The sequence below is a fragment of the Ciconia boyciana genome, chromosome 1 (assembly GCF_034638445.1).
Source record: "Ciconia boyciana chromosome 1, ASM3463844v1, whole genome shotgun sequence".
Classification (NCBI taxonomy): domain Eukaryota; kingdom Metazoa; phylum Chordata; class Aves; order Ciconiiformes; family Ciconiidae; genus Ciconia; species Ciconia boyciana.
Window position 1 is genome coordinate 216,981,140 of NC_132934.1, and position 72,089 is coordinate 217,053,228.

General features: G+C 40.8%; 2 protein-coding genes across 33 annotated transcripts in view; one reads left to right on the plus strand and one right to left on the minus strand.

The window, feature by feature from the left end:
- Positions 1-14,513: 14,513 nt before the first annotated feature.
- On the minus strand, positions 14,514-56,784 carry EMSY (EMSY transcriptional repressor, BRCA2 interacting). Of its 29 annotated transcripts, none has more exons than XM_072850894.1 (21): positions 56,628-56,784; positions 55,427-55,535; positions 51,958-52,093; positions 51,232-51,306; positions 48,834-49,009; positions 47,537-47,689; positions 43,863-44,122; positions 38,969-39,242; positions 36,657-36,962; positions 34,401-34,550; positions 32,665-32,838; positions 30,240-30,376; positions 28,508-28,681; positions 27,389-27,587; positions 26,029-26,193; positions 25,609-25,764; positions 23,768-23,827; positions 22,560-22,714; positions 20,646-21,209; positions 19,257-19,769; positions 14,514-17,709 (listed from the first exon to the last, which is right to left on the minus strand). In XM_072850894.1, the coding sequence occupies exons 2-21, from the start codon at positions 55,494-55,496 to the stop codon at positions 17,515-17,517; spliced, it is 4,092 nt and encodes a 1,363-aa protein (XP_072706995.1). In that variant the 5' UTR covers positions 55,497-55,535; positions 56,628-56,784; the 3' UTR covers positions 14,514-17,514. The 29 variants fall into 29 exon arrangements, with proteins under 29 accessions (XP_072706995.1, XP_072707019.1, XP_072707005.1 ...); XM_072850917.1 differs by having other exon boundaries at positions 14,515-17,709; positions 51,958-52,057; XM_072850911.1 differs by having other exon boundaries at positions 14,515-17,709; positions 19,257-19,625; positions 25,609-25,767; positions 51,958-52,057.
- A 9,450-nt stretch (positions 56,785-66,234) lies between these two features.
- The window catches only part of THAP12 (THAP domain containing 12), a 13,315-nt gene continuing 7,460 nt past the window's right edge, over positions 66,235-72,089 (plus strand). Inside the window, exons 1-2 of one of the 4 annotated variants that reach the window (XM_072850923.1) lie at positions 66,236-66,495; positions 70,297-70,355. Coding sequence is in view for 2 of the 4 variants with exons in the window: in XM_072850921.1 (XP_072707022.1) it covers positions 66,407-66,495 (89 nt within the window). In the remaining 2 variants the exon portion in view is untranslated. The other 3 variants (XM_072850921.1, XM_072850922.1, XM_072850925.1) reach the window with 3 other exon arrangements.

The window sequence follows — 72,089 nt, forward strand, 5'->3', positions numbered from 1 at the left end:
AAGGTTTCTGCATGCATTGATGATGTAGGTCTATCTGCAGGTGTCTATAGGGGAATTTTATCAAGGATAAGGCACAGAATGGAAAAGCACAGACTTGTGGTTTTGGAAGTCTAATAGATAAGCAATGATAGCCACATCCAGGCAGAAGCAGTTGGTCTTTCCACGTTGGGTGTGAGAAGATGGAGGGAACAACGTCTATGACAGAACAAAGATGGAATACGTGTCCCTGAACATTTTCCTACAGACCTTTCTGCAAAGGCTCCTCTATCTCTAGTCTTATTCTGTGTACTGGAGTTGGACTGGAGCCTGATGTGCGTCCTCTGTGTTTTCTTCTATCCACCTTCTCTCCTGATGTATTTCGTCTGTGTTTCTCCTGCCATACAGCCATGACGCTGAACCTCGGCACTGGGCTCCGACCTCTCTTCCCCCTCTATCCTGAAAGTACCCATAGGGACCTTCCCCACCAGGACCTGCATTTCAAACATGCTTTTTTCCAGAAATGAACACATTTTCCTTCCAGATCCCACCTCTCCACCTTCCATTGACTGCCAGACCTTTGACTCTTTTTCCTCCTTTCATGTCTTTGCTGCAGCACATCACTTGCTCTTTTCTTTTGTTCCCAAGTCCACACTTCTCTCTTGGAGACCAAGACCTCACACAGTATGCAATCACACACCTGAAGTTATAAACACAGCTGTCCTAAGACCCCTCCTTTTCTACCTGCACTACCCCCCAATGTTCATAACTTGAGTATTTCCTGCCAGGACCAAGACCTAGACTTTATTTCACAGTGCACTGGCTTATCTCTATCTTCTAATCTAATTTCTTTTTGTGTCTCTTCACATTCTTGGCCTTCTGCCTTTGCCCCTTGCCTGGGTTCATCTGTCAAACGCCCTCTCTTCTTCAAAGCGCTGCTTAAAATTCAGCTCTCCAAGCAGCACTCCTCTTTTCTAATCACTGGTAACCCCAGATAATCCTTGTGATGAAATATTTTCTCATGTTCTGCCATGTGTTTAACTTGACTACTTTAGATTTCAAAGTCTTCTAGACAGGGAGCATGTCTTATCTGTAATCTATAAAATACTGTTCACATCTATGCTACTCTACAAATGTTATCTAATAAATGGAATTCACTGCAGTGTATTTATGATCAGCTACAAAAGGATGAGGAGGACCAGCTAAGACGTGAAGTTAACCATTTAAAGCCTAAAACAAAGAACCCAGTGACATGAAGGGATTGATTTTGAAGTGAGATTTTGCTTTGTACTCTAAAGAAATTATTATTTACAGCTACATTTGAGCAAACAGCTGGGGTTTGCTTCATTGCTTCCATCCAGGAGGAATTTACTCTAAAGCATGTGCTCAGATTTGTGAATAAGCATCTCACATTGCTTTGCACTAATGGCAATTGCTGTGCTAACAGTTAAGGTCTTGACAACCACAGGACCATGCTCAGGACCTGTTTGGCTTATTGGAAGAGTTGTAGCCCATGAAGTCAGGCTACCGGGAGCACGTGTACAGCCGTAAGTCAGGACAGTAGGGAATGAGACAGAAAAGATAGAAGTGGCTTTTGAAAACTAAGAATCCAGGATGACCTTCAGTTCTGTTATAGTCACTGAAGTGGTACCTCCTGACCTTCTAAGTAGTGGGAAGATCATTTGGGAACAGAGGGAAAGGCAGCTTGTAATATTATACCCCCATTGAAGCATGCTCCAGCTCTAAAAACTACATCACAGCAAACATACTCAGCGTCTGCCCAGCCACCCTCAGCAAATGGTTTAGCAGAACATATGGCAGCAGCTGCTGTATCTTGCATACCAAGTCAGCACCTAGATTGCTTTTCCCTGTAAATTTAAGTTACAATGTGCGTCTGTTCCTAACATCCCTATATTCCACCAAAGTGAAGAACGATTCTGGCTGACCTGCTGACTTTGCAAGCGTAGCCTTGATGCTGGGGCCAGGAGGAAGGAAAATGAATGTTATCAGCAGCCAATAAAGCCCAATTGCTGCGGATGCTCCCCAGAGCGTCTCAGCATCACCCGTTGCTGAGCCATGCAAACTATGGTGGTTCCAGGGGAGAAGCAAGGAATTGCTGTCATGTGCTTGCAGAAAGCAGTACACTTAACTAAACATTAGCTGATGTAAAGATATATATATATGCATTTATATATATATAAATACATAAAAGTTGTCAGAAGCACTGCTGGCCTCTAGCTAACAGCACTGAAAAGTGCGTATTTTCCTATAGCGTATGCATGTGCACAAGAAAATTTAAGGTGAAACAAGTAAGTTCCTTCTCATTTGAAAAATAAATCTCAGCATATAATTAATTGGAATACAAGGCTCGTGAGCAGGTTTCAACTGGTGTAGGTCTGCTGCTATCCGCGTGGGCTGATCGATGTACACCCCCTTTGAACCCAGCCAAATCCTCTTAATCGAGCCCTGCAAAACACTTTATCTCCTATCAGAACTACAAACACCTTGGACATCACTGCATGGTAATATTTGTATAGTTGTAGCTATGATGTCTAAGGGTTCTTCAGCCTAACTCATAATCTTGGTCTAGAATTAGGTAATAAAGATTATACATATATATAGATAATCTTTATATATATAAATAACACATAACCTAATAGCAAAATAAGGCTAAAAATGAGCACTGCTCATTATCAACAGCATAGGCTTCCTCCGAGGAGCAGACAGTGCGGGAAAAGCCCTGATAGAGGACGTCAGACATGTTTTATTGTTCAGGCATCACCCAGGGACATTGCAGGGAAGGGAGGAATTGTGCTGGAAGAAGGCGATGATTTGCCAATTAAAGCTGCCAATTAGGGAGAGAAGTTGCAGGGCCCTGTGGGGAGCTGCTGAGCAAGGACACCAGATGAGCAGCGAGAGCGGCAGCTCAGGATGGCAAACTGGCCCGAGGAAAGACACAGGGGTTGGTTAATTACATGAGGAGAGCTGGAGACCAGAGGGAAGACTCTAGATGATGCATTTTTCTGTTTATTTATTTTTTATTTAGCCCTAAGTCCACATCGTATCCAAGCAACTCAAAATCACAAATGGATTTTATCCTTACGCTACCCTGTGGAGTAGGGAGATGGCCAAATGTTGGGGGAGCCAAGGCGAAGAGCAGAGCAAGTGATTTATTCGCCTGGGGTCATAGAGACCATCTAACCCAGATGATGTGAGCCCTAGTTCAGCGCCTTCACTACAAAGGCATGCTTTCCCCAAAGGAGGGAAGCTGGTCAGCAACCTGCTGGTATTTATTTGAGAAGAAAGGCCTGAGGATAAGAAAAACACTAATAGAGGAGAGAGAGAAATTTCACACACACACGCACACAGAAATCACCTTGTTATCATAAAAGTTTTCCATGGGAAAAAAAAATACATTATTATATATGTCCACATGCTGGGGGAAAGCTCAGTGCATAGCTCCGTTGGGTCAGCTCATGAGAGAGGGTAGTGGGATGGGACCTGATGAGAGGTGAGACATTGGTTCACTACGGCCATCTGTGGGGTTTTTTTTCCATAGGCTGCATGAAAAGGACTTCTGCATCCTTCCTGACCTGGAAGCCACAAGTTTCCCAGCTGTGCTTCCCACCATCGGAACATGCATTTTCCCCAACACAGAAGCACTCCCTTGTGGTTTTTAGACTGGCTGCTTAGTACCAATACAAAATTGACCATTGCTGGATGATCTCCTAGTCACTTGGATCCAATACGGTCTTTCTTGCTTCAGCGAAAGGCTTTTGTGCTTAGAAGCTCTATTACGAAAGTCCACCTGAAAAAGCAGAGTATGAGAAATGCATCATCTATGCAAGAGTCAGAATTCATCTTCCTCTGCCACGGGTGCTCATCCCCGCTTCTCCATAAATAGGAGCTTTTAATTTTCCTCTTCCACCAGTGTTTTACATTACCCTCTGAAACGTAAGCTGGATGGCAACCATGGAAATTTAATAAACACCAGGACGCTAACCGTGTCATCCCCATGACTCACAGCAAGTTTGTGTTTGGTTCCCTGCAGGACAGCCCATGGTTACCCTGCCCAGGATTCTTCATTAGGGTTTCCACCACCTGCCCTTAGAGACCATTAGAATATAACAGAAAGTGCATTGAATTAAATATCAGGAAATATTATCTTTGCTCAGCTCCATTTCTCAAAAAACCCTGTGATGTTCACCAGGAGAGCTGCTATGCTAAGCAAAGTTAACTTGCTGTTTACAGGCAGAAATTCATTATGATTTCACTGCTTGCATTCCCTCCAATCCTTATTTCTCTTACATATGCTGTCTTCAGTGGTTAACATAAGCACTTTATTCCATTACAGGAAACTACCATCCTTCCTCCTTCTCATAAGGGCAAATAACTGAGGATTTTCCACAAATATTTTAACCAGTGAACTGAATCCCATCGCAGTTTCTTCAACGGTGGACTTTGGAGAACAGTCTGTTTAAGATGCTTCTGAAATAAATAATAATAGGTTTTCAATTCCTATGCGTATCACTTATAAAATGTTGCCCTTTAAGAGTTGCAGAAAAACATATAAAGAACTGAACTGGACTTTCACCAGAACCTTTTTTTGTTCACTCTTGGACATCACTTCAAATGTCAAGGCATGAATGGCAGAATAAGAAACTAAATGTAGATTGGTAAAACACATCATTTCTCTGTTCCAGTTCAGTCTGGGAAAGAAGCGAAGAATTCATATTTATAATGTCATGGTATATGCTGTGACCAGATTAAAGAATTTTGGGTTTTTCTGGTAATAATTTGATTTTTTTGAGCTATTTCCTTTGTCAAATGATCATGAAGGAGACCAGCCTGCCACCAAGCTCAAACTGCAACATAAAAAAGTGATTAAGTATTATTGTTCTTCACAGGAAACTGTGTTTACAGCGGGGTGCAGTTTGTGCTGTTCCGGCTTGGGTTCGCTGCGAAACATCTGCATGGGATTATTTATGGTCCTGCAAAACAAGAGCGAGCTTGCAGCATGGCTGCAGAAACCTGGCTTCATTCCTAGAGAGCTTCACGCAGGTGGCATCCAATAAAGACACCTGACCCTTTGATTTGTCTTTTACGTCAATAAGTATATGTTTTCAGGGGGGGCGGGGAGGGGGGAATCATACATTTAATTCAAAACTCACGCACGTTTTCTGCCGGCTCAGTCCTTCAGCATCCATAAAAGAAAAAAACAAACACACAACATTATGGGCTCATGTTTCAGAAATGAAGCATCCAATTAAACGAGTCAGTCTTTCCTAAACAGCAGTCCTTCTCCGCTTCCATTATAATCAAGTTCTATTATTTTGACAAAACAATTTTTTTTTTTGTATGAGAGAATAAATTCTCAGTAGCTGAACCTAAAAGCAAACAGAAGTTGAAGTAGTGGCACAGAAACCCACAGAAATCCAAAGTAACAGTGGCCTTTAGTTTCGTGGTTTAACCCATTCACGCTACACGTGGCCCCGAGCTCCTCACTGTCATGGACATCAGAAACGTCAACGACTCCTTGCTTTTTTATTATCACAAACCAGCAGTATCCTACGTAGTTCAGAAGAGACTGGTGCCACCTAAATAGTAATGGAAAACTAAAATTGCATGTAAAATTGTGTGCTAATACAAGACTGTATGGGAGAGGAAGCAGTAGCGAGTCCCAGAGTTTCTTTCACAAGCATCCTCCATGGTGACTCCTCTCTGGTCAGGAGAAGATGGATCAGCACAAGGCACTAGCATTAGAGGAAACTTTTCAAAAACGGATGGTTTGTGGAAAAACAGGATGAATTCGAACACACCATGACAGCAAAGTGGGAACGTCACTGCCACAAACTCAGAGGAACCAGACCGTAGCCAAGACACCATGCTCAGCATGGAGCGTGTTGTGTCAACACACAGCTAGGCTGGGTCCCTGCCAAGCCAACCAGAAGGTATCTACACTAAGCTCTCTCGGGTTGGATTATTTATATTTTGGTATTAAAATCTGACAAATAAACCTAACAATATTTTTGGCAAGACTCCAACAGCAGCAATAGCGAGTGTTATGTTAACATAAGTTACTACTTACTACACTGCAAAACGCAACACGTCTGGCCAAGGGAAGCAGAAGACAAGTCCGCTGGACAAGTCACACCAGACAGCGTGAATTGCAGGAGCGAGACTGCCCTGCTTCGTTGGGCTTCTCACAGTGGTTTGGTGGCAACAAGGGATGCACAGTCTACAATGAAGAGTATGATGAACAGGATGGGTGGAATATAATAAATGGAGGGCTCAAATCTCAAGCATTTGAGTTTTGATAAATCAGCAAAACAGAATTAGAAACAGAACAAAGAAATCTTAAGTCTGTAGAAGAAACATCACCTTTTTCCTCAGGCACAAAACCCAGGCTATCCAGGCACATCCTGGCATTCCCACTGCCTGTTATCTTCCAGGGCTCACAAGTGATCTCAAAAACCAATGAAGGAGCTGTCATTACTTTAAGGGACATTGCCATGGGACGTCGCAGCAAATGGGTCGTCCAGGAAGGGTGAATGTTTTTGCAGTGCAGGCTCGCTCATTTGCAGGGAACCAAAGAGCACACAGACAAAAAAACAAGGCAAAGGATGAAGGCATGTTAGATTCCTCACAGAAGAGTCCACAGGTCCTTGGGGGTTAGTATCATTTCTGTCCTCACTATTGTACTGTAGAATTTCATCACATCCAGGACTCTTCGCACATCCCATGGGACAGTGGCAGTGATTGCACAGTTGATGTCACCACACTTCTTGATGGCACGATTGACAACCTGAAGTTTGCAAGCTCACATGTCAATTCACCTGCTGAGCTCACCAGTCCTAGGCTACAAAAGAGGTCCTCTTTCTTCCTTCCTGCTTCTCAATGGTCCCATGGGCTTCATCTACTCGTGGGGTAGCTCATGCGTCTCTCCAAAGACAACGCACACGTGCAACACATCAACAACATCTTGCTTTGTGCCATGCAGTCAGCGTACCATGCACACTCCTCCCAAATCTCCCATCCCACAACAGGCCTCTCTTCTGCATGGCGGTCTCCAAGGCATGGGAATCCAGATCTTCTAGACCTATGGTGAGGAAGTGGCCCCATGCTTTTCCACAGCCATCCTAATCAATTAAGGAATTTCTTGATGATTTCCAAGGGGAACTTCACTTAGATTTGACCTGAAAACCTCCATTTATTATGTTACAGCCATCTTGCTTATCTCTATGCTGTAGAGACTGTAGCATGACCACAAAGTCCGGGAAGAAAAGGACAGAGAAGGGAAAGGAAAACCATGAAGTCCTTTGGCAACCACACAAAGGACATCCTTTCTGCCAGAACCAAGAACAAGGGTGTGATTTGTGATGAAAACAAACCTGACTCTCATAAGGAAATTGTCAGACAGGAAAAGTGATTTTCAGCAGCTTTAAGAATGAAGTTGAGGAACTTAAAATTTATTTTCTAGGGGTGGAAGGTGAGGAGGAATGAGGTAATAGGGTGCTTAGTCCACTTCAGTCAGGAACTTGATAACTTTGTTTTACTTTGAGAGCCTTTGTAAGCTTTGCAAACAAGTGTGCCACCACCAAATCAACCATCTGGGTATAAACCAGGGCTAGCCGTGTCTCACGGTAACAGGAGCTGCAACTCTCAGGAGGGGATTTCGGTAGTTTCCCTCCAGTTGTCCTGCCGGCATCTGCACACCATTGTTTCCCAAGTCCCACTCACCATCTGTAGACGCCACATACGTCCAAGGCAAGCAATTTCCCAGATCACTTCTGCTCAGCTCTTGCAAGGGGACTAAAGCTCCAGGGCCAGAGTTGTCTTTGTGTCTTCCTGCACCTTGAGTGAGATAATTGAAATGATCCAGGTTACGTTTACCCTCAACTTCAAGGTTTGCAACCCCCATTCCCCAACCCCAGTTTATTTCAGCTTGACGCCCCTATTTTATTTCCAAACACGGCCACAGTAACCTTCCATAAAGCACCTGTGCTAACCCTAAGCCAACGGTAACTCCAAGCCCCATGGTACATTCACAGTGGCTGATCAGACCAGGCAATTGCTCGCTGAGTCCATGCACTAGTATCAGTCTAACTTCATAACAATTATTTGTAATAAAGCCACTTGATAACAATTATTTGTAATAAAGCCCTATCCTGTGCTCTCCGGACTCAGCCAGCCCTGGTTTGCAGTACCTTCCTGGGTTCTTTGTCTTACGATGCTTTGGCAGACCTTTATAGTTATTCTGGTCTCCTCAATTCCATCTATTGCAGGAGAACTTGTCCATCCCTCAGGACAAATTCAGAGGGAGGCACTGAAGCAGTATCAGCAACCAAATGAGTTTGTGTGTCCTCAAGGCAAAGCCAGCCAGGCTCCATCCTGACCAAAATCACTGCTTCACAGGAAAGGCAGTTCTCAAATCAGTCCTTCTGGGCTTGCATGTTGCACATTTACATGGTAGGTTTGAGCAAAAAATCATAAATCAGAGCTAAAACCATGCCATGGTCACCCATGGATCTATATTACGTATTTTCATGCAAAAGGAGGAGGCTGCACAGTGCTCACAGCTATTGCATCCAGCCATAGATTGATGCAGTTGAAAAAAACATTTCTGAGGATCCAAATCCTTCTCTGGACACTTTTTCAATATTAAGAAATACTAGAAAGTGGGAGCTCACTACAGTGCTTTGTTAGTACCTTGCGTCACCACAGTCCAAACGCGGCTGCAGGGAGAATGTACGAGCAAAAGTCCGGAGAGGAAAACAAATATCTCTATTTCTGGGAACACTGCAGCTACAAAACTTTGTTCTCACTAAACTTGTGCTACTTCCTACTTCTTGTGGTTTGTTCTCATGCTGTTTTTAACCTCTTCTCAAACCAATATAGTATTTCTATTTCATGTCCAAAACAAACCAAGGGAAAAACAGAAAACGCAGCACATATGAAAAACAATTGAACAGAAACCTTTTCATTCCCAAAAGGATTTTAGCCACAATTTAGGTCAATTCTTTTCTTTTTTTCCTAATGAGTTCACATGTTCCTATTTTAACTTATTACAAAAAGCAGCACTGTAGTGCCTCTAAATAGAGAGTAGGCTCTATTTTCCAATTAAACAACAAAATTTGGTTTTGGAAAAAAAAAAAACAAACCAACAGATTAAAGCAGACTGTCTAGCTAGAAATTTAAGGTGATTTTTCTTATCTCATTACTACATCCTCATATTAAGAAAAATGGCCAGATGGGATGAGAAGGGGATGTCCCCCACATGCTTTAAGAACATGCAAAACCGATGTATGCAGAGAGCAAGTATTTTTTAAGAGCTATTGAAGCAGCACTTCTTTTTCTTGACCCTTTACATTGGATTTTCACTTCAGCCACAGTGGGATCTGCTCTTGCAGGCACCATGCAAGACCCTTCGTGCTCAGCCCTTGCTAGGCTGGGATGCCCCTTAAAGACGCCCTTTAATTCCCGAGTGCAGGCTGCTTGCAGGAGGCTGCAAAATTTGCTAAGCATCAGAAGAGAGATGGCAATGTAGGCCAGTTTTTCCTACCATGGTGGACTATTGAAATAACAACTTATTATTCAAATAACCACTGAATAACTTCTACGTTTTGATCTAAAAGCAACACGATCAAGTGAACATGAACCGGCCACGTTCCCAGCTGCAGCAGTAAGACACGTCCGCTCTTCGCTGCGATGACAGATGGAAATAACTTGCATTTTTTTCCTTCCTGTGACCACCCTTCTCAGCAGATGCTAACAGGAGAAGGGCTGAAAATTGACGAAAGGAGAAAAAGTCCCAAAGGTGTAACTACAGAGGGAAGAGCGTCGTCTTCAACCACCTGTCAGGATAAGGAGAAAGGAAATCACAACAGAAAAAAATTAAAAAAAAAAATCTCACTTTTGGCTCAGGATCAGTAATGCTTTACGCAGACCCGGTGTCCAGAAAGGCACTCCCCCTCCCTCACAGTACCCCAAAGTAGCTGTTTATACTACAGGCTCTGCTTTTACCGCTTATTTCAAAACAAACCTTTGTCATTTCCTGACCAGAAAAGTTGCAGTTTTATTCTGTGCTAGTCTTTGAAAGTCAAGATACTGCTGCTTTCCACTATAAATAGCCCAGGCTTGCTACGACATCTCACTGTGACATTTAGTTCAAACAAAGAAAAAAAAAAAAAACTCCTGACAGGAAACAAACAAACAAAAAAACCCAAAAACCAAAGAACAAAATAAATAAAAAAACCATAGGATAATGAGTTCTTGTATTTCTGGGAGAAATTAATTTCTGGATAAATTCATAACCTTTAACAAAGTCCTCTTTTCCAGTCTTTGGGACACACAGACACCCCACAGAAAGTGCCTGATCCTGACTCTGGAGGAGGCAGATCTTCTCCATGTGATACCCACCAGGAAAATCTTATTCCAGCCTCTCTGGGTGTAATTTCAAACTATTTCCTGGTATTATTTTCACACTGCCAAAAGCCCATGGCTATCAGCCCTCCAAGCTGCCTTGACAATGGTTATAACTGCATTTATTTCCCAGAGCCCTGAAAACAGTAGATTTTGCATTGCTTGCAGTTGAAATGCTCCCACCAGCGGGGACTCAAGTCAGAAGCCAAACATCCCAAGACAAGCGTCATGCCTTGGGCCAGGTTATTGAAACTTAAACCAGAAATTATTTCTCAAAGTATTCTATATCACTGGTTTTGCAACCCATCAGGTTTCTGGGCATAAGGCTGAAAGGCGATCCCCTCCATGTGTATAAATACCTGATGGGGGTGTAAAGAAGATGGAGCCAGACTTTTCTCAGTAGTAACCAAGGAAAGGAGAAGAAATAACGGGCATAAACTCAAAACCATGAAGTTCCAATTAAATACTAGGGGGGAAAAAAGAAAAAAAGAAAAGAAAAGAATGTACAGGTGGTCAAACACTGGAACAGGTGTTGAGTTTCCATCATGGGAGACTTCCAAACACCCAGCTGGACATGGTCCTGAGCAGCCTGTCCCAGCTGACCCTGCTTTGAGCAAGAGGGTTGGACTACACGATCTCCAGATGTTCCTGCCAACCTCACTGACCACGTGAGTGCATGAAGAACCGTTCCCAGCCCTTTGCTATATTCAGGTCTCGGGCACCGAGAAGTTTCTTGCAAGGAAGGATGCAAGCATTCCCATTCTCTCCATGGAGATTATGGAAGTTATACACAGCTTTATCTTCTTGCAAGAAGAACGGGAGATAGCAGAGCAGACCACAGGCCTGAACTAAACTTAAGGGGAAAGCAGCTTCCGAGGAACAAAGAGAATTAGGAAAACAGAGACCTGAAACAGACACCAAGCAAAAAGATACCCTGCACGTTGGCTTGCTTTGCTTTTCAAAAAAAGGCTGCAAGATCAAAGAGTAACTTGGCAGTTAAGGATTAACTAGTCCGCAGGAAAAGTCTGGGCTGACCAAACATCCAGCTCAAAGGGTTTACGCTTATGGAGATTGTCAACAGCCATGGTGATGGCTATAGGGCAGCAGCGACAGACCCACTGTCATCTCCAGACAACCAGCCTGTTATGCACTCCATATGTATATATTTAAGAAAGCAGCATCCTTACAGCAATAAAAGCCTGTGCAAAGAGACTTCTAGAGTCTTTAGTTGGCCTCTGGCAGAGACTGACATGAAGGAAACCCCAAAGTACTGGAGTCCTACAAGCCTCCGGGGCAGTTCTGGCTGACATCTGTGAAAAGCTGGATTTGTTTCCGTAAAAGACAGCAATTACTGAACAGCGCTTGCTCTAATGAGTAATAAATTAGACAGGCTCTCACACTAAGAATTTTCAAAGTTTTAGCAAAAGCTCCATCACAGAGGATTCATGCTAGGTAGTCTGGGCATTCAAGTGACATGATTAGATGGTCTTTAAAGGTCCCTTCCAACCCAAACCATTCTATGGAATCTAAATCCCATATGTAGTCCATGAGAGACTGGCTGATGTGCCTACCACCCTCTGAAGGGTTCAGTGATAACCCAAAGAGCCCAAGGTCCTAATTGCCCACCTCCAGTTAGGTGATATGAGTATCTTTTCAACAAAATCCGTTTAATAAAGGCAGCTACGAAAATGGGATCCCAGAAAATTTCAAAACTGCTAAAAACTTACTGAGAGATGGAAAGCTGAGAAAAACATCAAGATATCACAAAAAATTCTGTTTCTCAAAAGCGGCCAAGGATGGGCAAATCCAAAATCATATGAAGTTTTGAGTAGGACCTTATCTGGAGTAGTATTTATTGGACAATTCTAACAGTTCTGGACTCCAAAAATGATTCAAGGCCATGCTGTTACGCTTCAATCCCCAATGCTTAAAAACCTCTTAATATTCTTCCTGCCCCAAATAATTCAAAGACCCTTTTCTCTAGACATGACGAACGAGTTCCCAGGTATTCATTATCCTATTTACAACACTTCAGCAACTTTTCACCCAAGTCCAGTGAAAGAGAAAATAACCCACCACCACCGCGATCCAAGACCACCCATTACCTCCACTTGCCAGCCACAGCTTTAGCTGCCTCAAGGTATCACCAAGTGCTATTTTATTAATAGTTTAAAACCTTAAGATACCAATGCAACTGTCTAGTTCATTGCCACCACACAAGATATGAGGTTACTGGATTTCAGCCTCCAGCTCCTGTGCTTGTTGGAGAGAAAAGACTCCAAATGACAGAAAACATGACCCTCCCTGGTAACCCTAATTAATTATCCTCAATCTTGGTATTGATTTTTTCATTTCCATGCCTCTATACCAGACTAAAATGCCCCCAGTGACAATTTCTTCTTGCATAGGAACCCACAAATACATCTTAAGGTACTTCTTCCTTAACTTTCTCTTTGATAAGCTATGTTAAGCTCTAAATTTATCATAAGCTATGTGCTGCATTTCTACTGGAATAAACCAGATTCACAGATGGCAGTACGCTTTCAGGATAGACTTTGGGTAGGGGAAAAGCTCTAAGCCCTGTAGCATGGAAGGAAACTTTGCGCAGGCTGTTAGTAATCATTCCTCATGGTTTACATCAAACCTAGGCAAAAGAGTAAGTCCTGAGCCCAGCATAGACCCACAGGTGCTAAACATACTATTTTTCCAATACAGGCAAACCCAAAACAGTATGATTTTTCTGGTTCATTAGCTTAAGTTATGACCAGATTCTTCTCTGGATTGAACACTGCCAAGCTGAAACCATCTACCTTTGCAGTGTACCTTTGGAGATGCATAGCCACCTTCATCTGTGAAACCCTTAGACTTCAGGAATTATTTATACACTACAGAAAAAAGCATACAGTCTTACATTTCCCCAACTTTTGATTTTTTTTAAAGGTCTTGGGTTTTTTGGTTTTTGGTTTTTTTTTAAATCCCATCTATTTAGTCATGTATTCTGTTCAAAGGGTCCTCCACATGTAAGATGACACTCACAACTGCAAGTAGCTTCTGTTTTTCTATTCTGCCCCAAAATTTCAAAAGCTCATTTTGTCAGTGGGAGAAAGACTGAGGCTGAAAATACTTTTACCCTGATGGTTAAATCTTTCCAGAAAACATGTAGTCCTCTGTGATTGCATGCATCTTTAAAGTGCGCGTAACTCCTCCCTTGTTTCAGTACCTCCTCTAACTTCATTTCACTTTCTTAGCAACCTTTTTTGAAAATTCATGTATGTACTATTGCAGTGCCAGAGCACATTTGTTAATATACTGAATTCAAAGCGATCCTTTAACGCTGTTTTACTCGCTCTCCAATTCATCCACAGCTTCACAGATTCACAGAATCGTATAGGTTGGAAAAGACCTTTAAGATCATCGAGTCCAACCGTAAACCTAACGCTACCAAGACCACCACTGCACCATGTCCCTAAGCACCTCATCCACACGTCTGTTAAATACCTCCAGGGATGGGGACTCCACCACTGCCCTGGGCAGCCTCTTCCAATGCTGGACAACTCTTTCGGTGAAGACATTTTTCTTAATATCCAGTCTAAACCTCCCCTGGCACAACTTGAGGCCATTTCCTCTCGTCCTATCACTTGTTACCTGGGAGAAGACACCAACCCCACCTCCCTACACCCTCCTTTCAGGTAGCTGTAGAGAGCAATAAGGTCTCCCCTCAGCCTCCTTTTCTCCAGGCTAAACAACCCCAGTTCCCTCAGCCGCTCCCCATCAGCCTTGTGCTCCAGACCCTTCCCCAGCTCCGTTGCCCTTCTCTGGACACGCTCCAGCCCCTCAACGTCTCTCTTGTAGTGGGGGGCCCAAAACTGAACACAGCATTCGAGGTGCGGCCTCACCAGTGCCGAGTCCAGGGGCACGATCACTGCCCTTGTTCCTCCTAAGTTACAAGACTATTACCTGCTAACTCCTAGTACCAAAGACTATCACCATCACCATAGCTCACCTTTCTTCTGTTCCAAGGAGGGACATCAAGTTCATTTCAGGAAGGAAGATGCGGCTTATTAGGGAGAAGGGATCGGCAAATGTTATGTTGCACACTGATGTTTTATTTTTAGCAGCTCAGTGATATTTATAAGGCTGTGAGGAGGGGATACATGGCTGCAGGAGGATGAAGTAACCAACCCAGGGGCAGGTATGAAATACCTGCAGGGCAAAACAAGGAAGAAGCAGTGGCACCTGGAGTCCATGAAAAGAGGGAGAAGGCCAAATGCTCCGAGCATGTTTTCTTACAGTTACAAAAATCAAGTAACTATGAAGAAAATTAACATCTTGACCCTAAATTTGAGCTCATCTTGTATATTCCTTATTATTAAAGGTATTTTATATAGTGAAGTGCTGGAACAGCCAAATTATATAAGAGAATCTGAAAAAAATTCAGCTCAATTTGGGAAAGCATCAAGAGAGGAGTTCCAAGAATGAATGCATTGATTACGAAAGTCCTTTTTCTATATTTCTTACATGACCCCTAGATACCCCCACCACGTGCTTCAATCTGGCAATCTGAAAACAATTACCTCTCATAGCAATGCTAAAAGCTTTCGTGTTTTTAAGAGATCTGCTGTCTTCAAGGAACTGTCAAATAGTTCACTGTAGTTGTTCACACCTTCGCTGTGAAGTCATCACTAAAGATGCAAACAAAAGTCTTACATAAAACATCGGAATAAATTGGACCAGAACTCAGCAATACACTTAATGCATGAGGAGTGTTGAATTCACCTTAGGCCATTTCTTAGTATCCCTTTTTGGCTGGAGGGAGCATATACATTCACCTAAACCTGAAACCATAATTTAAGGCAAAGTTCTTGGGCAAAAGCAGTTAAGAAAAGTCTTGCTCTACTTTATATTCTCATGGCCTTTCAGTCCTAGATATGCCGGGGACACTCAAAATACTGCAAGACCCCAGGTGACAATGAAAATTTGATACGAGACAGAAGAACTGTGTGTCATCTGCTTCGGGCTTTTCATAACTGTATGGAAAACTACAGACTATGCCTTAACACTGGCATCTGCAAAGCACAACAGACTGTCCAATCCCACAGATTTTGGCAGCAAAATCTGTATTAAATCGCTTTTTGTCCTTCTGTAGCAATGTGGAACTTTCAGGACTTAGATCATAACTTGGTCACTCTTGTTGGTCACCGTTATTTCACTAAAAGAAGAGTAAAAGCTCCCAAACTATCAAAACCGGAACTACCTAGAATGGCATACCGGTAGGGTTGGTTTTTTTTTTTACTAGAGAAAGAAAAATGGTATGTTTCATTTAATATATATTTTTCTCTTCCATCCTGAGCATAAGTACAGCAGAAACCAAACCAATACCTATTCCAACATAAAGGTAACGTAAAAATAATTTAAGTTCCCTACCCCACTATTCCGGCATTTGCACATTGAATTTATCAGGACGCTTCTCCACCATAATAAACTACATTATTTTGTAACTAATGCTGATGGAAAAGAAAACAGAAGGAAAAAAAGTGTATGAAAGTCATAGGGACTTAATTTCTAAAATAACTGAGGTTAGATGAAAAACCAACAGCTCCATCTAGGGGTTACTGCATGTTCTTACATAGGTGGATACTCAGGACAAGTAAGATAAATGGTTTTTTAGGTTTTGTATTTTTAGTTGGAGTTACTCTAGTTGGAATTTAATCTTAACTACAATATCAACAGTAAAATCACAGCTTAAAAAAAGACTGACGCAAAAAGCTGTATTAGACTTTGGATGAAATCTACTTACAGTAGTACTTCAGCACCAAAAAGTGGGCAGTTAGGCTGACAGATGTATATACAAGTAAATGATATGTCAAAGTCTTAAAATGCTTAGTTATTTATAATGAAATCTATACAAAACAGTTAAAAACGTGTTTTTATATACATTTGGAAAAAAAAAGTATTGTCTTCATTAGCAGAATGTATTAAAACTGGTTCTCTTATCCCATCTGAACCCAAACCTCTCTCTGTGGCTTGTAACTATCACTAAAACCCAATGTATTGCTTCAACAAGCCAAGTCGTAAGGCTAATTTCTGAAACCTACCACTGTATACCAATTTAAGCTTTTAAACTCCCAAAACGGTCACTTTAAAAACAGCATGTAAGAGTAAAATACAGATTTTTAAAAGCCTTAGCTCACTTCTAAATTCGGAGGTTCAACTTTGAAAGATGCTGAACCACTTATCCCCAATTTTGAAAAACTGATTTATAGCAAAATACACCCCCCCTCCCCATTTGTATTAGAATTAACACACCTGCCTGTTTCACAGGAACTTTTTAAAGAACTTGGCCTCACTTTAAATTTTATATTTAAATAAATAATCAAAAATTAACTCGAGTAGATGAGCATTTCATGTGCTTATGGCACAAAGAAATGCCTCATACACCATTACCCTACTTCTGGTAAAGCATGAAAACAAAAATCCACTAGCAAATCCACTGCGCTACCAGTTAGTGATTTTGCTTATCTCCAAACATTCACCAACAAGAATTTAAAAAAAATAAACTATATTTTTAGGCTTATGAAAAAATCTTAACTCTAAGTGAGCACAAGTGCAAGAAAGCTAACCAATTCCAAAATTCCTGGGGCTTTTCCAGCACTGTCAGAGACACTTTTTCTCTCACATGCTATTTAAAAATACAAATATTTATTAAACATTCTCTTTTTTTGATGGTGTTTTGCTCAACAGCTAACAAAAAGACACAGCAAAATAATGATCCCTTTTCACTGAAAGCTGTTTCAGTATCTGGGTAAGGGCTTCAATAGCACGAGCTGTAGAATTCACTGCAGATTTGCTTTTTAACAGGAGTACATTCCACTGTCACAGGTTTACTAAATCTCGGTAACTACATCTTTTTTTTTTCTTTTTTTTTTTTTTTCTTTTTTTGGAAACAATTTTTAAGATGCAGCTTTTGCAATACCGTCTTGTTAAAACACACTGATGCTTCAAGGGTCCAATGAACAACTCTAATAGGCAAAGTGCTCTAAGACATCACAATACAAGGGCATCTTGGATACTCAAAATCCCAAGATGTTTTAAAGTGCACTCCAGTGTCCCAATTCCTTAGGATTGTTCAGCAGAACTTCGAGAGGGGCTGGGCTCAGTGCCGTCCTCAGTGCTACTGTCCACATCTTGCTCCATTGCTGTCTCCTCGTCATCGAGGCGCTGACTGGTGAAGTTGTTGAGCTCCAGGAGCCCGCTGGGTTCCACTACCACATTGGAGCTGGAGTGACAAGGGATGGAATAGTGAGGGATAGTCTGAAAGAAAAAAAAAGATTTAAGTTTTAACACACACAGTTTTCACAGGTAAAGGCATCTGCGCAGGTACTCATGGAAAAGGGATACTCTGTTTCCAAGAGCAATTTTCCCTAGCTAAGGCCCGCTGCATGTTACATTATGTTAGCTAAAGCTTCAAAGCACCCTTTCACCAGATTAGGTTGTGAAAGATAAAATTTGAATAATTTTGCCCTTAAGGCACTGATCTTGGCCTTGGATCTTCACTAAAGGTCTGCGACAGCATAACCAACAGCTAAACCACCAACACCCACCATCCACCACTCCTCAAACGCAAAGCAGAGATAATACTTCCTTCAGCCTTATCTTTTTCAGACAAGATATTCGGATATAAGGACTAGCTATGTTTTTTGTGTACAATACAATACAAGCTCCGGCCCTGCTCAGAGCTGCAGCAGCATACAGGCTGAGGAAACACAATGGATCTAAGCTATTTATTTCTGCTTATACTTTCATAGGTTCTAGAAACTAAATCTACAACTTTATACAACTGAAATTCTGGGCAGTATTTGGCTTTTGAAACAGCTTGTAGCATGCCACAACGATAAACAATACAGATTCTCAAAATAAACAGACTTGAAGTAAAATAGAAATCTACCTTTGTCTATTTAGGGAAATGAGGACTAAAAATGAGTACAAAAATGATGATTTCTACAAAAGCGAAGTTAGCTGCAATGAAGATTTTACAAAGTAGCGTGAAAAATTTGAAAGCTCTGTACACAAATTATGTTCCCACATCAGAAGTACTTTCACTGCAACACAAATATGATACACAATAAAACCATTTCAATCCACGCTATCATTTGTGTGAACATATACAATGCCAACTCGTCTACAAAGATTCATATTATACCACTATGAGTCCTCGGATGACTTAAATACTTCCTCAGTTGACATTCTGACCATGTATTACATCATAAAACATCACATTTAAGACAGCAGAATCAATGAAAATATCAATCATCAGTTAGGCAATGACTCAAAGCATTTAGACTAAAGATCAATAGTCATTTCATCTCAGAAGTGGTAAAACTGGTTATAAGTGAAGTTAACAAGCTTTCTTCTGAATCCAGACCTTATTTGCTGAACTTTCCCCATAAGTAGAACCCTACTACTTCATTTTTTGCACTGATTTTATACTCAGAGGTAACATTAATAGATACTATAAAAAAATTCTAATCGTAATTCCATAGTAAGTGGTGAAGGTCACATTTTTAAGCATTTCAAATGAAAGTACTTTGTAAAATTAGATGAGTTTGGTTTGTTTTCTTAACAGAAAAAGAAAGGAAGACACCGAGGACACAGTGAATGATACAGTGCTAGAGAAACTCGAGCTCAGTTTAAGAATTACACACTTTCAAGTAGTAATCCATTACAAGCGTAAGAGTCGAAAAAGAACCAAAAACTGAAGGAAAACAAAAATACTTGAACATTGTTCAGTTGCTATCATCACATTAGACACGAGTTTGCTCTGCTCAACCTTTGTCTTATTTGCTCTGGTCTTCTCTTACCTGGATAACAATTTCTGATGAACTCTCTTCAGCTTTCTTTTGTGATATATTCTGAATGTGTATAAACTGGTTTGTTGTAGGCATTCCTTGTGCATCGAGTTTCCTCTCTGTTAAAGTAGGACCAACAGCAGGAGGACTTGAACTGGATTCTGTACATGTCTGTTGCTGGGGGATGGAAGTTGCCGTCATCCCTACTGCAGTCACCCTCGGCACCTGGGTACAAGGTGACGACTCTGCTTCGCTAGCGAGTTTACTAGTGGACATGGCCTTGTTTGGGGGATCCACTATCGTCTGTTCTATGTTTGTATCAATCTGAGCTTCCACCATAGACACTGTCAAAATATCTGCTACTGCTGTCTTCGCGGATGCCTGCATGGGAAATAGGCTGGTAACCGGCAATGCCAGTTTGGGCACAGAACTGCCACCTGCTACCTTTGAAACAGAAGGAGGCTGACGCCCCTCAAAAGTTATCTTTGTAACAGTGGATCCTTGCGTTATAATTGGATTCTGCACCTGAAAATCAAATTTTGGTTGTGCATGTTACAGCTAGATTTTTTTTTTTTATTGAAAATCTAATCAATATTTCCAAGGACAGTATGGCACAAACAACATACTTGCTATTAGGAAGACAGTTGAAACTCAGTGTTTTAACAAAGGAATTAGCAACGATATGGTAACAGTTAATTGAAGCCTGGGGAAAAGCAGCTTTTTAGGCTGCTAGATAAGGATTGTAGCAGTATAATACCACAGCAGCCTCGTTTTCCTTTGGGATTTACATCCCCATGTGATGTTTGTCAACCCTCTTGTTTTTACACGTATTCCTGAAAGGGCCAAAAAAAAAAAAAAACCAAAAAAAAATTTGTACTTTTTTGGAGTTAGTTAAAATACGTATTTTTTTTGCACGTTCCTCAGTCTTTACATTTTCCCCTCCCAAGGAAATTCAAGTTACTCCTGTACATGAAAGCCATATAACTTCAGGAAGATGTAAACTACAAAGGAAGACGTACAATGGAGAGCCTTAGGAGACTGCAGTGTATTCATCTTTATTTCCACAGAAATAAAAAGTGCTACGGGAACGGAAATTAATAACGTGTCATATCTAAAAATTAAAAGAAAATAATTAGGGACAAATTCCATGCACCAGTGGTGGCAGAAATTCATAAAAACTGTCCAACAAAACACGTTTGTGAGCTCTATGGATTTTTCCCCTATAACATGTGCTTCTCTTTCCTAGTGTCAACCTTCTGATGGGGTAATTAATACCAGCGGAATGAGGAGTTCTCTCTTGCCAGGACAAAACACTGCTACAGCGACAGGGTTGGTGTTTTGATTTTTTTTTTTTTCCTTGAACAGCGACGTGTATTTTGCATGCTATCAATATTCCGTTACCTGGCTTGCTGGCTGTTTCTCTGAAGAGGCAGGTAGCTGCATTTGACTCTGGGGGGGTTGGGGTTGCACGTAGATTTTTTGTGCCGTTGGTGCCTGTTGCAGTTTGGGCAGCTGCTGCGTGGTTTTTACTGCAAGCACCTGTACTACAGTTTGCTGTGGCTGTGCCACTAAGGTAGGGAGTTGCCTTTCTTTGGCCATCATGTGGTGTGGGGGGTGCTGTGCATCTGGTTTGGTCTGTGCTTGCTCTTGCTGCAGGGGGGTTAGCTTTTGATGCCTTATAGAAAGCTGGGGCATTTGTGGGAGTTTGTGCTGGATTTGATCGGCCTGCAGGTGGATTGTCTGCTTCTGCTTAGTCTGGAAACACTGCAGAGTTTTCACTTGCAGTTGAGTCTGTTCCAGCTGTGGCTGACTCAGTTTTTGCTGTTTTTGTGCCTGCGATTGTGTCAGGGCGGATCTGTAAAACAGGCCAGTCTGAGGATCTAAGGTGTCCATCTCTTCCACTTCTCCTTCCTCAGTTCCAAGTTGTTCACTGTGTTTGGTAAATGCAGTGTGACTGCTTAAGGCCTTAAGAAGAAGAAGTTAGAGCCAGTTAGTAAAGAGAAATAAAATTATAAGAATACCAAATCTAAAAATAATTTTTAATGTTTCAACTGGACTACTTTAACTTATTTTACCATTACAGACTCCCAATTCATGTCTAAAAAGATAACCTCACATGGAGATTCCACAATGTGTAAGCAATCAACAGCTATTTTTATCATGTTAAAATGTGGTACGTCTCTATGTGACAACATTAACTGCATAGCTAATCCTCAGTGGAGATTATGTAGCTCTCGCGTGTGTCAGACTAAGGTTCAAAGCCCCTAAGGCTGCATGGCAGTTGGATATGAAGCAGCAGGGATTAGCAGGTGGTTGAACCAGTAGCTCCTCATTAAAGCAGGAGTCTCTCTGCACAATGAATTCTTATTCTGCCTCTTGAGAGCCTAGTCAGCTCCACAATTTCTTCTGCAGCTCCCCATATACCTACAGTCTGCCCTATTTCGGCACAGATCTTCTCTTCTCCTTCCTTCCTCAAAATTTTATTGCAATTTTTCTTGGGCATTGCGCAAATATTGTTTGATTTTTTGAGGGATTCGAGGGAGCAAGAGATCTACATTACAATGCTTTGTATACCATGGTATAAACACATTAATAAATGGCCTTAGCAAGATGAAGCAGCCTACTCAAACACCTGTGAAAATACACTCTCTGAAGTGGGTTTATAACCCTACCACAGTACTGTCCTGGTCCACAGCTGAAGATCCTAGAAGTTAAAGCACTACAGAGTTGAGCAGGTCTTGAACAAAGGCATTGGAGTGGCTTCAGTAAGATTTCACCACAAGCTACACTGTTTGCTTGAAGTGTTTGGGATCCTCGTACTGGTCTAAATATGATCTTACTTTTTGATTCAGACAAGTTTGCCTATTCACACTAAAGCCTTCAAATGAAAAAGACACTGTGTGCTCTGTGCACTGACTAGATTCTGCTTCATCCCTCTTCCCCCTACACTAACACCAACATAATCTAAAGAGCCTAGGCCCCTGCAATACAACATATAGAAAAAAGCAGCTCGTCGCTGTTGAAGAGATGACATACAGACAGCAAGAACTCATCTAGGAAGCACTATCTTTTCCACAGTGGCTGTTAATACCTCTTACCTAACAGTCTCAAGTAACCTCATTAACTGCTTCCCTTTTATCCCACCACCCTCACCATCAAAACAGGCAATATTAAAATTAAGTTATTAATTTGCCCTTAGACTTAGCATTTTCAGTGGCAGCAACATGACATATTCATTCAAAACAAGCCCTGGTCCTATATAATTCAAATAACCTACTGCTGTTTATAGACTGTTGGGAAAAGAAAGGGTACAACCTGCTGCATGATATGGGTAATTGCGCCTGTGGAGGATGCGGGGATAGATTTCACCACAACAGAAGTCTGCGTTGCTGTCTGTGACTGAGCCACATGCTGCAGCAGAGTCCTCTGGGGCTGAGATGACGGCTGGTGGGGCTGGGACCGATGACTGACTGAAAGTAAAGAGGTCAGTGGCACTTCTCCAGAACTAACTGCAGTAACTTCAGCTATTTGCTTTGCATTTAAGCTTCAACTGAAAGTATATATGAGTGAAAGAAAGATCTGAATATGAAAAACATATTTTACTGTATGCTAGCTTCAACCTTAAAGTGTAGATCTATTCTGAGAAGCTTCTTAAAGTAGCAACTCAGGGGTTTTGCTTTTCTCTGTTTCCTAAGTAATCACGCTTGGTCCAAACCTCCTCTGGCCTCCCTCTCCCAACACACCAACTTTGCAAGCAGAATTTATACTCCATTTTCAGCTGGGTTCTTTATACAGCACCAGCATAACACTGTAGAGCACAAGTTATTCTGTGGTTTTTACACTGTTAAAAGCACCTGCACAATTGACTGCAATTAAGAACAGCAAGCCTTGCTCACCGAATTTCTACCACTGATAGACTGCAAGAGATACTCTCCAGAGCACAGGCTAAATTTGAAAGATTAGCAATTAGAAAATGTTTGGGTATTATGAAAGCAAGTGAGGTTGATCAGAAATTACAGACCAAAAAATGGAGACCTTGTCATGGGTCTATGTCACTTTTTAGAACAGATCCAGCATGAGTTATGGAGCTATGGTGATGGCTCTGTAATTAAATAGTGGATTGACAGAGAAATGATCTCCTGCTGAGAAAAAAACTCCACAAACCATTCTATATTGCAGTCACTGATAAGACATGAATCCAAATTACTTTATGCCTGTCCATACTAACATGTCAATATTTGCTTTAATTAACTTTTTAGTTACAAAATAATTAATAACTGAAGGAGAACAAGCAAAGTTTAAGTTCAGTTGTAACATAACTTAAAGTTCAAAAGTTTCTAGTGACCTTCCTGGAAGTTAAAAGAAAGGTCATATTGAATTAATATGATAATTTTACTTTCCCACTCCAAAAAAGGAGTTGGATTATATCAATACCGGCCTGCATGCTGTGCCAGATCCGTCGTGGATATCCCCCAACAGTTCCTGCACAATTGAAAACTTCATTTAAAAATAAAGTTTCTAACCTATATGGTTGTGTAGATATTCTTCCGAATGTGAACCAATACAGTGTTGTCTTCCTGAGTCTGCAGACAGACAAAAAATGGTGACACTAAGATGTGTGAACCGCTCCCTTCATCTCACGAGGAAGCACATGCTGAATCCCAGCTCCCGTATAGATTAAAGTGTGCCTAATCCTTTGGTCTAGGCGCATGCAGGAGATTTCACAACAGATTACAGACTGTTTACTATCTCACTATTGAATTTTTAGCAGAAGATAACACTACATGGACTACTGATGAACCCTGAGAAGCACAAATTAAAACAAAAAGAAAAACTCCATTATCTGCATTCCCTGGCAGTGTTCACAGAAACTGGGGGAAGGGACAAAAATCTAAAAGCAAAATAACCAGTTTTGTGCTGTAGCAGAAACTGCTGCTAATCAACCCACAGCAGCCTGCATTTCTCTGGTAGATGACTATATCAATTCAAGGTTTATAAAAATCCCAGTCTTTCAAGTAGTAATCATAGCTCAAGGAAATTTTCAACTTTTGTACTTTGTATGGCTTCTAAGCTGCAGAAAAGGACTTAAGTCTACGAAGATACCAGCTGCAATTTCCCCTCCTCCCTGCAAAGGGCCCTATTTTACATAAACTTCTACAGCAAGACCCAGTAAAAACTGGAACCCTGAACAGAAGCACAATGCACAGTATCTGTGCGAGTGAAGATAACTGACTGTTAATTGGAGATCACTTTAACACTGTTTATTGTACTTCTGAGTTTGTTTTAAAAGAGATCCAAGGGAGCATGACTCAAACATTCAAAATTGAAGCCAGATACAGTAAGTGTTATTTAAAAGAATAACAAAAACATCCCCCCCAGCTCCAATTTCACACAACTTAAAGTTAGACCATACAACGGATGCAAGTGAGGGGAGGAGGTACAGAGCAGGAAAATAAAAAATGAAAATATCAGATTAGGCATTTAACACTAAAACCACTAGAGTTACAGATATGTACTTATACAATTTAATAATCAAATTTTATTCCTCTTTTCCAATGCGGATTTTCAACACACTTTTGCTTTCATTTTCCAAATAAAGTAGGGAGACCAATATTGTGGACTTAAGAAATTAAAGCAGAAAACAGGTAATTTGATCCCCTCGTGTATGTATGGGAAGTGGCTCACACCTAGTGTTCTGGGGTAGCAGGGAGCATCAGAGAGACAAAGGAGGCAAGGACTTACACAAAATAGACAACCAGATATGAGGAGTCAAGAGTTTAAAAAGTTAAGAGCTGAATCCCAAACATAATTTCAATTTGAGTAATTAGTTTAAAAAGTGCAAAGTTATCAGTTCAAAGCCTTCTAGCAAATGAAGAAACTGGGGACTGCATTAGCATGCTAAATGCACACCTGGCTTAAAAACCCACTTAGTGCTGGTAAGCAAGTACCATTTTGCAAATATGAGTTAAACTAACTCAAAGTCTGAGTCCACTCGATACGTACAAAAAGTAGTATCCAGTTCCCGTAACTTCGTTTTCTCCTTTTTCCTTACTAGACATTTTCCTTAAAGACAAGTGGGACAGCCTGTCCTCTCCATCACATCAGGGAACAGAAAATCTGTTCAACTAGGATGTCTTGAAGCAACAACCCTTGGTTTCAGTTGGAAACATTCTCCACTATGCCCCAGAAAAGCAGATGCAATCTCTGTCCCCTGCACAGGGTCTCAAGAGTGGAAGAAAAGAATCATTTCCTCTACAGCAAATTACAGTGAAACACAAAAATGAAACCCATTGTAAGAAAGCTCCAAAATGAAGTCCCCAGACTTCAACTGCAAACCCACCATCATACTACCTTAGTCACTTACCAGTTGTGATATATTCAGCAACTAATTCTGACTCTACTACAGCAATTGAAGGACTTTCGGGAGAATGCCTCTTTTCTTGGGTCATCTGGATTGGGACAGCCATTTGGCTCAAGTCAATGGTAGGCTGCCTTGGCTTCGATTCTAACTTTTCCTTCACTGCTTTAGAAGAAAAGAAAAACATAAAATAAGCCTCCAATACATAAACCTCCATAATAAAATAAACATCCAATATAAATGCCAAAGTTTAATTAAACAGACAGTGAACATTATGTAATAGATTTAAACAAACTGTTACAGGATAAGAAGGAATCAAGCTGATTCAAGATAGGTGCTTTCCAATTACATAACTTATTACAAACCACTGCTTAACCAAATAATAAGCTTTAGAGTTATCCTAAACAACCACATGTGTTCTCACACCTGTTGTCTGCTGAAGTTCCAGCAAAGCTTTTATTGTGGAAGTAGCTGACTGAGATTCACTGGATACATCCTGATAAATTATTGTAGGGCTTGTGTCCACAGCAATTTCATGTTCTGACCAATCTTGACTTCTTGAAGCAATCACATGGACTACAGGCTGAGAATCTGTTTGCAAAAGAACAAAGGCACATCAAGTCATCACAGAACCATTTTGGGTTCGAGGTTGATTGTCCAACTTCTTGCTTTAAAGCAGGGCTATAGTTCAAAATTAGACCAGGCTACTCATTATCCATTAGCGTTTTGAACACTGACAAGGACGCATACTCTCATTCTGCAACATTTTAGTATTTATTACAATTGACTCAAAGCAAAACGCTGCTGATGTTATGAACAGTTTCTAGAAAAAAAAAGATCCTATATCTTAGTTGCTTGTAAAAGCTTTGGTTTGAACAAAGTTCAGCAGGTTTTTTTGTGTGTTGAATTTGTCTTGGACTGAACTCTTTTTCAGAAGGTTTGAGCAGTTCATGTGATCAACATGTATTCAGCATTCTGAATTAACAGCTCCTAAATTTTGGTAAGTTTGTTGAATCTTCAAAACTTTTTTTAATTTACTTAAAATGGCAGTATAGACCAATAATTACAGAACTATATAGAAAAGGTGATTGAAAGGTACACAAGTACACGCGTTTCACTGAGAGACATCTGCTTTTATTTGATGCAGTGATACACCCTATGGTCGCTCCTGACCAAAGGCTGGGTGTTATTTATGCCCTATTATTTATCCTCCTCTACCACACAAAGAGCTGCATCCATATCATGGCTTGAAGCCATGGCAGCATCCCCATCAGGACTGCATGTCTGATACATGTCCTGATGTACATATATGTGCCTATAAAAGGCCCAAAATTTATGTTGGTCACACGACAGCTTTCAGTCATGCAGTGGAGAGATGCTTCAATACACTCAGGAAAGAGGGTGGCAGAGCATGGGCTGCCAAAAAAAAACAAACAAAAAAACCCCCAAACAAAAACAAAACACCAAAAAAACCTGCTACACTGCCCACCTCTGGCAGACTCCCCAAAAAGAGGGAACAGGCTGCAGGCCCCAAGCATTGTAACAGCAAGTCAGAGCCCAGCAAGAAACCATTATCTCCACTTTTCATATAGGAAATGGAGGCATATAGTAAATAGCTCATAAAAGATAAATAAAGCCATAAGGGAAGTGAACAATGACACTCACTGCTAACAGACTGAAAACAGGGTGAAAACTTGTGCTGAAAGGAGACACAGTGTGTTATATGAAACTAGCTATCATGCCTGGGAGACAGTCCATTCATATTTTATGCGACACTAATACACACCTTGGGAGCTCTGGGAGGACTCTGTAGAAGAAGAGCTGCTATCGGTGTAGGTTTGTGGTTCTTCTTTCACTTCTGGGAGAGATGAGTTTCCTGTCTCTGCTACCCTTGACGCCTGCTGTAACGTTTCAGTCACCAACTGCCTAGTTTGTTCACTCACAACTGTTGCTTGAAATGTCACTGGCTTTGGTTTTATGAGAACCTAATTAGAAAGACAAATTTTGTGTATAGTAAGAGCACTCAAGAAAACAGATCTGAGCAATCAGAATACAGGGTGCCACTCAAATAGATTAATGTACAAGACCTACATAATATTTGTAAGTTACTGAAAAAGTCTACCTGTAAATTCAGCAGTTCTGATTATTAAACCACAAAGCCCAAGTAAATGGCAATGCACAAGAATGTACTTCTCACTCAGTAATTTGGAGTACTTGACACAATAAAACAGTAAACAGTCATTTTTCAGGGCTGATTACAACTATGGTGTGATAAGAGAAAGCTACGCAAGTGAGCTGGAACATGCACTGCAATGATAAGGACAAACACCTGTCTTCCACAGCCCACAGTAAATACAGTCTTGAACAATCAAGACACGCAAAATATTATACCCGATAAAACTTTAGTTCTTTTAAATACTAAGTGCAACCAGAGAAAAAGCTGAAACTGAAAGCCTCCAGAAATAAGCCAGATTCTCTGTATACAGCCCCACCAACTACACAAGGTTGCAGGGACAACCTGAACATACGTTAACCAGAAAATAACTTCAATAAAACCTCAGATTTGATGGATGACCTATGTTCAGACTCCGCATCTTTATTTCTCATGATCTAGCCATTAGCTGTAAGACTTAAACAGGCATCTAGAGCCATGACCATACAGTTTCAGCTATGTGAAAGCCTTAGTAAATCCTTTTGGCTTGCTCTAGGCCTCCAGAAACAGCTAACAAATACAAACACTGTGCTCAAGAAATCAGAATCAAGGCCACCTCATTACACCCCTAAGTCTCATTCCCCACAGACATATATTAACCCCGCAACAAATGTAGCAACACAGTGAAAAATTATTTACTTCCCATTAAAATTTAGGGGTACATTTCAAGACAGAAATGGATCCTCACTGTACCTGCGTTTTCCCTTGCTGACCATAAACAATTTTAGTTGGGATGATTTTGGTGGCTGGCTGGACCGTGGACCCTATTCCTTTTGGCTGTGTTACAATCATTTTTGTGATGGGTCTTGTGGCAGTGATGATAGCAGGTTTTGCTCCTGCTGGCACTGCCTGAATAGTTTTCTCCCCCTGTAGAGAAGTCAAAGTTTACAGGTTAACTTAGTGAAATTCTTCAGAGAGACCCACTTCTCTAAAAAAATACACAGTTATAGGTGAGTGTGTGTACCATGAAATCAACATGCTGCTGCTGCAACTAGACTTATTTGATACAAAAAACAATTCAAAGACCAAGAACAAAAAACCCTGTGGCTTTGAATGGAAAAGCTACCAAAATCCCCTTTTCCATTACTTTACCTTTTGAGCAGCTCTGAAGGGGTGAACAAAAAGGAGTAACTAAAAGACACCGACAGGTTTTTTGAAGTTGCTTCAAAGAATTCACAGAAGTTGGAACTTTCCTCAAATCCTTCGGAAATGTTTTTTTAAAACCTCGTTTCTATTAACACTAAACTTTGGCAAGACATCTACAAAACTTGAATTGAGATTCTAAAAAGAGATTATTTAAGTATAGATCTTTGTATTATTCTCATGACCAAGACATTAATTACATATGGACTTTTTTTTAAACTAAAAGTTCACTTAAAAAAAAACCCCACAGATTCACAGCTGTTTCACAGGAAACATTTGACTTTGGAATAGTGCTGACATATGACTAGACTCCTTATAGCTTAAGAAGAGCAAAGACATTGAGCATGCTTTTTTTTAGCTCTGCACAATAACAAACCAGATGAGGAACAACATCAGTTGCCACTCCTCCCAGCACTCCTACCAATTCCCCTCAAGTTGCTGGAAATCCCAAGAACCACACTTGTTTCAGAAATATCATCACATTCTGGTGGTTCCTACTGTGTAACATCATGAGATTTCCACTTGTGTGAAAATACAGCTTTTGGTTTTGTAAACTAGGAAAGTTCAAAATCTTTAAAAAAATTCCTAAAAGATTGAAAAAAAACCTTCCTACTCAGCTCTGCTACTCAAGTAGACTTTTAAAGATTACATGATTAATGCATTAAATCTCACAGTTCTATCTAGGAACATAAAGCATGTTCATCATTTTTATTTACTAGCACTTATAGGTAAACCCAGTTGAAGCTGGAAACTTGATTTTGTTCTTAGTACACATCAGGTTATCCAAAAAATAATTCAACACTATACAATACTCAGGTACAGGATATTACAGTGTTACACACCACATAAATTGAAAGGTGGTACCCTTACTGTGAAGGGACAGTTTATTGCTGTCCTTTACATCCAAAAGATAAACGGTTGGAGGTGCAAGTTTATAACACAGGACCGTGGTCCTCACTAGAGCATAAACAGTGTAAGATTCTAGTAATTTTCTTCTACTTAATCCCTTCAGGATTACAAAATCATTAACCACAGAAAAAAGGCAAGCTCAAAAGTTTTTATTTCCTTTAACTTTGAGAACATCCCCAGCTTGTTTTAAGCATCCTTCATATCCTGCAAAACACACTTGCTTTTCAAACATCCCTGACATTAAGGCATGCTGTATCTGTTAAGGAGCTCATGCACAGTTGGCTTTTAATAGGGACTTTAGCAGAATGAATGCAGCAGCCACCACACAGCCTGTCACTTGGCTATTCATTTGAGACTTGAAACTCTTACTTACCCCAGCATTCAACAGCGTTGTGACAACATTTTTGCCTGGAAGCCCTTGAATTGTAGTTCCTTTTCCAGTAGTCTTTTGCACAACAATCACATTGGGTTTGGATGTCATTGGTATTGTAGTGATTTTGGTTGTAGTTCCTAAATTTTTGTGGGAAAAGAAAAAAATGTGCAGTTTATCACATGTACATTTCCTTCCACTGCAGAAGTTGGTAAGCTCTGTAGGAATCACTGTATTTAAATCTGACAGCCCAACAGAAAAAAAGGGCAGTATCTGGAATAGGAATTTATGTCACCCAACTCAATATATAGATTAGATGCCCACTCTACAATCTTTCAGCTACAGTAAAAACAGGCATGCCCAGGACAGAGTAATTTATTCTATACTAGGACAGTCAGCCCCCTCTCACAAATTACGGAGCAGACTAATACAGCTTTTGCAGGCTAACATGTCTAACTTTTCACAGGCTAGAATTAGGGGGGGGGGGATAAGGACTCCACTAATACTCAACTCAAGGTCCTATTTGCACAGACAAATATTCTTCTACAGATAACCTCTGCAGAAGAATCTACGTACCAAGAATGTGTATCTGGTCAAGAGAAATACTAGCTCTTTCTGGCATTGAACTGTTGTAATACAAGTGACAAGCAGTGGATTGAAAGAAGGAAAAAAAGAAAAATATGCTATTGTTTTACAATCAGTTCTTAAAAGTTGAGTTTAGAAGTGTGGGGTTTGGGGTTTTTTTTCTTCTTCTGAAGAGCTATGTTGGCTATTTCTGTTCCTCTCCCAGTATTTAATTAGTTCCATTCCTTGTATCATGTTTTTATTTACCTGCAGTGACAGGTAATTCTAGTCAGCCCTCCAAAGTCTACAAGAGTACATACACCGATATGTAAGTCAGTGTTATCAGACCGCCATTTCGATATCTACACAGACAGCTTTATATCAACATCTTCCACTTTCTCTTTGAAGAAAGTATCACTCAATCACAGCAGAGCTGCAAACATGAGCATTCCCCTCACTAGCTTCTACCCATTAGTCATGCCTGTAGATACTTCACTACATATTTCAGATTAATAATTCTACTAATTCTGGGAAAGGGAAGACACACTGAAACAAGATCATGATCTACTTAATTCTAGTGACTTCAGAGGTATCTAAAGACTGCTCCCTTAGCAAAATAAACCCAACCCTCTTTGCCCCCCCCCCCCCCCCCCCAAAACCCACCACCAAAAAAAAATCTCACCATGAAACAACAACAAAAAAAAGCAGGCATCCTTTCCAAAAGTGTGTTTTTCAGGACAATTGTTATTATCCTTATCAGGACCGGCCAAGGGTTTCCCCGCATTAGCTGGTGCTCAGGACAATACTACTTCCATTTGTGTATAAACTCACTAAGAGATCTAGAAATCTTCTTAACAACTCATCATACCCACAACAGGCTAAAAAAGTTACTTGTTCCCAAAGAAGCTACTGTACCAGCCCTAAATACAATTTTGTGAAACTCAGGATCTGAAAAACTGAGTTATATCTACCAGACTACACCTCAGAGTGGGTTTACGGGATAGCTTGTGCAGCCCCTTCCAGTGACAGAAGCTGGCTGGTGCCATGTCAGGTCTTTGCTAAGCACCAACAACAGGACCTCTGAGTAATTTAAAGATATTACTAGACAGGATGAACAGACCCAGCAGATCTTGCTGTACACAGGCACCTAGCTTAGGAAATCCATCAGACCTTCTCTGCATTAGCACTGTTAAAGTCCAAAACTAAGAAATTGTGACTGGTTGGGAGTGTGCTTGGTTCGGGTCCTGAAGTGACCCTATGTTTAGAGGCTACGCTGGCAGAGAGCATCAAGGCTGGTCAGCAGACTAACAAAGATAAGCAGCAGGGTCTGCGTGAGGCTGGGAGGAAAAACTTAAGTTAGAACAGAGGGTAAGGGAAAGACAGGCTGACACTGACAAAAGAACAACAAGTTAAGGTGGAAACAGCACAGCTGAATTTAACATACAGTTCATTTTTATTCTGGTTCTTTGGACGTGCACTGGAATAGAAGAGGGCAGCATCCAGATTACAAAATGCTTTAAATTGGGGCTAATACAGTTTTCTGATCTTTCTGCCCTCTAACAGAGGACAATATAGTAGTTCTTCTCCCCCACATTTCTCTCTTCCTCCCAGGCTTCCGTCACATTAGATGTTTCCTTCTTAAACACAAGAACTATGCAATCCTTAAGGACACTTTATCTCCATAACTTCTACCCATTATTTTCTTCTTCATCCTCAGCTATTTTTCTTCTGAATTAACTTCTTCTCCAATAAAGGTTCTAATAATTATTTGAGCATGTAACCCACAGAAAAGTCCTGAACAATTAAAGCAAGTCTAAAGTTACCTTTGAAATAAGTCTTAATATCAAAGTACTTATATGCCTACCAGAAACAATATTACTGCTGATAATCTTCCCTCCCAGCGTAGCCAGTGATTTTGGTACTACAGTAATGATGCTACCACTTGTAGTTTTCACATAAGTAGCAGCCCCTGGCGTTCCAGCCATCCGAGCCCCTATAGAGGGGCTAACTGTTGGCCGCGTATATGTTGCTTGAGTTCCTGTTTTAAAGAGAGAACAAGAAAGTTCACTGTTAGAACACAATCCTCCACTAGTATGTGTGGAAAAATAAGTTAGTATAGGAAAAAAGCATTAGATTTTATTCAAAGAGACCCCATACTGCAATTTATTACCACCCTTTACAATTCTCCTAGTACTTTTTAAACCCACAGACCAATATTCAAACATATACCAACTTTAAATTAATGTAAGAGTCTTCTGAAATATTTTACCAAATGTTCCATGACTGCCATATTTTAATTCAAGTCCTTGTGCCTCAGATTTTAATTTTCAATAGGTGTTTAGATTCTGGCTGTATGTTTGCCACTTGCCTCCTTAGATGCCTAAGAGTTAGGCACCTGGTGACACTACCAGAACTGATGCCTTCCTCTCTTGAAAGACACCTATACTCTCACTTCTCCTCTATGACAGATTTTTTATAAAGAACATCAACAACTGGTCTAAATATCACTCTAAGAGAAAAATATAATTTATGATGATAAAATTATATTTTCTGGATATAGCAATTTTCTGGATTTAGCATTTAGCAGTACAAAATAAATCTCCTGACAGGATATAAATGCTGGTTTTTCAGACCTACTCCTTCTCAGAACGGAAACAGAACTGAGTCCACAAAAGAAACTTGCTCAAAATGGTAATACAAGTCAACAGCTACACAAACATTGTAATTCTATTCTGCTTGTACTGCTGCAGATAGTGCACTACAGACCTTAATTGCTAAAGATCACAGAGCAAACCAGTTTGTTATAATAAGAAAAGCCATGTGTTCAAATCCAAGAGGGTGTAATGCAGGTTTTACCAATTACATGAACTGCAAAACTGATAGATTTTTTTTTATGTACTTAAGAATGTTGTTGTGAAGTACTTAAAAAATTAAAAAAAGAATATTAACCTTTAGGTTATCCTAATATTCTCAACCCATGGTAAAAATTCAGGAAGTCAGAGTTTTCTGAAAACTAGGAGAAAGCTGCCTTTCAAGTTTTCCTCATACAAGTTTACAATCTGAACAGTCTGCATTACTTCTGATCTTTAATTAATAAGAAAACACAAATGCAATTAGATCCCCAGAAGAACACTGGGAGTTTAAAATTCAACATACTGGCCTTTTTATAAATTCACTGCAGGACTATGAGCAAGTCACCCGTCTTTTAAAGTCCATATATGTAAAATAGGAATGATGCTGACCTATCTGCTTGAGGTACCTAAAAAGTTAAATTAATATAAATCATCTAATAAAAGGTGCTACAGAAGTGCAAAGTATTAGTATAACTTGCAAGAAAAGTTTCTTTAAAATAAAGCCAGTGGGGAAAGAACAACATATTTTTATGTACCAATTCAAAAAGACTATAAGAGGAATAAAAGAGCACTCAGTGCAAAAATCCTAATCTAGAATAAATATCAACAGGATTGTAAATGTGCTGTCGTGCTTACTGTTCACAAGAGAGAAGTGCTTTTTTTTTTTTTTTTTTACCCTAATAAACCGTGTTTGATCACCTGTATGTCTGGGTTTACCCTCCCTTCCCTTCTCAGAGCCGTAACTTACCAGTGGGAGTAGTGACCAGTTTAGTTGTCATGATAGTCCCATTACTGCTAACCACCATAATAGGTGAATTGCTACTGCTGGGCAAGGTCGCTGTAACTGGTTTGGGAAGGATTTTACTGGGCTGCACCTGTTGAGTGATTATTTTAACACCTAGGAAAGGAGAAAGGTCACTGTTAAAATACAGGCACGAAAAGTTACTTTCTGAAATGCTTTCTCAGACCAAGCCCTAGTGGGCAAGTAGCCTCACAAGGCTTCTATTCTGAGCCCATGTATTCTTGATTCTGAAAAGAATTTTTTGTTGTTGGGGTTGTTTTTTTATGCTTGGTTGTATTTTTTTTTTTGTTTTGCAAATAACAAAGACAGTCATCATCTTTGCCTTTCATGTGCCTGCTTCAATTCCTAGCTACTCCCACTGAGGCATGGGATTCCATTCCATCATTGATTTGCCATAGTGATTTTTAACCTTTTCTGGTCCATGATTCAAAAAATAGAATGTTTCCCAGGAACCAACAGGTTACAACGAATACTGAATTGGTTCATATACAATGAACCACCTAAAAGTGAAATAGTTCTTCATCAATTTAGTCTGAAAATTCTAATGTGTCTTAATTAGCCTAGTTGAATTTCATCCCTCTGAATAAATTAAAAAAAGCTTTCTGCACAAAGAGTATTAGTGGGTATAAGGAAGCAACTGTGACACTGGCTAGGGAAGGCTGCTTGCTCTCCTCTTGATTTATTGGTTATCTTGAAGCCACAAAAGAATTGGGCTGAAACAAGCTCTGAGTAGAATCAGCAAGAACAAAGGATGAGGACACCTTAGTACAGCAGGGATTCTGCTCCCTCTCTCAATTTGTGTGGTGGAATGGGACCTCTGCGAGATTCACTTCCCAGTTGCAAACCAAGAGATTCATGTCATCTGTTCAAAAGTATATCCAGGACACCTGCACCTTACATTCTGTTCCATGATGAGGTAAATGTATAGCATGGTGTTGGTCAAATGCCATGAAACACCCAGCCTGAATTAATCCCATCTAAATGTAGGCACTTATATTTGTACACAAATATTTCTAGGGGAACAATTTTGTCCACCCGGGACGTGAAACATCTTCTGGAGATGTTTTCTTCTTTCTACATTGACTATAAAAGCAGTCCATAGCAAGTAAGCTCCAAACTTAAGTAATTAAGTTAGGAAAGAGAAATTTAAGCCTTTGCATCATCCAGACACAAAACTGGATTAAAAGTCTTTGTGAAAATCGATTCACGTCTTCCAGAAAGATTAGGTTTCAGATGGTATCCCCAAAGAAACTTTAACTAAAAAGAACATTGAGCGTAAACCCATGGTAGGAGGCAAGGAGTGAAGCTCTTATTAATCAAATATTGTTCAGTGACTGGAGGATGGAGGCCTCTTATCTGCCTTCATTAGTGGATATTTTTTCTTAAGCAATGGTCCTATAATCCAAAAGGAAGTTTATCAAAGGACAGGAGTAGGGCTGTTTATTTTTTCATTCTATGGTCTATTTTAATTCTTTGATCTAAATAGTATGAATATAAAAATAGTAATTTTACTGACACGATTCATATAAAATATGGATATAAAAATACTTTGCACTTTTATAGCACTTCCTTTAGAACTGGATAACTTTGCAAGCATTACTTCTTACTACATCTTACGGAGATAAGAACTGTATTCTACAGCAGAGTAAAGCCAACACAGAAAGATTACATGACTTGCCCAAAGTCAACTGTATGAATCAATGTTACAAAAAGAATCCAGTCCAACTTCCAGTCTCAGATCTAATTGTATTTGTTTTGACAAGTACCTCAAAAGTAGGTTTTGATTTCTGGACCCAAGAAAATAATTAAAACATGGATTAACTGCTTTTTCCAGTTGATACAGTTGAACAGCTCCTGGATCTTCGGAAAACTGGTGTCTTCCAGGTTACCAATCACGTTACTTTTGAAGATATTTACATACCTTTCAATCTCTAAAGAGAAAACATTTTTCCTAAAGCATGGTCTGTACACCTGAACCAAACAAGAAGAGTGACAGAACCAAATTCTCCAATTATTGTAAGCTGAAAACATTAAGACATCCTTCACTATCTACTTATATCCAGGTTTAATGCCAAATACTGTAGTCAAGTAATCATGCCTTAATGATAGCTCCCCATGCACATTTTGGGACAGAATTCTGCCCTACTTTCTTGAATTAGACCTCACCAATCAGCAATATGACCCAAGATTAACTCCAACTACCTGATTCCTGTTTGATCTGAATGGTGGGCTTGATGCCAGGCGGCAACTGAGATTGCTGTGGCTGCTGTTGAGCTACAGAAGACTGCACCAGCTGTTGTTGCTGCTGCTGTTGTTGCTGTTGTTGCTGCTGCTGCTGTTGTTGCTGCTGCTGTTGTTGTTGGGCCTGTTGTATTTGGTGCAGCTGCTGTTTGGGGGACTGCTGATGCTGTTTGGGAAACTGTGCTAAGATCTGAGTTGGATTCCCAACCAAACCTTTTGGGGAAGGTAGTCTGGTAGAGGCAACTTTAATTGCCGATGTAGACACACCTGTGAAAGAGTAAATGGTTTAAGATTGAACAGTGCAACATGAAATAAAAATATTACAATTTCTTAAATACTTTTGCTGTCTTTACTACTGAAAGATGCATAGATATACATAAGTAAAAAAAGCTCCCACGTAGCAGAAGCACTCTGTTCAGAGGCAAGGGAGCTTTATACAAATTTTCAATGTGGCAGCAGAACAGCAGCTAATGGAAAGACCACAATCCCAGTCTACTTCCTGCACCTTTTGTAGTACAAATAATTCACAAATATTTTCAAAGCCTGATCTTTAAACTTCAAGAAAGCAAAATATTTATAATGAAAATCATTACTACAGAAAGTTAGGATATGAGGATGACAAATACCAAACCCATCAACATTAGAAGGGAGTATCTGTTAGTGAGCGCAATGTTATTTTAAAATAAGAATGAATCAAGTAATGGTGTGTAATTTAGAAAACTGTGGAACACACATTTTTTGTGCTGATAGGTTAGGTGATCTTCCAAATAATAAAGTGATCAAAACAAGTTTGCAGTAAGATGGAAAGACAAAGTTCCCAAATAAATCTTAATACTTATTTCTGTCACTCCCTTACATAGCCATCACATTTCCAGCAAAATTTGGCTTCATCTGTAATTCTAAACTGCACATCCATAAGCACCAAAAAAGACGAACATAAAGTCCATGTCTTATGAAGGCATTTTTTAAACCAAGTCCCAGCTGTAGTGGAAAATAGAAATAAAATTTCCTCTCTAATTTCTCTACATTTACAGATGGCAGCGATAACAATAGAAATCACCATAAACTACAATTTCTGGCAATCTAAATAAGCAACCCTTTTCTCACTGCATCATCTAAGATGGTTTCTCCATTTCCTTGGTCAGCTGTTTTCATTCATGAATTTAACTTTCTTCACATTTGGAGTGATTATCAGCTTATGTCACAAAACGTTTCACCAGCATCTTCTGCAATGACACCGACAGTCTTGAAAAAAAAAACTGTTAAAGAGATATTCCGTCTAATATATTTTAGAATTATAGCCTCGTCCATGATCAAACCCAATTAAAAATCCACAGTTCAAACAATATGAAATTCTGCTGAAAGCCCTTGTGCTCTGTAGATTAATATCTTCAGGACCTGATTAACAGAAACAATATGGAAGGCAAAATACAACCTCAGCCTTGATTTGGTTGCCCAACTTTTTGTGGAATGGAACAAGAATGGAAAACATGGGCCAGGAAAAATTGTCATGTGACTCTTGTCGTTGTCAGGCACAATATTTTTCAAGTGCTGCTCACTGAGGCCCTTTCATTCATTCACAGCTTCCCTTCCAAAGGGTAGCTAGTGGCTGCGGAGCTGAATCAGTCAAGCTAGCATACACAGTTGGAATTAGAAATCAGAAACCTAGGAATTTTAATCCAGGCCCACTCAGATCAGAATTTTTAAGGACTTGAAAACTGACATGCTGATAAAATACACAGATAAAAAGGTGTAAACACTGCTCCACCTTTCAGAATTGTCATCAAGATTAGTTAGCACACGAAATATTCTAAAGACTAGGCATGTCAAACATAAGTTGTACTTATTTGATGTTAACTTTGCATGTTTTTGTAAATCAGGCTTTAAGAGAAGCAATCATCTTCAAATATTGGAAACATCCATTTTCCATGCATCAGACAGAGTTCTTAAAGCCAGTCATTTTGAGGCTACAGCGTTTTAACGCTGCAAGTAAAATCTTTTCAAAATAAAAAAAGCTATGCCACATCGTCTCACCACATTCTCTTTTTTTAAAAAGAGGATCTGTACTTTAATTGTTGAAGTGAAGAAGGAAAGAGTACAACAAGAACTTTATTGGAGTATCTTGGATTAGTTTCATCAGTAGACTTCCTTCACATCTCCTGTGCTTTACTCATCATATGTAAACATAAAGTGCATCTCCCCTATGCTATTCTCAAAACAAAGTCCAATTCATCAGTGAAAGAGCTTTTATAAATAGGATGTTATTGCCATACCTTGTGCTACTGTTGACATAACCACTGACGGTGTTGATGATACTACAGCAGTCACAGCAATAGTATTTGCAGTACAGGAGGGAGTGGAACAGCTACTGCTGCTGCTGCTGCTGACCAAAGAGGACTGAGAAGCAGTTATAACCACCGGTTGCTTTTGAGTAGTTGAGGCAATGACTGATGTTGGGACAAGTTTCGTAACTGCTGCATAGTTGTGGGACTTTGAAAGGATGTTGGGTACAAAAGTTGAGCTTGGAGAGGTGGTTACTATTATCACCTGAAAGAAGAAAAAGAACAACAAGAAATTCATTTGTTCTTTGCATTTATTTAAAAGCATACAATTTCAGTAATATATCTGTCTGTGTATTTAGTTTTAGGGATACACGTTTATTAAGAGTGTCATATTCACATTTGCTGGCAACAAAAATTAGTTTGAAGAAGTGGTGATAAACATTTCCTTAAAATCAGAAGGGTGGGGTTTTTTTTGAGGAAAACAATTACTATCTAAAGTAGAATTATCTCATGTCTGAAGGCAAACAGACAGGAATGAACTGCTTGGCTTCATTAAACTGGGCCAGGAAGCCTGAAGCCCATTTTAAATGGAACTGAAGGGATTTCAAGCAAGTTTTAAACACCATTCTCCCAAACCTTACACATACACCAAGAAATGGCAATGAGAGAATAGATGATTTTTTTTTTTCCTCTTTAACAATTAACAAGCAATTGCTGAGTCATAATGGGAAATATTTTTGATCCACAAGGCTATAAACAATCAATATTTAATCAGTGAAAAACCTGGTTTAGGTTTAAAACAATTTCTGCTTGAATTAGTGCTCTCAATAACAAGAAATTCTTTCTTATCTGTCTGAAAACCATTTGTCTAAAGACAATAAACATTACCCCTAGTACAAGTTACAATTACAATGTCATGAACCTGATTTGACATAGAAAAACACAGAATTCATTATAACACTGGAAGAGGTCTGTTCTTATGCAACTGACCTAGAAAACTAAGCATTTCTTAAGTATTGAATATGGGCACTGTTTATGTAAAGAGATTCCTTTTATTTTGCTTATATGTACCTCCTTGTACTTACAAACATACAGTTAAAATAGAAACACACAGCACAGAAATACAACATATTTTCCGTTTCCCATGCAAGAATATTGAGAAATTGTTTTAATAATGCAATTGTCCCAACAAAAATTTCATTTATTAAAACTCTGAAAATTAAAACTTATCAATGATTTGATGTAACAAAAGCAGATAGAAAAAAAAGGTACAGAAGGAGTAAAGAAAACCTGGGTCAGCTCAAACTGAAAGTCTTACACTACTACCCAAGGACTACTGAAACCTTGCCTGATAGAGAAAAGAAATAATATGATAATGGCACCAGAAATAGACTTAAGTGACAGATCAAGGAGTAAGAGATTAAGAGTTTATAATTTAAAAAAAAAAAGATAACAACATGGATGGAATAAAAGCAGCAAATTTTACCACCATGGCTGCCTCTGCCTCTCCTTTCCCCCCAGTACTTAGTTTTATGGTCCCTGCTACCTAGCTAAGCTTTTAATATCTTGATCTGAGGAAAACCAAAACCTTACTACCTCCATGAGCTACAGCAGGTTGACCACAACGGACCAATGCCTGAAGGACAAGGTTTCCACATCTACTGCTCTAGCACTTTATTGCATTCTCCAGGGAGAACATTTTCTCTGCGTCACTCTTATTTTTGCCTTCTGCCTAACCTTGATTTAATCAAAACACCCTTCCGAAATGGCTCTTAGGCTATGACCACGCAGACGAGCTGAACACAACATAGCTTTATTCTGGCACAAGGCTTGCAGGTGGAAAGATCCTACAATGTGCCTCTGGAGTGTTATCCTGTTTCTTAAATAGTCAGTTAACACCAGAAATACTTCCCAAGTGTTTGAATTTTAGGGCCAGCTCCATTCCACCTAAGATAACTAGTTTAGGAATACAGTCAAACAACAACTTGCAGTTAAAAAAGGCAGATTATTCACATTAAACTTCCTATAAAAATCCATAGTGCAACAGGGCAAGTTCAGTGTCTCAACTATGTAAGTACAGATATGTAAGATGAATCTGGGCATAATCACAACTCCTGAACACCGTTGTTCTTCATTCAAAGACAGAGGTAAAACCATCAGTCCAAGATTATCACTTAATAACAGTATTTAATCATGCAAGGAAAAAAGCTTGTAAAGCATTACAGTTCAACAATGATTGCTATCCTGTGACTAAGCAGGTTTGGGTCTCTCTAGTCTGTTTCTTCTTTCACAATTAACACAGCAGAACAAAGCTTAGTGATCTTCACGTATGAAGCATAGCCAGAAAACAGAATTTTTGGGTAAAAATTTAAAAGTATTAAAGCTCAAATCACAACCATTATATTTTTGAGATACTATTTTCTCACATATGTTGAAATGATCCAAGTAACCTTATCATGGGTACCAAAACTGCATCACATCTTTTAGAGCGGAAAGACTGCCAGATTAAAAAAAAAAAAAAAAAAAGGCAAGTTGCTTTGTTGTTGCTGTTGATTTTAATTGTTAAGGTAAAAACTAATTCCTAAGATACACTGAAATTAGTCCTGTCAGCTCTATTTTGAGAGACTTCAAAACCTAGTCCCTGAAGAAATAAAGGCATTAACTGCCAGAAGCTTCACTAGCTAGATTCCTTCTGTGTCCTAGACAGAGGACTTCATAATAACAGAATCCAGAAATTTGAGCTGTGACATTATTAGTTGTTACGACAAATCTTCCTCCAACCTACTAAAATGTCAAAACAATTCAGAAAGCTGGCATGCAGAAACGAAGAATTTCATTCATATCCAACAACTTTGCTCATATCCAACAGCACTTGTTTAAAATAGTACATTTCCAATTTGAGTCTAACAAGTCTGACATTTAATTTAAAACTACTAAAAAGGATTTATCCCACCAAAATGATCCAGTTACGTATTTTGGCATATCTAAATCCAACAAAAGAGGGCAGTGTGACAAGTTCAGATACAAATGCTACTATGGCTCCCTAATGAAACAAGCGATGATTTTCCTATCACTGCAGATTAGTAAGCGAGTCAAGCAATACAATGCAAAGCAAACCCTAAAATCTCCGTGTCAGAACAAACTGAGGCACAACTGCAGAAAAGACCCTATCAACGGTCCATTCTCTTCCTTTTGGAGATTTAATACACTCCATCTTTAACTACCATGATATATAACACTCATACTTAATACAACACGACAGACGTTTAAAGCAAAAAAATTCTTCCTGCGCAAAAGATAAGCCTAACGAGCAACAGGATGGGTAGGTTAAGCCCTATCCTCGCTGTGGATTCGCTGCACTGAATGCAGGATATTTTATTTGATGGTTTACGCTCACTCACGGATTTCTATACATGTATTCAGAGATGAAATTTGATGAAGGACACTGTTAAAGAACAGTGAATCAAATGAAAGCAAAGAGCTCTGAAGTGGGAAAAGGCCAGAAAGCAAGTTCTTGAACCTTAGGTGGAGCTTAGGGACATGGTTTAGTGGTGGACTTGGCAGTGCTAGGTTAATGGTTGGACTTGAAGATCTTAAAGGTCTCTTCCAACCTAAATGAGTCTATGATTCTATGATTCTTTATTGCACATTACTTCAGTTAATCTTCCTTATTTTTAAAGCTTCCAAAAATTGGGACATGGGAACTCTACTAATCCAGATAGAGTCATAAAACAATTAAGAAGACTAATAGAACAAATACCGTGTGAAGGTTTGATCTTAATAGTCAAACTCTCACAGTTGGAAAAAAATGCTTGTTAGTGGCCAGCCTACCATCAGTCTGTTGATATCAAAGGCCCAATTAATTCCACAGACCATCCTCTCCCCCCCCCCAAGTCTGCCTTAATTAATAACCATACCAAGAATGAGCTTGGTCTCTGAGCCATTAACCTTTTTAAAATCTTAAGAACAAAAAAGTAGACACATCTGAAATGCTTCCTAAAGCACGGGAAAATAGTAATGCCATAGATTAGGCATGTAAAAATCTGAGTCCAATACAAAATTTCAACACGGAAAATCTTTTCCACACACTGCATTCTGGTGAAAGCTGGGCACACTCAGCTGAAATAATGCAACTGATTTCGATCACTATAACACTGTTAATGTAGAATGAGAAATGGCACACTAGTACTGAAAGGAAAATAAAGCCCCCCAGTCTTTGATCAGCTCCAAGAATAAGCTTTATAGACCCAAAAAAACTAGTCTCTAGACAAAAGGCTTGGCAAGGGAAAGCCCATGCCACCTCTCCTGGAATTCTACTACTGCACAGAATAATTATAAATAAGGAAAATAGAAATAAGAAAGATTACCTTTGACCAATAGTTGTTACCATCTGAAGGCTGTTCAGTGGCCTATGTGATCCAGTTCTCAGTGGACTAGTGTCCATATCACAAAACCCAACACCACAAATGGTACTAACTGGCAACCTTGTTGGCAGTCTCACCAGAGAGGCCAAGAATTGAATGAGCATGGAGACTGAATCCCCTCTCATCCCTAGAAGTGGTCCCTTCAGGTCAGGGTTGAGGCACATTGGTGGGGCAGTCTGGGGGAAGCTTGCACTCCCGCTGCCTGTGCTGTACCTGTTCTGTGGATAAAAAGAGGGCTTCAGTCTCCACGGCTGTCAATCCAGGTCCTTTCACACACAGGTGAACTAAATTCATACAAGAGTTTGGTTTTCTCTTTGTTCGTTTTAAAGAGGGATTACCTTATCCCAAGTGCAATCCTTAAAAAACAGCTAGACAGTTCATAGAAAGGAAGAGTCAAACATCACATCTTATTCATTGATAAAACCAGAATAAAGTAACATTTGGCAGCTTCCCCCACATACCTTCTGTGTTGTCGTGTTTGTTGTCTGTGTTGAGGGCTTAGTGAAGGTTATTTTCACAGGCGACATGTGTGGTGGTAAGGAGTTGGCAATGCTCTGCATTATATTACTCATCTTGGGGCTGCCACTTACAGGCACTGTGATAGTTTTAGTGACAGGAGTCACTGCCTTCGGGACTTCTTTCAGGAGAACAGGGGAAGAACTAGAAGAATTTGTTCGCCGTCTTTTGCGGGGCTTTTCATCATCATCTGAGCAGCTGACACCTGGAAAAGAAGTACATTTTCTAAATTATACTTTCCCCATCTGCAGCTCTCAGTGCTTTCTAAAACATTACAACTTGCTGAGTCTTATACCCACTTTCAAATAAGAGAAAAAGAAATAGAGGATAAACTATTTCTTATGGTCACAACTATGCTGTATCACACCACAGATGGTCTTAGTCCTTGATAGAGACCACACTTAAAGTGCCGTAAAGCAAAGAAACAAACCCTAAAAAACCCAAGCTACTCAGTTACGGGGTTACTTCATTCAATTTACGAGATTAAAAGAACATAAGAGCCAGTAGAGGGATGTCATTCTGTCTCCAGAAGTTTGACTAATGAGACTACGCACACAAGAGGTTTGGGATAACGTCATGCACATTTCAGTTTAAAACTCTACACTACACTACTGTTGTTGTTACTGGTTTTGTTTACAGCAACTGGACTACTGAAGTTTATCCTCCTGCAGTCTTCTTCGATTTCAACCTTTGTACCTACTTTCATGCCATCCTTATCATTACAGTACCCTCCTCCCTTTCACCTCAACACAGCATCTTGAGATCCTTTTTTTTGTTTTTTTAAATGACATACTTTAATTATGAAGGTCAAACCTCACTTTATCAGCTTCTGCCTTGTTTGGCGTGTTTTGTGCAACAGATATAAAACAGCGCCTAACACACATTCTTGAAAAACAATGGAAATCCAGCCTCAGATGTGTTCATTCTTCCTCACAATCATCTACTGCACACGTAGAAAAAAAGTATGCTGCAATATTCAGCTGAGCAATGGATAACCCTTTTTGCAGCATGATCAACGGATCTTAAATCCATGTGAAACTCTCCTAAGTAGGCAAAAGGTTCATAAATTGGTATACATTACAGAAAGACATAGTTTAATTACCTTGAAAATCTCTTACAGCTATTGGGCAGCATTTATGTTTATCAAATTAGCCAGTGTTAAACAAGTCTAAAAAACAGAGATAAGCCAAAAAGACGCAATCCCCCCTACGCAGAACAAGACTGATGATCTTGTTCCGTATGCTTGGGGCTTAAAGACAGAAAATGCTGTCATGGCAAAAAGCAGTCTTGCTGGTAAGCCAAGCAAACTTGGTTGGCAGTCAATCTCTAATTAGGGTCAAGATCTAATTACAGTCAATCTCTAATTAAAATAACTAAATATTCTGGCATTGAAAAGTGAAGACGCAGGAATTAACATGTACAAGAAAGTGCCCAGTAGCACAGCAAGTGATTTCTGAAAAATGAGATTCTTTTAGTATGAGTACCAGCTCATTTGCAGGTACGCTTCAGAAGGCTGACAGTTGTATCCACACAAAGACAGGAAACTGACCTAGAGAAGAGAAGCAAAGGCTCTATTTTAAGTTTGCTTTGAACTCCAAAAAATAGTTTTAGCTGGCTGTAGCAGTACAGATGAAGCGTGGATCTACGAGTCCGGATTTCAAAGCTCTAATCAACAATTTACTTTATGGCCCTGAACAAGCCTAGCTGTGATCTCCATCTGTGAAGCAGAGACTTGGTTACATGACTTTAAGGTCTATTATGAACAGGCTTTTAAGTATGACTGTGAGTGCACTACACAGACTTATAACTGTGAGGTCACTAGTCACATTGAAAATATGCAGGAATTTAAGAATCTCAGAATCCATTCAAATCAAAAATCCACATGCAGCTAGGATGTTAAGACACAGCTGTTATTTTGGTGGGTCACCAAGAAATACTGAAGACAAAGCTATTAGTTTGTGGTCCTCACCCACACAAAAACCCAACCCAACACAGAAGTAAGAAAGTAAGATTAAACTAGCAGAACATTATTTTATGTTAAGTACAGCTCATTTCATCTCCTGTTTTCATTGCTGGGGTTCTGCAAGAACGTTATTCCTATAATTTCATGTTAAAAACTGCATTTGCACAAAGTTTTCCACAAGCATTTAGCTAAAAGGTAATACAGCTCGACTATAACTCACACTTGACAAGCAAGGAAGCAGAGGCACGGAGAGGTTAATGGCTCAATCAGACTGTGACTTGGATGAGGTCACACAACAGATCAGTGGCGAAGTCACGACTATAACTCAGGTCTCCCAAGTTTGCTCTTAAGCAGGTTTGTTAAAACTAACGTGACTGATATAACACATTCTGAAAGACATGCAATTCCTTACTAAAAAAAAAAGAAGCACACGAAGTGGGGAAAAAATGAAATCTAGGGATGGACGGAATAAAAATGAGAACCTTTCATCCCTCTATCGTGTGTCTAGACTGGTTTTATACTCATTACCATGTAATAATTCAACAGAGGTCTAAATTAAATTTTTAAGAGGTTAAGAACATTTTCCCCTGAATCTTTAAACTAAAGCCGAGTGATTAGTGCATTAAATCAGAAAAATGAAAAATCTTCATGTAATGGGTTCCATGGGCTGATAAAGCCATTAAAGATGGTGGTTTGCAGGTAACATTATATTTATGTACAATGTGACATTTCTGACTAGCTAAAAGTTTATACAAACATGCACATATAGCATAAAGATTAAAATAATTTTTTAAATATTAAAGGTATCCACAGCAAGCATAAAAACAGCACTTTTCAACTTCACTATTTGTCACCTGCATTTTGATAGACACCAAATAAGGACAGAAGGAAACATTTTTAATAATTAGTTAAATAAAATTACCTTTGATCAGCTGGGCATATGTATGAGGACATATTCTGCTTTTAGAACTAGCTGATTTATTAGCCAAAGAAAGAAGGTAGGGGGGACAAGAAAAAAGACTATTTCTAGACGTTATGCCTTGGATTTCCAAATTTAAATATATGAAGATGGGTGTCTGGTGGGATTTTGTAAGGAGTTTTCACAGTTGCCCAGGAATGCAAGCCTCACTAAGATTTGCTTCCAAATAAATCACAAAATGGCCAGACATAGTTAATGTAAGCATATAAATGCTTGCCAAACTACTGTATTCTAAAAAAGTCTAGGTCAACTCTGAAAGTGGAAAGGAGGGACCTTTTCTAACTGAAATAAGTGACTACTATGCGTTATTTAAGCAGAAGGAAGAGGGAAGTCCTCTGCAGAAACAACCAGCAAAGCCACCTTAAAGACAAGTTCTGAACAAGCTGGATTAGAAATCCACTGATATACAGCAATTCCTATATTTTATTTTCAAAATACTTTTCACTCTTCTTGTCCTTGCCATTACTGCTCCCTGCAGCATTTTATAAGTGAGTGGATTTATCCTAAACACAATTTCTCTGAAAAAGGGAAGCAATAAATTCGTTCTTTAGACTAAACGAAGGCATAAAGGCATTAAATGACTTGCCCAAGGTCAGAGTGTTTAACTCAGTCCATGCTTCAGCCACAAGACTGTCCCTTTCTTTCCCTTTTGTTAATCAGTTGCTAGGATCACTTACTTTTGACGTAAACAGTACTTCCACTTGGCAAGACGACTACATTGGAGGCTGGACTGGCGGGTCTGGGGGACTTCACTGTTGCTACACTGCCACTTGGAACAGGGGTAGATGTTGGGGTTGAAGTGGTACTTGTGTAGGAATAGCAAACCACCACTGAAGAGGAGAAAAGACACCTTCCATATAACTGAAGTGCAGAATCCCATTATACTATCACTATTTTAACAATTGAAATGGAAGCCAAAGACTTATTGGGTCATTATCCACATCTTTGCCTCTGCAATCCTGTTACTGTTGAATACTCCCCACTTTGACCTAAGTATGGCCATGAAATTAACGGCCTTCAAAGACAACATAGAAATCTAACCTCCCCTCCTCCCGTCCCCAGAAACCTGTGCTGCCGATTCTAGATTTTTATTTCTATTAATCTGATGTTTTACTTTACAATTTGTTATTATTCATTTTAGCATTAATTCAATATTTTGATCTTTTTGCTTTTCTATAAATGACCATATCTAGACTGGTAATTGATAGAAAACAGCTAGTGCCTCTCCTCCACAGTACATCAGTTGAAGAAACCAAAATATTCCTTCAGTAATGAACAACTGATTTTGCTAATCAGCTTTTTTAAACTGTTGCTTATAGGTAATAGTACAATGAGCCAGTATTTCTCACAAAACCAGATTAAAACAGCCTATTTCAATAAGTGTTACACATTCTCTAGTTGCATGAAGCATAATTCGAGCCTATTCAGCCAAGTTAAATGGAATGTATACTAGCACTACTTAAAAGGCATAAGGAAAGTAGAAAGCAATCTTTTAACTTGTTAACTTGGTACGTTTAATCTGAAGAAAAAAAAAAAGAAAAAAAAATTTTCTTGACTTTCACCAAAACCTACTTGCATTCTTAAAATAAAGTGTTCTGAAATATCTTTCACAACTTACAGAACTTTACAAAATCTTAAGCCATCAGTCCATTTTTTTATAGTTTACAGAGCTTAACAAGTTAACCAGTGAATCTCTCCCTCATTTCCTGGCAATTTTGTGTTTGTTTTTTTTAATTTCAGTTGCTAGTGTGCTCACTAACACAAAGCTGTCAGATTTATGCTGCAGATGCTGCAAAGGCATCTTTTAAAAAAAAAAAAAGATTTTTTTTTCATATTTCTATGAATACTGTGCAATAGGAGTGATTCAGATTTAAAAAAATAAAATCTAACACTTAAAATCTAAGATAACAATTTATACTGTGACATTATTTTTCTATTCCCACAGATTGCAGTAGAATCCCAGCTTTCTCTCACCTTCTTTGTTTCCAGTTTCTGCAGGAACTGGAAGAGATGCGTTGTGCTGAACAGCTGCATTGGCAACAGCATTAGCAGTAACAGTAAAAGCTGTTTGTGGAACAAGCCGTGGCATCAGCGGCACCAGTCGACGACCTTCTATAGACCATTCGGAAGAGCTATTTGGTCCAGACATACTAAACAGAAATGCACATTCTGTAAGTATTCTGCCGAGTTTCCAAAATACTCACTACTCTTATTTAAGTGCCTTTTTGCAACAGCAAAAGTGTAAAAGGCAGTTTCTAAAGACATACTAGAGCAATAATGTTTAACTTTCTTCATTTCATGAAAGTCCTTACATTTTTCCCACCTGATGTACAAATCCTCCCACAGAAAATTTAAGAGTTGCTGCTTCTTTTATTGTTTTGTTTTACAGAGCCCTTAAAGGGCCAGAGGTCTGTGGACATCATGTTGAAAGCCCCCATATTTGATTAGCTACTATTCAGGTAGAGTTGGTATACTCTCTACTTCCCAATGACAAAAATGCCTAGACATCCAATAGATTTCATAAGATTACTGAAATTGATTATGTTACAAGGAAAAACCCAATGCAAACCTTGTTTTACCTAAACAGAAAAGTTTCTCAGACTTACTAAAGTAGTCTCAAACAAGGTAACAGAACATTAAATGATTTAAATACACCCTGTGCATCTTCTTCAACAGAAACCAGCCTGCTGCTCTCATTTTCTCTTAACCTTAGTACTTACAAACTAGAATGTTTCCAAAAAATGCTGTTCTTATCTAGATGGAGAAGTGTTTCTGCCTGTTCTACGCAAGTCATTTGTCAAATCAGCAAAGCCGAAATGGCAAATTATTTTTCAATGCTGTTATGTTCTTAAGCAAATCAACCCACTTAATGTATTAATATATTCTGAAAAACAACTTCTCACGTGAACTATTGCAAGCAAGTTGCAGCAAAAGCTACCACAAATTAGTTCATAAAATGCAGAGGATCTGCTCTGTTGTTAAATCCCGATACGCTTCAGCGTGCTTCATACATATTCATATAGTATGAGCAGAGCTATATCAGCTGAGGTAAAAATAAATTTTTAAAATGAAAAATAATACTACAAATGTTGCATATAGCAAAGCTAGCAAAGTCAGCTTTCCTAATGACTTAAAGAATTATTTAAGTCAATACTGTGTTACCAACCATCACTTACAAAGAATTACCACAGTAAAAATAAAGAGATGCAGCACTTCACAATTGCACCTTCTCTGGATTATAATATCTCATCCGTTTGAAGTTCAACACCTCAGGACAAACTTTATGTTTGTTCTGTAAAACGCTAAAAACAGAACTACTACTTGAAAAGGAAACTTGATGCAAGAAAAGAATCCTGATTTGACAATTAAATGCTTACTTTTCATTATTTTTTCCCCTTTCTTTAAAGGAGCGTAAGGAACTTGATGGCTTTTGTTTGGTAAACAGCCTATTTCTAACTCTTTAATCTTGAATATTAAAACACTAAAATGTTAAATGTCCTTCTGCAGCACTAAAACAGTATGCTGATTTTGGCGAGTCTCAGATCAGACAATTGCTAACTCCAAGCGGCCTGCTATTTGTACAACTTCCTTTTTTTCTCCCCGTAACACCTAAGCTACAGGAGTCAAACTTAAAAAAAATCAATGGTTATAACACAGAAAAAGGAAGAAAAATACACTTACAATTCAGCTCTTAATAGTAAGACTGTTAAGGAACTATCAAAGATATGTAAGCACTTGCCCTCTTGCTCCTCTCCACCTCTCAAAATCAAGTGGAGCTTGCAAAAGCAAACGCAAGGAGGAACCAGCCCATTTGACGCCAGCACAGCGGCTGCATCAAGCAGAGAACAGTGGACACTGATGTCATCAGTTCGCTTGCTGCAGTTCTTTTACTCTGACCATTTTTTTCCCCTCTGCGCTGACTGTTTTCCACTAATCTCTGCCACCCTTTGTCTTTCTATATAGTTAAGTCCCTCTTAATACAACCTTTCCAAACAGATTTAAATAAAATTAAAGGGAAAACAAAAAATAACAAAGCAAACATGTTCATCCTGCTTATGGATTTCTCTATTTTCTCTACTCTCTGTTTCTTCTGGTCTATCTTACAGAAAGCTCTTGATGACAAAAGACTGTTTCTTATATTGTACTTGTACAGCGAGTGGGATGCCTTCAGATCCAAAATACAATGGTACTAAATAACGGTTTCTAGTTCCCTGATGTAAATCTGATACAGTAATTCCTTCATCCATACACTGTTTGAACTACTGTTCTTTAAAACACCATCAATCTTCAAAGTTCTATCATTCAGTTAAGGCATAATGGATTTTCCAAAGGGTACCTTTGGAGATCACGTAGAAAATGACCTATAACTTACTTGTGTGCGATAGTCGTTAGTCGTTCATCATTTACTGCTCTCCGAACTTCAGCACGATGTCGCTCTGTTGAAATACTATTTTAAAAAATAGCAATATATTTTAGTCAGATGGAGACATGAACATTTATCTAAAACTTCTAGCTAAAACGAAACATGAATAATCCACTCAAGAGACAAAAGGGAACAGGCATTTACATTTAAGAGATTGTCACTTAACTTTGTCTATCACAGTGAGAAAGAATAAATGTATTACTTTTCAAAAATACTACTGAAGAATAAAAAGAACATTACTGTTCACAGGGTACCCGTGCAAAACAGCTAGAATCCAGCCTCCTAATGAGAGCAATAAATTTAAATAAATCAAAGCACACAGTAGAAAAATTTACACAGAACATGCAGCATTCTTTCTTGATGTAACTTGGGCCAAAAGACCTTGAAGTCCTACCTTGACAAAACTCCAAGCTAGCGTACACTCATGAGCTAGCTGTAATGATTCTAACACTCAGTATCTCCCAAAACACCAACAAAACAGTAAAGTTCCAACCACAGAAGCACAGTTGTTTTCCTTACTAAAAACTCAAAGCAGAATAGGAATCAAACCTCCACAAGATGGAGAATTACTTCTCTAAATTAAGATCTGCTGTGTGATACTAGCGATAGAAAAAGCACGCGATACCTTAAAAGAAAACAGGTCATCGGTTCTTATTTTAAAAAGGTCAAGGTTACCTAAGCACTTTAGAGAGTTCTCCAAGAAGATCCTTCTTCTCTTTCGTAAGGTCTCCCTGTGCACGTAAGGCACTGATGACACCTGCATATGCCTCCAGTTCTGAAGAATTAGAGCAAATAGTATTTCTATTTAATGCTCACAGCAAAGGAAAAAAAAAATATGTTATTTTCAGTATTACTGACAGTATTCTATTAATTTTCAAAATCATTAAAAGGAACAAGCCTTTCAATTATTTAGTGCTTTTCAAAAGAGATTGATCATTTAGAACGCTCTCAGTCAATTACTCTGCAGCATACAGCTTTTCTATGAAATAATTGTATCATCATAGAGGATTATCTAGTTTATAAAACCAACCAAATATTTCAAGCTCTCTCTGAGCTGACAGTTCAGCCAGAAAGCTTGAAGAAACAGTCCCCAAATTTGGAGAGTAGCTCAGAAATCTCTAGAAATAGGAGAAGAAAATCTTTAAAACATATCATTATTAAAAGTTCCATGGAAAAGCTTGGCTTGACAAAGAAATACACTGCCAAAAGAGCAACTTATTTTTTCCTAATCCTCCTCTTAATTAGCACAGAGAACATCAGCTCTAGTTTGTTAAATACAATCATCATTATCTTTTATGCCCATTTACTTGATATGTACAACTGCTTGAATCTGAAAAGAATGCGACACACTGAATTAAACCTGCTCAACACAAAAGAAACAATCCAGCTATTCTTAAACACAGAGCCATCATGAAGATTAACTCACAAAAATACAACTCTGATTTAACGTAAATTTATAATTCCAGGTGACCTATGTAAATGTCATGCCATCGGTGTTTTAAAAAATAGAATAGTTAAAGGCTACTGAAACTTCTGAATTTTGTTCTACTAAGCAGGGTGAAAATACACCTAATGCAAATAATGGAGTCTACTATTTGCCGAAGAATGACTTGCTATTCTAAGCTCAGGCAGTTTAAGGAAACGTTACTGAAACTCCTGCTTTAAACCAGAAAAACAAATTCTTTCGATATTTACATAGGTGCCTTTCAGCAGCCAACCAAACCAACCCCACAACAGATCCCAGTTAACCAAAAGCAAGAATAAAAGGGGCAGGCCAAAACCTAACACCTCTGAAGTTTGCTGCAAAAGAAAGACTGATGCTATTCTGAAAAGCTTTCAGATTAGGATTCCAAAGAGCTAATTTACAAATCAAATCAAGGAATTGTGCTGAAAAGAAGTCCTGCTCTCCTGTCCTGATTAAGCAGACAAAACACAAAGCAGAGTCGCTTTGTTTAACTACGTGGCCTGCACAGGGATGCTGAGTGACCTACAGAAGCATTTACAGCTTCAGTTATAAAACATTTGCTAATTAATGCAATGGTTATTACTAATATCAACATTTATTTAGACAACCATGTTACAATATTTAAGATACTGATTTTCTTCCTCTGTTAACAACATAAAGTAATTCTCAGATACAACCATATAATTATTTAGCAAGGACAGATGATTTTTTTTTTCTTTCTGCATTTTTAATAGAGATCCTCTACACTAGAGCTTTAAAAATGCACATTCTGGCTTTTTAGAAGCTAGTAAAGATTACAGAGCAGCTATAACTAGCTTCCTCACCCTTATGCCTATGTAGCAATCACTAAGTGGTGTGCTCTCTTTCCAACACGAAAGACATCAAACGGCCAAAAGAGGTTTCACAAATAAATATCATCATTTCAAGTGTAAGGTGCTACCATCATCCTCTTACTCAGTTATAAACCATGAACGCCGCAGAACAACACTAGGCATTGCAGACCTCAGGATGCATTTCAGCCTCACCTACACCACTGTATTTCACTCGTTACGGATTACCCCGCTACTGCTGAAGGGTCAACCAAGCAAGGTGTTGGGCTGAGAGCTGGAAAAGCGGGACTCTGTAAGGAGATGAATATTGCCAGATATGACTGTTAGACAGCCACTCGCTCCCACTGCCCGTGCTCCTTCCCTCTCCAGTCTCATGGTGCGTCTGTTTGAACTGAGAGCTTCTCTTCTCTACCCTAGAAGAGACACGGCTGCTACAGGCTCTGATCCCGCTAGATTGGCAGGGCCCCCTTGTGGGGACACAGCTCATGCCAGCAAAAAAAAAAAAAAATTATTTTTTTATTTTTTTTCCTGTCAGCCTAGGTTATGTCATTGAAGGAGGTGTAGCTGCAGTTCTGTTTGGCTCAGCTGCACCAGCAGGGTTCTGCCAGCACACCGCCGTCAGCTGGGCTGGGAAGTTTTTTTTTCCATGCTCCTAGCCAGCAGAGCTACGTTAACAAAATTTAGTAGCACAGATCCGGTCCAAATCTTTCGGCATCCTGCACTTTCTCCTAGTTTTCATACTTCTTGAGCCTTGCTTGAGACCTAGGGCTGTCACCTTAATGGATGTACAGCTTAGTTGCAATGTCGTGTGCAACATCTGCGTCAATGTCTGTTTCAACAGAACGCAAATCCCAGATTCCCCAGAAATGAAATAAAAAGGGCAAAGCGAGGGAAAATGAATTCTCAACTCTCAGAAAATAAAGTGGATGGCTTCATAGCATACAAGAACCTTGGCAGGGTGAAGAAGTACAGCACATCATCTTTTAACGTTCAAGTAAAACAAGAACAAGAAAAGCTGTGACTTGACTGTCACAGGAAGTTAGAGGCAGCCTCAACTTTCTTCCTGACATCATCTCTTAGATTACCCTACTCAGAAGAAAGTCTGAAAAGGATCTAAGGGTTTTTTTCCCCTTTTTATATTACATATCATTTAACTGGCAAAAATTCCTTAACTAAATAAAAATAAATTCATCTCTAAGAACTCAAAAATGACTGCGCAAGTCCAGCTCAACGGTCTAACAAAGGATTCTCCTGTGGTAGCCAAAAGTGAATGCAAGGAAAGAGCAAATATTTTTATTATCTTCCAAAATACAAAAGCGTGTCTCCTTGTACACATGTATTTACAAGGACAGAGCGCAAAAAAATCTTCCAATATATATCTATTGGGCAGGGGTCTCAGATATTGAAATACATTTGAAACAATGCAAAAAATGACTCAGTCCCACTGTGTCAATTAAACCAGGTTCCATTATTTTTTTGGTACAGAAAGGTGTCTAATACGGAGCTGAAAGACAAACGAAGACCCTCCTCTCACAGAGTATCCCGTTGCATGTTAATAGTCATAAAAAGAACAGCAATGCAACACTGCAACATCGAGGCAGAGATGGACCAGGACATCCCTGAGAGATTCTACCAAACCAAAACAATTCTGCTCTATTCATTTTGCTCAGGCAGAGAGCATCTGCCAAACATCATTTTAAGCCAGGGCTGTCAAACCAATGACACATGCAAAATGCAGGAAATGACTTGTAAGTTGCCTGTAGACATATTAAAGTATTTCATGGAAGCGGCAGGCGGGCAAATCTTAAAAGGGCAAACATACCGACCCACAAATTGTATCTTACTGTACCCAGTTTGCGAAGGATCCTCTTGCATTCATCTCTGCTGAGATCCAGAAGAGTTGGCCACACCACAGGCATCTTTCCCTTGTGTTTGTGCTCCCACAGAGCTCAGCCTCGCTGAAAAAGGAATATAAATGCAGTAAGTGCAAGTCCATCGTTTATTGATTTCCCAAGCCGATTAATATAAACTCTCCTCAGCCTGCTCGCAACTCCACCGACACATTCGCTCCCATCCCTGCTCCAACCTTTGTAATGGCATGCTTTGCCATGCAGGAATTCAGCAGTTTCACAAGGGCAGGGACTTCCTATACTCTCTTGCTCAGATCCATCACCCAAGCCTTTTTACCGAGTTTCCTATCTCCTTCTTAAGCCTTTTTTCACGCCGAAACGCTCTCCGAATTGATGTTCAAGTCTCCTCCCTCTCTTTATGCACAGAGCACCTATTATAAGAACTCTTCCAGCTAACCGCACGCCCCCCCTTCCCCCCGGGGAATGCATTTAGCACTAGCCTATTATATGACAGAATGGCAAAAACACCGTGAAAATTTGCTTTCCACGTACCAACACCCGCCCCCAAAAAAACCCAAACACGGGAACACCCCCTCGCCCGATCGCATCGCGGCGAGATTCCGGGGGTGGCGGGGAAGGAGGGCGCATCTCTCCGTTGCAACGAGGATAATAAAGGAAAAAGAGGAGCCGGAGGCGAGCGGGGCCAGCCGGTTTGTGCCAGCCCGCGGCCGCGCCGCGCTCCCCGGGCAGGGAACGGCACAGCGGGGGGCGGGCGGCGGGCACCGGGAACAAAAGCCCCGGCGCCGTCGCACCTTCCAGAGCGGGGCTGGAAGGAGGGAGGATCTCCCACAAGGGCGCCCGGAGGCGGCCGCCACCCGGGGACTCCCCGGCCCTCGGCGCGGGGGACGGGCGGGAGCCAGCGGCGCTGGGTCCCCGCCGGGCGCGGGGGGCAGGAGGGAGAGAGGGAGGGAGCGGAGGGGAGGGAGGGAGGGAGCGGGCGGCGGCCGCTTCCCCGCGCCGGGCGGAGGGGCAGCGCCGGCGGCCTGCGGGCGGGGGACGGGGCGCTGCCCGCGGGCCCGGGCCCGTCAGGGGGCGGCGGGTCCCCGCCGTCCAGGGAAAGGGAGCTGCCCCTCTCCCCGAGGGGGAGCGCCCCAGGCAAGGCGGGGAGGCGCAGCGGCGCTGCCGGGGAGCGGGACCCACCTGCCCGGCCGTGCCTGGCACATCGAAAGGCTCCTCGGCGGCAGGGCCCCTCCTCCCGCCCGGTGCCGCTCTCGGGTTTGTTTAGTGGCGGCGGCGGCGGCGGCGGCGGCAGCGCTTCCCCGGGCCAAGATGGCGGCGGGACACAGTACCCATGCGCGACCGCCGCGGTGCACGCCGGGAGTTGTAGTCCCCGCCCCCCCCGCCACCACCCTCCGCGAGCGAGGAGATGGAAGAAGCGGGTGCCAAGATGGCGCGGGGGGGCGCGTCGCGCATGCGCAGCGGCGCAGGGCATGCCCGGGAGTTGTAGTCCTCTCGCCGTGTGTCGACGCGGTGGGAAGCGGCGCCGACCGTCCCGCCATGGCCGGGCGGCCGGGTACGGGCGGGGAGAGGGGACAAAAAGCCGCGCGCGTTGTCCGCCGGGGCTGAGGCGCGCTGCACCGCCGTTGCGTGAAACCGCTGCAAGCGCGGCGTGGTTTAAACGCATCCCACATACCCCTAAACTTTAGGCATTAACGACTGACCGCTGCTTCTGCAAAGAAATCTGGCAGCGTTGACATCAGCCCTGACGTCATCTGGCCGTTGCCAGCTTTCTGACTTAAAACCGGCACCGGTTACGTGCGGTGCTGCGTAGGGGCTGTAGTCTCCAGGCTTTCGTGCAAACAATAAGGTCATGGAATCCACGCCCTAAAGCCACACTCGCATGCTTCGGGGTTTTTCGTAATAAGTATTCGTAATTCATCAGGCCTTATTCGTAATTCATCAGGGAGCAGAGCAACCACCTACTCCCAAAAGCCGCCAGCGCCGATTTCGGTGCCCTGGGCCTGGCAGCTATTTTATATATAGCAGCGATTATAACTTTTTTTCCGCAGATTTCCAAGAAAAGCAGTAATTATACCTCTTTAAAAGTCCTTAGATCAGATTAGAAATAGAAAAGAAAATATCTCTGGGGTGCAGCTGAAGCTTGAAAACAATGCATCTGTCTGTTTGTGGCTGCGTGTTGCTGCGAGAAAGCAAAAAATATCTGATCCATAAAACTGCAAGGCAATCGCTGGAAAATCGTACTAAAGCTCCTTCAGGATGAGCTTTTGCTGTCGGATCTCCATCTCACAGGGCTTCATTTTTGCTGCAGGCACTTGTTTTCCACGCTTCATTTTGCACGCTTTCTGATTTTGCAAAACAAACGGGCGCCCTGGGGACGGACAGTTTGATGAAGAGGAGGGCAGGGCTCTTCCTTATTCTGCTCTCTCCCAGAAAATCTTGGTTTATAGTTTGCTTTCAAAATGCCAGAAACGGCTGGATGTTTGCTGAGGTGAAGACAAGGCGGATGGATGGTGCGCGTTGAATCGCAACACCAATTTCCAGATCCATCAGTGCTGTTATTTCCACCTACCTATAGATAAAAATGTTTCTTCCCTGTGATCACTGATGAACATTTTCTCACTTGCAATTTCCTATTGTTCTTCACAGCGGTATAAATCTCAAGTACTTGAAAACAATTATGCTGAACAATAAAGGAGAGCTAGAACGATTTTCCTTCTTTTTAATGCCTTCTAAACAAAAACCAGCTGAAGGCAAGTAGCATCATCTCTGCATAATATTACCTGATATAAATAAATGTCCTAAGCTTTGCACAAAACTGAGGAAGATGCAGACCAGGTTAGTAGTGCCAGAAGTTGAAGTTTTCCTTTGCAGGTCAGAGACACCACCGCAAACTGATCTGGAAAAGTGTCTTTTAGTTGGATTACTCTGGAACAGGCAGGAACAGCCTCGCAGCTTACCAGAATAAAATAACCTTTTTGAGGTTTATTCGTCAGTTGTAACTGTGACGCTCTAGCAGAGTATCAGTTTTATTGCATCTGAAGTGTTTAACAGCTGGCCCTTATATTTGTAGAATAAATCACTCCGTGAGCAAACCAAACCCTCTTTTTTTAAGAAAATTTATCTACTAAGGTGTAGATTTTAGCTGAATGTTTTCTCCGGGTTTGTGCGTTTATTAGCGCGCTCTGTTCTCATACATGCTCTCCAGTGAAATCTCTGCTAACGACGCAGCTCGGAGAGAGGACAAATACATTTTCCCAGCCCTGCTGAGCAGCTATATTCATTAAACTTAATTAGATCAATTTGGGGGGTTTTTTTTAGATCTTTAATTTTTTTTCAAATGTGGATGAAACTAGCCAATGGGATCAAAAGTTGTTATGGGCAAGGTGGACAGACACCGACACTCACATACGTGCATATGTATGTACTCAAGGAAATGGTATACGCTTCATTTCCTTCGGCACACAGACAAGAAGAGAGATGGAAAAAATGAGCCACTTATGTATGAAGTGTCTGAATCTGCAATTGCTGCACTTCTACAGATGTCGTAAGACCATTTCCAAGAATACTTCGTATTTTTATTAAGGATGAAGACGCAGACTTGGAAATATGCGAGAGAGGTCCAGAAAGTCTGAAGGCCAAATTCTGCTTGTAGTTGTGGCAGCACCGTTGCCATTTACTTCAGATCCATCTACAATCAATTCTCTATTACCCATAAAAATGGGAGGGCTGAGATACCATGGACACAGAAAAAAAAAAAACCCAAACCACATAAATAATGAGTCCTGAAAAGCATAAATAACCTGGACCAAGGCCAGAGCTCTGAAGTGGTTGATCAACTTGGATGGATCCACCAAGGTTGTCCCTGCAGAGGAGCCGAGATGAGTCCCAGCAGATGCAGCAGAGCTCCCCCTGAGCCCAGCAGGCTCTGGTTGGGAGGGTCTTCTTGAGTCAAGTCCCCCATCACACAAAAATCATTTATCCACTGTACAGCCCTCACCGGTCCCAGGAGCAGCACGGATCTTTCCTTAAGACTAAATTGAGGTTATTTGGACTCAGAATGACTGCACGGAGCCAGCTTGGATCTTCTAGCCTGATCCAGGGAGGTCACCCGAAGGAGGCTGAGACTTGACAGCATTTATTTATGTCTGACAAACAAAACGTCAAGATCGTTCCACTTATATACTAAAAAAATGAAAATAAAGACAATATGGTTTAGGCTTACTTCATTAATACAGAAGTGTTAGGGCTAAGTGTTCCACAGGTCAAGTTTTCTCAGTAAATTCATATAAAATAAGTTAATTCATTGTGGGTGAAGGAAGAAAATGCAGAATGTGAAAATGCCAGTGTTTTTTCTAGCCTTAGTTGCCTTCCAGATGTTAATCACTTTCTTAGTTCTCATTACCTACGTCCTCGGACTCGGAGTCATCAGTTAAGGAAGCCCAAAATTACAGAGCAGTTTCTGACCGTTCCGAAAGCAAAACAAGAGAGAAACTTGTCGATAGCAGCAACGTTTTGTCATTTCCTAAGGAGGCAACGCTCAACAGTGTAAAAAACCACAAGGAAAGAGTAGTTTGTAATAATCCATTTTATTTTGCAGTTGGGGCAGGCTAAGAACTCACATCATTAAAACAGCTTCAAGCAGTAAATCACTGAATTTTTGTAGCTTGGTGATACTAGGCTGGTACCTCAGCTCTAAATGTGTTAACAAAAGCTCACCGTTAGCTTTGCTGTTACAGCCAGCAGAGATGAAACTGGGACTCATCAGGACCTGCAGTATTCCTCATCTGATGGTGACCTACTGAGCAACCCTGGACAAGTTGTATCACCTCACTTGTGCCTCCGTTTCCCACTTTTATAAAGCATTTTAAAACCTAATGGCAGACGGTGACATACAAAAGCCACACATTATTATTTATAACAGCATACTGCTGGGTATTCTTTTTAAGAATTTGCTCAATTACATACATTTAAGCAAAATTTGTTCCTCCTTCCAGTAAGGGAAAGAAATATAGTGACCATCAAGCACTCCTACTTTGTATTATGTTCTCTATGACCTGACATCCTCAGATCCCCATCAGCTTAAATAATATGATTCTCATCAATTCCAGGCACTGGTCTAATTAATTAAACTTTCTGGGCACTTACAGAATAATCTATGTCTCACCACACTTCCTTCTATCCCCTAAGACAATGGAAGGGGGAAGACAATGAGCTGTAGCTTGGAAGGATCAGCGGTGAGATGGCCCAAGGGAGGAGGAGTGATTTTCACGTGGAGAAAGTGATTGGTATGCAGCCCAGGTCACCAGGACAAAGCCATGCTTCTCAGCCCTTCGAAACGAGCACAGCAGCCTCGCTGCGGTTCTCTCTGGATTATTAACTGCATCTCCACTCGCATCGCTACAACCCGATTGTGATACAGACTCCAAAATAATTCTTTTTCTTCAGAGCAGCCTTTCCGGGGTAGAAGAGAGGCACATCAGCTTGGTACTAGATGAGAACCTTGCATAGCTACTGCAGCTGCCTCCTTTCTGCCACAAATGGTGAATTTTCAGCTTCCAAGAGTCTTATATTGGTAATTTCAGAAGTAAAATTGGGAAATCAAGGAAAAAAAATATATTTGTATCAGCCTGCCAGCAATTGAGAAAAGAAGAAACCCACTATGCTTTTATACCAAGATGAATGCAATATTATAGGTAATTTAAATTTTTAGGGAATTTAAAGATGGTTTAAAGTATCTTCCATGTCTTGTATAAGACAGAAATAGCCTAGATTCTAACAGAATTTAAATTATTTCTTGGTCTTTTTTTGTTTTCAAGTTAAATGGCCTAACCAATCGAGTTTCCACTTGTCTTAAGAGGTCATTCAGTGACTCGATACGCTTTCCTGACATAAGCATCTCTATTTTAATTTCATTCTATCGCCCTCAGACCACTCCTAAACTCTCTCTTCCTCCTCAAACGCTTTCCCCATCACATTTTTTCTCCTGGTTGAGATAAGAGCAGAAGCCTCAGCAACGTTTAAGCGCTGGCAGCTTGCCAGAGGAGCCTTTTATATACAGTCTTGTCAGATACAGGGATTGTCACCCAGGATGATTTGTATTTAAATCCACAAAGATATTTCAACTGCTTTCACTCAAGATCGCTTTGTGTTGCCAGTTAATAAAGATTTTTTCCCCCCTATTATAAGTAATACATATTATATTCAAAACATGTATTTATTTTACAAATCATAAGAGCTTCAGTGCTGAAAGTACCTAAATTCAGCAAGGCTTAAATCCATCAAAACGCCACCGTGCATCGAGCTGAGCACCTATTTAAACGCTTCGCTACACCGAGGCAAAAACTTGATTATATAACCTCAGATAATGAAAAAAAACAAAACCCTTTCACTGTGTCATTCTGCAGCATATCAAAGAGCAAATTAAAGTTGGTACCCTCTGCAATCTAGGGAGGCAAATGCAAACCTCCATTCTCTTCGTAGCGTGCCGTATGGGTGAAGAACGTATAAACTTGCTGGGAAGAAAGCAAAGACGCTTCTCAGAATAGAAAGCGTGGGAATAAGGCAAAGTATTAAAGTTATCGCTCCACTGCGCAACTTGTGTCCTTATCTATGGTCACATATGCATATTACAAACCATTGGTAACTCTAGCATACTTCTGCAATTCAACGAACATATCCCAGATTAGCGTTTAGCAGAATTCAGCCACACTAGGACCTGATTTGTGTTGTATTTTAGGGGAGCTTGCATGTTCTCCCTCGAGTTTTAACCCATCAACAGACTGTGTATTGCTTCGAAGTTCAAGACAACTCATCAGTGAACGATTTGCTCCTGATTTTGACTAAGTATTTTTACAAAGCTAGATGGGCTATATAAATGCTGGAGAAGCGAGTGAACGTCTCAATTGTAAAGGATGTATTCGATCAGGAGACCGGACAACACAGGCAGCTCCACAGTCAACAGGATAAACAGTTAACGATCATAATTACCTAACGGCCAATGAAAGTGGGCATTTGCTTATCTGGACAATCACCAACCTTGTTTTTCCTAACAATACAATCATTTATAAACTCTTTATGCCAAACTGTTTTTGAAGGATCCAGTTCATTTGCTGTGCCCTGAATTCAAGAAATTATATTGATCCCCAAACACCTTGCAAATGAAAGTTTACTTAAACATACAGTATTGTTGTAGGGTGAATACAGCAATGGAAAAGGAAAGCAAGCTGGTGCCGAGTTTGCAAACCACAATCAGTAGTAACATCTCTGTCCCTCACACTTGTGGGACAACAACTGTGCAGCCTTCCCCAAAAGTTTGGGAAAACTTCATGTACTTTTTAAGAGGTTGGTCTTAACACCGGTGGTTAGCAAGGCTTGTGCAGACAAATAAAGATAACCTGTCACTCCTGGGTCGGGGCAAGCAAATAGGGAAAATAAAAGATGACTGATTCCCTCAGCTTACCTCCTTTATGGGGATATAAATGTCTTGTCTTTCCGTTAGCATGTGCTGCCCACCGAGCAGCACGGTAGGCTGTAATTATCTGCTTGGGCTGGCTGAATGCTTCAGAAACTGCAGCAGCTCAGGTGGAAGCAAGGACTGGACTCAGAGCAGTTGCTTGTAATTTAGAAGGCTGCTTTCCTATGCAAGGAGGGAAGTAGCTGTAGGCTAGGAGTAAATAGACTGCTAGGAGTAAATTGCTTAGTACGGGTCATTTGGAAAGCTACACCCGGGCACAAAACCACGTCATTTGGGCAGACCCTGACACAACCAACACCCTCACGTGAAAGGACAGTGCTGCAAAGCTAGCAGCCCTCTGGATTTCCTCATACTGAAGACCTGCTACAAAACTTATGAAAATCAGCATTCCTTGAATTGGAATCATAAAAAAAAAAGGCAAAAATAGGGAAAATGCAATGCGAATTGGGTCTGATAACCCTTGAATATCATCATAGACATTGCTAACTTTCATTTGCAAAAAACTAACCGTGAGGGAGGAGCCAGGATGCCGCCTTACGCCAACTTAGGGTTGGAGTTAAGCTGCATGATGTTGGTCACTAGCACTGCATACTCGGTGTGCACTCACATAGTCTGAGGACCTCTCTCATACAGCGTGCAAGACTTACGTTATTCCCCACCTTTGCCTCCCAGTTCTCCAGAACTGTAGGCAAGCCCTAGACAAAAGCATCTTGGTTCTCGTCCTGTCATTGAGAATTTCAGCATGTCTCAAAGGGAGCATGGATACAGATACACAAAAACACCTCTACAGGATTAATCTGATGTCCTTTTAGTTCTTACAGACAGGTTATCCCAACAACAATGGGGCTGTAAGACTTGCAAGAGAATATAATAGTAGTAAGAGTCACAAAAGCATTTCAGACTTCAAATACTCTCTTGCAAATAAACTTCTAATAGCAGGAAACCTGCAGGAGTACACAATCGTACTTAAAAAGCACAACCAGAAAATAAAGGCATACTGACTTTCACCCTGGAATGAGACATGCAGTTCACTTCCAGAAGTACATTAAAGAAGTTATTTTACAACCACTATTATGTGATACAAAACCCTGGATTTCACATCCAGCTGACCTTAACGACACAGCGGGGGAAAAAGGCAATTAAAAAATCCACACGAACACACAAAATTCCTTTAAGAGTAATTTATCCAGAGAATACAGATTATATGTACACCACTACTAATACATTATATAATCCCCATTCAATGTCAATAGACAGACACACTTCGAAATATATGGTGAACAAGACTTGGATAATCTGGAGGATTATTTAAGATATAAAATCACCAGCATATCAATTATGTATGTACACTTCAAAGGCTCCTCTGCAGGAAAAAAAAAAGGTTTTGGTGATTTCTGTATTCTACAACAGAAGCTAATTTTGGGATTTCCAACTAAGTAGTAATGTAAACTAATTTTCTTTAAACATAATGGGCTTCTAGTAATATTGTTGGTTTTTGAAAATAATTAAGTTCATTTTCTTTCCGTTATATAGAAATCACTTAAAAATTAGTCTCCACATAAAAAACATCATCCGGCAGACTTCTGTAAGTTAACTTTATGCAAAGTCATTGCATTCATTTCATTAGGAAAGCTCATATGCAAATATATACACATTTAGAAGGTAACAGCCATACCATGCTGGTAGAGTGATTCAAATGATGCAGTATCAACAGAAGCTTCAGTCAGAAGTAGCCATTTAGAAGTATGTACCATGGTTAATTTATTTCTAATACTGCCATTATAACGTTCCGATTTTGCTTGTTCGGAACCCTAAGAAGGAGTTTCAGCACGCACGTGCTTCTGTTTGGTGAATCAATCTGGAGGAGAAAAGGCCCTTCAGTCCTAGGCAGAAGACGCTCACAACTTTCTTATTATTGAAGGGTTTCCTACTGAAATAGGTTTTAAGTGTTTTAAAATTCACACTAGCATTATGCAATCATGCTCCTAAACTATTACTGCAATTGAAAAATGATCCTGCTCTTTTTTGTGTTCCCTTGCATCAGCATGAACATTTATGCAATCTGCACAGCACATCAGATAGCAGTTACCTGAATTAAATCTAACCTAAAACTAAATGAGTGTATTATAAAAAGATTACTTATCTGAATAACACCCTTATACAGTTCACTGTATACAAATGCTGGCGATTGCCCAGTAAAGTGAAAGCAGTCAGGTGCAGCTAAACTTATCTTTAGCATTGGCTTAAATGACTACTCAGAACTACCTAAAAGGAATGAACTCAGCTGCATGCCCAAGTTAGAAAGCTGGCAAATAATTAAGACCAAATAAATTAATGTTGTTGAAATTAGTCCAATGAAATATGCTTTGAGACTCCCTAGTTTGAAGGGCACTCAATGACAAGGCGTCCTCATAGAAAATACAGCTTTTGTCCTGCTCATACTAAACAAAAAAGCTTCTATATTTTGAAGCCAGCCAAACGGAAACAAATGAGTAATTTTTTGTTTTTTCTTTATGCACTTTTTTGAAAAGACACATACGTTGGCTATTTCATATGTTTAGATTATGCTTCCTAAAGCCCAACAAATCTCCACGTCAGGATGCTTTTTATGTGAGTTTAAAGATATATAAAAGATGTATCAAAGCTGAATTCTTACACTATAGCACTATCACACCTGAAGCAATTATCACTTGCTATCAGCAGTTATAACTTTCACAGCTGCTACAGCTACTTCCTCAAACTACGAGCAGGCCACATTTGGTGAATGAGTCTTTTTCTTCTCCCAACTATCCAGTTTTCCGTTTCCCATTTCTTTTTTCTAAGCTTTGTTTCATTTTCACTTATGACAGACCTGGCAAAGTCTTCACGCTAGGTATACTCCCTGTTTGATTACTTTATTGCTTAAAACACTCGTGGTTTCTCTCAACATCCATCCGGGCTGTGGAGTAACATGTTCCTAAAAAGCAAAACAGAAGAAAATAGACAAGATAAAAAGGTTATGACCTCATTCTACATGCCAAATTAGTTTTTAAGGTAAACATTCTCAATGTAGCACATACATATACGTTGATCTCCACCCTGGAGCGACCCAGCGGAAGACAGGCCGGCCCTACGCAGCACCGCGTCTCTACGCATGCGCGGCGCCGCCGGCGACCCGCGCGCGCTCAGCGAGGCGACCCCCCCCCCCGCCGCCGCCGCCGGAGACGCATGCGCACCGCTCATCCGGGCCCCGCCGGCGCGGCGTGGCGCATGGGCACTGTCCCGCGGGCGGCCGGGCGCGGTGCATTGTGGGAAAGAGGCGGCTCTTGTCCCGGCGGAGGCTGGCGGTGAATCCTCCCGGCCGCTCACAGCAGTGTAGAGCCGCTTCCCCCCCCTCCTCCCTGCCTCCCCCCCATCCTCCTCCTCCACCCCACATACACACCCCCCCCCCCTCCTCCCTCCGGCCCGCGGATTTAAAGGGGCAGCGGCGCCAAGCCGGGGGATCATGCCGAACTTCTGTGCGGCTCCCAACTGCACCCGCAAGAGCACCCAGTCCGACCTGGCCTTCTTCCGCTTCCCCCGGGACCCGGTCAGGTGAGACCCCGGCCGGGCACTGCCGGCGCCGCCTCAGGAAGGCGGCCCGCGCTGCAGAGGGGTGGGTTGGGGGGCGGGGGGGGCGCGCTCGCCTCTCCCCTCAGGCCCCGCCGGCCCGCAGCCCTCCGCTCCGCCTGAGGAGACACCGCGGCGGGGAGGCGCCTCCCTCCCTCCCCCTTCCCCCGCAAACCCCTCTCCGCGCCTCCTCACCTAGGCGGGGGGGCCGCCGCGGGACGGGACGGGGAGGGTGGGCGGCAGGCCGGGCGGAGAGGGGGTGCGAGGGCCGGCGGCCGCCCGGAGCTACCGGCTCTCCTGGCGGAGGCCGCGCGCTGTGGCGCCGGGGGGGCGGGGCTCCGCGGGACCCTCCGGCCTGCGGCGGGGAGGCGGGTGAGCGGTTGCGCATGCGCCGGCGCGGCCACCGCCCCCCCGGGAGGGCGCGTCTCTGTTGGGGGTGGGGGGGGGGCTCGTTGTGGGAGTGATGGTGGCAGACGGCGGTGCCGCTCCGGGGGGTGCCCGCTGAGGGGCTGCCTGGCCCTGAGGGGAGTGAGGGGCTGCCTGGTTGTGGGGGGGGGATGCTGGGGGTGTGAGGGGCTGCCTGGCTGTGAGGGGTGTTGGAGGGAGTGGGAGGGTGCCTGGCTGTGAGGGGAGTGGGGGGCTGCCTGGTTGGGGGGGGATGCTGAGGGAGTGAGGGGCTGCCTGGGTGTGAGGGGTGTGAAGGAGTGCCTGGCTGTGAGGGGTGTGGGAGGGTGTGAAGGGGTGCACATCTGTTAGGAGTGTGGGACAGCGATGGGATGTATGGCTGTTAGAGCTGTGAGGCAGCTGGAGGGGTGCAGGAGCAATGGGATGAGGCAGGGGAGCCCATGCATCGTGGGGAGCCCGCGCAGGGCCAGCACTGGTTCAGGTAGTGGAAGTCTGTCAGTCGTACTGTGTGTACTGAGGTGATGTGGCGCTGGACAAGGTGTTTGCGAGACAAACGGGACACCGGTGTGACAGGCAGCTGTCACAGGATTGCAAGGGTGGTTGGTGGGGAAGCAGCATGAGCAACAGTAGAAGTGATGTGATATTCAAGTTCCCGATGGGTGAAAAGTGGGGATGGTGCACTGGTAGAGCAAGAAGTGTGTGAGTGAGAGGCCATGGAAAATACCATGAAAAATAAATCATGCACTTAAATGTAGCAACCCCCATGTAGAAGCTCACCTTTAAATCTAGGTAATGCTCTTAAAATAGTTTGATTTAACTTACTCCTCACAATTTTGGAAGGTGCATAGGTGCTAGAGCAATACCAGTTATCTCTCTCCTAACAGTAGGTAATTAAGGCTGAAATTTTTGACGATTTATACATAATATTTTCTTGCTTCCTTCCTTGAAGCTGCTTGACCTGATTTTTGGAAAATTTCAAAACCCATGGGAATTGTGGCTACGTACACAATGGCTTGTGGCTACAATTTTTTCTAAGAAAACAGTCCCCTGTAAGTGATTTCAAAGAAGATAGAAAAAGCTTGTATAGGTAGTAGCTGCTGCTTAAAGCCGTGTTTTTGGATATGTCGTCACGCTCTCCTGGGTGAATGCAATGCCTTGCGTTAAAGCTAGGATAACCAGACCTCTTTCTCATGCCCATACACTGCAAGGTTTTCTACTACGATCTTTATTACTTATGTTTATGCTTTTAATGAAAACTGAAATCGAAATGGTTGGTTGCCTGCTCGTACCCTTTCATTTGTGTGATTCACTCCTAGCGTTGTCTCTTTCCACCCTCTGTCCTGTGAGAGCCGCAGGTTCTTAAGCAGTCAAAGGAATGACTGCAGTTTGTGTGGAACTGAAGAGATTTGGTGCTGTCTGAACCTCAGTCTTAATTTGTAAGGAGTCCATGCTGTAAAATCTGAGTCATGTCAAGTTGTGCAAAATTAGTCAATACGTGACAGTTTATTGCATGAAGAAAATACCCCCTTCAGTTTATAATTTTTCTATTGAAAGACATTTTGAATGAATGTTTTCCATGGTAGCAATACAGAGGAATATAAAAAAATGTTCAGTTAATTAAACAATGCACTAGTTTTAAAGATTTTTTTTTTTTTAAATGTATTTTGGAATTAGACTGCTACTACTTTTAACCAGCATTTGTGGAATTTTAGAAATAAAAACCTTTTGAAAAAAACAACATGTGTCAGCGAGTTGAACAGTATTGTATGGATATTTCTTTTGCCAACATTAAAGTGGATTGCAAGCATGGCTTTAGGAAGCACGTACTGGCTTACATTTCTACAGTGTGTGAGTAAGCATGCTTTCTGAGTGCATGACTGCTTCGTAATCCCTTTGAAGTAGTTCAGGCTAATACAATTAATGTTCTTGTAACAGAATAGTAGCAAAGAGAGTTAAAATTGACCCTGAAGGATCATCTAGACCTTTCCACTGTCCAAAGGAAGGATAAGCTATACCTAAACTGTTTCTAGCGTCTTTGTCGTGCTCTTAAAAACATGCAGTGACAAAGATTACAGTCTCTTTAAGTTCTCTACAAGTTTTTTTCCCCCCAATATCCTACACCTTTCTCATTCCAACCTATGTTAAAATGTCCAAAGTTGATCATATATTCTGTTTTAACAACAGCATTTAAAGATTGATAAATCCATGCAAACTTCTGGCTTTGTAGACTGGAGTATGTTAGTGGTTTATTCTCGGGTTTGAACTACAGCAGTCATCTGGAGCTGTAAATGACAATGTGTTGCTTGTACTGCTTGCTGTCATAGAAACCTCTTACCGTTATAGGTCAAACTGGTCTGGCGAGCAAAGTACTTTATGCCAAAAATGTGGTGTTTGCACTTGGCAGCTTACAGTGAGAAAGTTGAATATAACAGCATTAGAATACATCTTTAAAAATAAATCTTAATTAAAAAAAAAAAAGTTGGTGAGAAGTACACAGTCCCAGGTAAATTGTCTCTACTACCTTACTGCTTTCAGTTTTTCCACAATAACTGAATAATTGCCTTTATGTTTTCCCAATTCAGTGCTAAGCAGTTCCAGTTAGACATTCCAAGTCTGATCTTTCAAGCATTAGCAAGTCTGTGAGAGCTAACCTGTTAGTTAAGACCAGCTTCATTTATTGTCACTACCTGAGAAAACGAGAAGGGATGCACAGATTAGTATTTGAAAAAGAACCAGCTGCGTTTAATGGGCGGTATGTAGTCTTTTCATACCAGACATAAAAGTAAATAGCCTCTGTTACCCTAATAAGGATGCGTATTTTATAGTTTTATACAGTCTAGGCAGTGATCTCCACAGTAAGATCTGTCTGTTTAACCCTCATCTGTGTTTCTGACTCTGTTCGTCATGGTGGGTTGAGTTAAGGTGAGGTGTGAGTATTTAGAACAAAAGAATTCTTAAGCAAAGAGATGCTATTCTGCTGCAGTTGGCCAATATTGAGGTAATGTAAATGGGTTACACTCTATCCACACCTAAATAAAATGCCATTTGAGCTTCCATGAGATGTCAGCAGATCTCTGAAAATGTAAGGTTTGTGACTGAAGAAAGCCTTCTTAAAAGCTTATGTGTGATAACTAAGCAGTGGTGTAATATATTGCGTTGAAATGGCTTTTAATTTGTGGCAAATATTTTGCAACTAAAGCACTTGTGCAACAGTATACAGTGTGCGTTAGTTGAATACTAAAAAACTGGAGAAAATTTTATACATAATTTTATTCTAAAACCTTTTTAATTGCTGCTTGGATAATACCATGCAGAGCTATGTTGGGTGATTTCAGGGGTCTGACCTCCTTTTTCTTTGTTCTTCCATTCCTCATTCCTCAGAGGGAGTTCCTTTTGGAGCCAAACTCGTAGCAAGACTGAAGGGCTGAATTCAGACTCAGGTGGAGTTTGCATGTTTGAGTCCAGTCACATAACCTGCACCATCTCCCTCTAGTCCTGTAGCTACCTGAGAAAACATCAGCGCTCCAGCCTTTGCCAGTGGAGTTTCCTGGATGCCTAGAGCTCCGGTTACTGATCCGCTGCTCCGATGGGGTGAGGAGCTTGGCACCCGTGTCTGATCAGGATCCGCAAACTGGGGCTCTGCGTGCTAAGGGCTTCTTTCGGATTGTGTGCCCAGACAGTGTTGACTTCAGCACAAAAGGCAGCGACCGCATCCACTTTTATGTAACTGCTGAAGAAGTTGGGAAGGGAGAGGAATACAGGGTGGTTAATTTAATCTTTGTGAGACTCATCTACCGAGTAAGTCCCCTCTGAAGAGTTCGTGGTATCTTTCGCCATCACGCATTACTCTGGTCTGGTCCCTACCTATTACTAGTATCTACTTAACTTGTTCTCTGGTTGGCAGCAACATTGGAGGTGAAAGGATTCAGGCTGATTTTTGTCTGTCTTTGACAACTGTGTGCCAGTTCTAGATGCACCACTGCCAGGTCTAGATGCTGCCACCAATTTGTCCCTGTGTGGTTGTCAGGAGGTGATTCAGAGGAGTTACCCTAATGTGAGGAGCTCTGACTTTGCTGCCTGGCAGTCTTCCTCGGCTTCCCTGAGTCACTGAGAGAGGCAGCTAAGACCACCAGGGTCAGGCTCTTCCTCTGGATACCCTTCTGGACTGAAACCCTCCGCAGTAACTATAGGATGCTCATCAGCCTTTGTGACAGCCCGATGCGATCACCTTTCATGAGTTATTTAGCAATCAGCACCCACTCAGAAAGTATGAGAACCAGTTTCAATATAATCCATATGCTAAAGATCTCCCGTGTAAAAAGACTGTGTTTATACCATTTGGTTAAATGAAGAACCCTCTCCTGTTCTCTTGTGGGCATGATTGCACTGTCCAGGCAAGAGTACAGGATTTGTGGTGCCAAAAAACTGAGCAAGAAACAATATTTTTTCTCTTATTATTATTTTAAGTCATTATTAAGAATACTATGTCTAGATCTATGAGAGCAATATTAGAAATTATTCCTATTTTACAGCACTTGCTGTCACTGTTATTTTGATATTTTGCATGAACGAAAAATTAAGATGCACAAACGGTTCAGCCAGCAGAGATCAGAATCGAAGATTCCACCCTTTCATCTTCAGTCACCCTTTATTGCACTTGGTAAAAGTAGAGGTGATGGTGAATCCACTCAGAGCTGTGGATTTCCTCATTAGGGCTGCTGCCAAAACATCTGGCAAGACAGCCTTCATCCCTAAATTGTTGAGTAATCACTAATTATTGTTCTTCCTCCTTGCTCCTGTGAGCAATAATTCTGTGTTTGCAGTCAAAAATAATAATAAAATTGCTTTCTTGTAAATTCTAGCTGTTTCTTGGGTCGGGACCCATCTTTTTAATTTAGGAATAAAAAAGATTTAAAGCCTTTTGTTTTTAAGTGGACCAAGTAATTTTCTCTACTTTCATTAATTTCAGCAATGATTGGGTTGTGGGGAGATCTCCCCCACTTTGCCCTACTGAAATAGTAGACTCTTCATGTAACTTCTCTGTGTAGGTGCCTGGAACTTTGTGGACATTGCCAACATGTACCAATTCAAAAAAATCCAACACAACACTTTAAAATATGAGTCCACGTTGAAAAGTATGTAGCAAAGTGATGGACTGTAAAGTAAAATAAGTC

Coding starts and splice junctions, on each gene's coding strand:
- EMSY (XM_072850889.1), bottom strand. CDS start 55,496: ATGCCTGTGGTGTGGCCAACTCTTCTGGATCTCAGCAGAGATGAATGC. Junction 47,690..48,833: donor AGAAACTGGAAACAAAGAAG/GTGAGAGAAAGC, acceptor TCTCCTCTTCAG/TGGTGGTTTGCTATTCCTAC. Junction 19,770..20,645: donor AGAAACAGCCAGCAAGCCAG/GTAACGGAATAT, acceptor TTTGATTTTCAG/GTGCAGAATCCAATTATAAC.